We start from the raw sequence: 72,089 nt of genomic DNA, 5'->3' as shown, positions 1-72,089 counted from the left end.
TGAGATGACCAGAACTGCACGCAGTACTCAAGTTGAGACCTAACCAATGAGTTATATAGTTCTAACATAACTTGCCTACTTTTGTATTCTATACCTCGGCTTACAAAAGAAAGGATTCCATATGCATTCTTAACCACCTTATCAACCTGTCCTGCTACCTTCAGGGATCTGTGGACATTCACTCCAAGATCCCTTACTTCCTCGACACATCTCAGTATTTTCCCATTAATCGTGTATTCCTTTGCCATGTTTGACCTCCCCAAATGCATCACCTCACACTTTTCCAAGTTAAATTTCATTTTCCACTTTTCTGCCCATCTAACCAGACCATCAATATCTTCCTGCAGCCGACAGCTATCCTCCTCGCTATCTACCACACGGCCAATCTTTGTGTCATCTACAAAATTCTTGATCATGCCCCGCACATTTACGTCCAAATTGTTAATATATACCACAAAAAGCAGGGGACCCATACTGAGCCCTGCAGATCACCACTGGAAGCAGTCGCTAAAACACCCGTAAACAATTACTCTTTGTTTCCTGCCACTGAGCCAATTTTGTATCCACCTTGCTGCATTTCCCTGGATCCCATGGGATTTTAGAGTCAGAGAGTTATACAGCACAGAAACAAGCCCTTCAGCCCATTGTGTCTGTGCCAGACATCAAGCACCTAGCTATTCTAATCCCATTTTCCAGCACTTGGCCATAGCCTTGTATGCTATGACGTTTCAAGTGCTCACCTAAATACTTCTTAAATACGGTGAGGATTCCTGCCTTTACCACCCCTTCAGGCAGTGCATTACAGATTCCAACGACCCCCTGTGTGAAAAAAATTTACCTCGAATCTCCTCTAAACCTCCTGTCCCTTGCCATAAATGATGGTGCAATGGTTAGCACTGCAGCTTCACAGCTCCAGCAACCCTGGTTCAGTTCTGGGTACTACCTATGCATAGTTTGCAAGTTCTCCCTGTAACCATGTGCATTTTCTGTCGGGTACTCCAGTTACCTCACACAGCCAAAGACTTTCAGGTTGATAGATAAATTGGTCATTGTAAATTGCCCCTAGTATAGGTAGGTGATAGCAGAATTGAGGGACGATGGGGTTGTGGTCGGGAATATGGGATTAATGTAGGATTAGTACAAAGGATGTTGATGGTCGGCACAGACTAGGTGGGCTGAAGGGCCTGTTTCAGTGCTATATCTTTCTATGTATGAACCCTGGTTATTGACACCTTCATTAAGGGAGAATGTTTCTTCCTATCTAACCTATCAATGCCCCTCATAATTTTGTATACCTCAATCAGGTCTCCCCTCAGCCTTCTCCACTCTAATGAAAACAACCCTAGCCTTTCCAGTTTTTCTTCATAGCTGAAATGCTCCAGCCCAGGCAACATCCTGGTGAATCTCCTCTGCACCCTCTCCAGTGCAATCACATCCTCCCTACAGTGCGGTGCCCGGAACTGTACACAGAACTCCAGCTGTGGCCTAAATAGCGTTTTATAAAGCTCCATCATAACCTCCCTACTTTTATATTCTGTGCCTTGGCTAATAAAGGCAAGTATCCCATATGCCTTCCTGACCACCTTATCTACCTGTGCTGCTGCCTTCACTGGTCTTTGGACAAGTACACCAAGGTTCCTCTGATCCTCTGTACTTCCTAGGGTCCTACCATCCATTGTGTATTTCCTTGTCTTGTTAGTCCCCGCAAAATGCATCAGCTCACACGTCGCAGGATTAAATTCCATTTGCCACTGCTCCGCTCATCTTACCAGCCCATATATATCATCCTGTAATCTAAGGCTTTCTCCTCACTATTTATGACACCACCAATTTTCGTGTCATCTTCAAACTTTCTGATCATACCACCGATATTCACATCTAAATCAGTCATGTACACGACAAACAACAAGAGTCCCAAGAACGATCTCTGTGGTACACTACTGGTCGCAAGCTTCCAAACGCAAAAACAACCCTCGACTCATCACCCTCTACCTCCTGCCACTAAGCCAATTTTGGATGCAATTTGCCAAATTTCCCTGGATCCCATGGGCTCTTACCTTCTTAACCAATCTCCCATGTGGGACCTTATCAAAAGCCTGACTGAAGTCCATGAATCTACATCAGTCTACATCAACTGCTTTACCCTCAGCTACACATCTAGTCACCTCCTTGAAAAATTCAATCAAGGGAGCTGGACCCCTAACAAAGCCATGCTGACGATCACTGATTAATCCCTGCCTCTCCAAGTGGAGATTAATCCTGTCCCTCAGAATTTTTTCAATAGTTTCCCTACCATTGATATTGGACTCATCGGCCTGTAATTACCTGGTTTATCCCTGCTACCCTTCTTGAATAATGGCAGCACATTCACTGTTCTCCAATCCTCCAGTACCGCTCCTATGGCCAGAGAGGATTTGAAAATTTCTGTCAGAGCCCCTGCGATCTCCTCCCTTGCCTCACATAACAGTGTGGGATACATCTCATCTGGGACTGGGGATTTATCCACTTTTCAGCCCACCAAACAGCTAATACTTCCTGCCTTTCAATGCTGATATGTTCAATTATATCACAAACCCCCTCCCTGATCTTATCACCTGCATCATCCTTCTCCATAGTGAACACAGATGAAAAGTAATAATTTAAAACCTCAGGGCGGCACAGTGGCGCAGTGGTTAGCACCGCAGCCTCACAGCTCTAGGGACCCGGGTTCAATTCTGGGTACTGCCTGTGTGGAGTTTGCAAGTTCTCCCTGTGTCTGCGTGGGTTTTCTCCGGGTGCTCCGGTTTCCTCCCACAAGCCAAAAGACTTGCAGGTTGATAGGTAAATTGGCCATTATAAATTGTCACTAGTATAGGTAGGTGGTAGGGAAATATAGGGACAGGTGGGGATGTTTGGTAGGAATATGGGATTAGTGTAGGATTAGTATAAATGGGTGGTTGATGTTCAGCACAGACTCGGTGGGCCGAAGGGCCTGTTTCAGTGCTGTATCTCTAACCTAAAAAAAAACCTATGTCCTCTGGCTCCACACACAGATTGTCACTTTGGTCCCTAATGGGCCCTACTCTTTCCCTGGTTATCCTCTTACCCTTAATATACTTATAAAACTCCTTGGTATTTTTCTCTATCTTGCCCGCCAGTGTTTTTTCATGCCCCTCTTCGCTCTCCTAATTACTTTTTTATGTACCCCCTACACCTTCTATACTCCTCTAGTGCCTCTGCTGTTTTCAGCACTCTGAATCTGCCATAAACCTCCTTTTTTTCCTGATCCAATCCTCGAAATCCCTTGACATCCAGGGGTTCCTGAACTTGTTGGTCCTACCCTTCACCTTAATGGGTACATGTTGGCCCTGAACGCTCACTATTTCCTCTTTGAATGATTCCCACAGGTCTGATGTAGACTTTCCTCCAAGTAGCTGCTTCCTGTCCACTTTGGTCAGATCCTGTTTTATCATACTGAAATCAGCCTTCACCTAATTCAGCACCTTTATTTCCAGTCCATCTTTGTCCTTTTCCATCACGACCTTCAATCTTATAAAGTTATGGTCACTATCCCTGAAATGCTCCCCACTGACACTTCTACCACTTGTTAGGCTTCATTCCTGAGGATCAGGTCCATTACCGCCATTCACTTGTCGGACTTTCTACGTACTGGCTCAAAAAGCTCTCCTGGATGCACTTTAAGAATTCCGCCGCCTCTCAGCCTTTCTCACTAAGATTATCCCAGTTGATATCTAGGAAGTTGAAATCCCCTACTATTATTACCCTATTATTTTTACACCTCTCTGACATTTGACCACATATCTCTCCCTGACTGTTTGGAGGCCTGGAGTGCACTCCCAGCCAAGTGATTGCCCCCTTTTTGTTTTTAAGTTGTACACATATGGCCTCATTTGAGGAACCTTTTTTTTTAGAATTAGAATTAGAATTAGAACATTACAGCGCAGTACAGGCCCTTCGGCCCTCGATGTTGTGCCGACCTGTGAAACCATCTGACCTACACTATTCCATTTTCAACCATATGTCTATCCAATGACCACTTAAATGCCCTTAAAGTTGGCGAGTCTACTACTGTTGCAGGCAGGGCGTTCCACGCCCCTACTACTCTCTGAGTAAAGAAACTACCTCTGACATCTGTCCTATATCTATCACCCCTCAACTTAAAGCTATGTCCCCTCATATTTGCCATCACCATCCGAGGAAAAAGACTCTCACTATCCACCCTATCGAACCCTCTGATTATCTTATATGTCTCTATGAAGTCACCTCTCCTCCTCCTTCTTTCCAACGAAAACAACCTCAAGTCCCTCAGCCTTTCCTCGTAAGACCTTCCCTCCATACCAGGCAACATCCTAGTAAATCTCCTCTGCACCCTTTCCAAAGCTTCCACATCCTTCCCATAATGCGGTGACCAGAACTGCACGCAATACTCCAGGTGCGGTCTCACCAGAGTTTTGTACAGCTGCAGCATGACCTCGTGGCTCCGAAACTCGATCCCCCTACTAATAAAAGCTAACACACCATATGCCTTCTTAACAGCCCTATTAACCTGGGTAGCAACCTTCAGGGATTTATGTACCTGGACACCAAGATCTCTCTGTTCATCTACACTACCAAGAATCTTCCCATTAGCCCAGTACTCTGCATTCCTGTTACTCCTTCCAAAGTGAATCACCTCGCACTTTTCCGCATTAAACTCCATTTGCCATCTCTCAGCCCAGCTTTGCAGCCTATCTATGTCCCTCTGTACCCTACAACATCCTTCGGCACTATCCACAACTCCACCGACCTTAGCGTCATCCGCAAATTTACTAACCCACCCTTCTAAACCCTCTTCCAGGTCATTTATAAAAATGACAAACAGCAGTGGCCCCAAAACAGATCCTTGCGGTACACCACTAGTAACTAAACTCCAGGATGAACATTTGCCATCAATCACCACCCTCTGTCTTCTTTCAGCTAGCCAATTTCTGATCCAAAGCTCTAAATCACCTTCAACCCCATACTTCCATATTTTCTGCAATAGCCTACCATGGGGAACCTTATCAAACGCCTTACTGAAATCCATATACACCACATCCACTGCTTTACCCTCATCCACCTGTTTGGTCACCTTCTCGAAAAATTCAATAAGGTTTGTGAGGCACGACCTACCCTTCACAAAACCGTGCTGACTATCGCTAATGAACTTATTCTTTTCAAGATGATTATAAATCCTGTCTCTTATAACCTTTTCCAACATTTTACCCACAATCGAAGTAAGGCTCACAGGTCTATAATTACCAGGGCTGTCTCTACTCCCCTTCTTGAACAAGGGGACAACATTTGCTATCCTCTAGTCTTCCGGCACTATTCCTGTCGACAATGACGACATAAAGATCAAGGACAAAGGCTCTGCAATCTCCTCCCTAGCTTCCCAGAGAATCCTAGGATAAATCCCATCTGGCCCAGGGGACTTATCTATTTTCACACTTTCCAAAATTGATAACACCTCCTCCTTGTGAACCTCAATCCCATCTAGCCCAGTAGTCTGAATCTCAGTATTCTCCTCGACAACATTTTCTTTCTCTACTGTAAATACTGACGCAAAATATTCATTTAACACTTCCCCTATCTCCTCTGATTCCACACACAACTTCCCACTACTATCCTTGATTGGCCCTAATCTAACTCTAGTCATTCTTTTATTCCTGATATACCTATAGAAAGCCTAAGGGTTTAGATTAGATTAGATTAGAGATACAGCACTGAAACAGGCCCTTCGGCCCACCGAGTCTGTGCCGACCATCAACCACCCATTTTTATACTAATCCTACACTAATCCCATATTCCTACCAAACATCCCCACCTGTCCCTATATTTCCCTACCACCTACCTATACTAGTGACAATTTATAATGGCCAATTTACCTACCAACCTGCAAGTCTTTTGGCTTGTGGGAGGAAACCGGAGCACCCGGAGAAAACCCACGCAGACACAGGGAGAACTTGCAAACTCCACACAGGCAGTACCCAGAATCGAACCCGGGTCCCTGGAGCTGTGAGGTTGCGGTGCTAACCACTGCGCCACTGTGCTGCCCCAGATATCATCCCTCCTTACTGCAGTAATTGACTCCTTGATCAACAGTGTAATGCCACCTCAACTTTTACCCACTCCCCTGTCACCCCTGAAGATTCTTTACCCTGGAATATTGAACTGCCAGTCCTGCCCCTCCTTCAATGTCTCTGTGATAGCAATAATATCATATTTGCATGTGTTAATCAATGCCCTCAATTCATCTGCCTTACTAGTCAGATTCCTTGCATTAAAATAGATGCAATCCAACCTTGCATTATTTGCTTGAGCCTTAACAGGTCTATTTTTGCTCTGCCGTCCAAGCTGACTCAGTTTCTCTTCTATATTTGACTGTGCATCACCCCCTACTGTACCTCCATTCTGTAATCCATTCCACTGCCAAATTAGTTTAAATGCCCCCCAACAGTACTAGCAAACCTCCCTGCAAGGATTTTGGTACCTTTCCGGTTCAGGTGCAATCCGTCGAACTTGTACAGGTTCCAACTTCGCTAGAAACAGACCCAGTGATCCATGAAACTAAAGCGACCCCTCTTGCACCATCTCCCCAGCCATGCATTCATCTCCTCTATCCTAATATTCCTATACTCATTAGCACCTTCCTTCAATCATAAGGTCAGAAGTGGGGATGTTCGCTGATGATTGCACGATGTTCAGCACCATTCGCAACTCCTCAGATACTGAAGCAGTCCATGTAGAAATGCAGCAAGACTTGGACAATATCCAGGCTTGGGCTGATAAGTGGCAAGTAACATTCGCGCCACACAAGTGCCAAGCAATGACCATCTCCAACAAGAGAGAATCTAACCATCTCCCCTTGACATTCAATGGCATTAACATTGCTGAATCCCCCACTATCAACATCCTAGGGGCTACCATTGACCAGAAACTGAACTGGAGTAGCCAGATAAATACTGTGGCTACAAGAGCAGGTCAGAGACCAGGGACCATGTGGTAACTCACCTCCTGACTCCCCAAAGCCTGTCCGCCATCTACAACGCACAAGTCAGGAGTGTGATGGAATACTCTCCACTTGCCTGGATGGGTGCAGCTCCAACAACACTCAAGAAGCTTAACACCATCCAGGACAAAGCAGCCTGCTTGAATGGCTGACTGCTCGATAAGGCAGGACTTCCTCCCTCAAGCCGGGACCCGTAAAATGTGGGATAGATCCCCAGGCTAGGCAGAAGCGGGTTCACCACCGACTTTTAGGTCGGTGGCCTGCTCCCATCCTCCCAACGTAAAATCCAGCCCTATAGCTCCTCCAGTCTTCCCTGTACCCCGCTGTGCAGCTGAGCCACCCATGGTGCCATAGACTTGGCTCTGGCTGCACTCCCCAGATGGAGCATCACTTTGCTCAGTATACAGAACTGAATACCTGTTGGAGAGTGAGATGCACTCAGGGGTCTCCTGCACTACCTGCCCATTTCTTCTTGACTGTCTAGTGGTCACCCACTCCCTCTCTCCCTGCTGTGGGATGACCAAGGTTAAGTTGAGAGTTGGCAGGAAAATTGGGGTTGGAGTTGAAATCAGATGCTAAAAAAGCAGAGATATTTGATGTAATAGTCCAACATTTAAAATTGGAAGAACAAGAAGATAGTAAGTCAATGGGTGATGCAGTTGAAGTGGCTAAGAATCAGTTAGAAATGATAAAACTTAGGCTTCAACAGGAGAAAGAAAAAGAAACAGAATTAAGAAAATTCGAAGTTGAAAAAGAACTAAGAAAACTTGAACTGGAAAAATATGAAAGGGAGAAAGAGAGAGCACTTCAGAAAGTGAAAGAGAAAGAGGGAATTCAAATTAAAAGAAATGGAACTAAGACAAAGGAGTGGTCTTGATTCCAGGGTAAATTCTGGTCAGGAAGAATCTGAATCCAGCTCAGGATTCAGCGAAAAGCTGTCTAAATTTATTCAAGCTCTTCCAAAGTTTGAGGAAAGGAATGTAGAGGCATTTTTCATTTCTTTTGAAAAAATAGCCAAACAATGAAATGGCCAAAGGAAAGATAGACATTGCTTATGTAAAGCAGGTTGATGGGCAGAGCTCATGAAATTTATGCCATGCTTCCTGAAGAGGCTTCTGCAGATTATGAGATAGCAAAAAAGGCTATTCTCACTGTGTATGAGTTAATCCCTGAAGCTTACCGTCAGAAGTTTCAGAATTTACAGAGATTGGTTAGGCAAACATACGTAGAATTTGAGAGGGTGAAGCAAATTAACTTTGATCGTTAGATAGGAGCATTAAAGATGGAAACCACGTATGAGAACCTTAGAGAATTGAGTAAAAGCAAAATACTGCGGATGCTGGAAATCTGAAATAAAAACAAGAATTGCTGGAACCACTCAGCAGGTCTGGCAGCATCTGTGGAAAGAGAAGCAGAGTTAACGTTTCGGGTCAGTGACCCTTCATCGGAACTCTTCGGAACTTCGAGAATTGAGTCTCTTGGAATTTAAAAATTCAATCCCACTAGTCGTGAGAACTCATGATAACCTGAAAGTTTTAAATGCCAGGTAAAGCAGTGGAAGTTGCTGCTGATTTTGAGCTTATGAATCAACCAAAACCTTATGTCAGTCACCCCGGTAAACCCGAGAAGGATAGGAAGTGGGAGAGTCAAAGGAAGGCAAGTTGCCGGGGACAAGAAAGAATAGCTGGGAATGCCCCGGGATCACCTCCTCAGGCCAGAAATGGAGATGCTGAGGGTAGAAGTGAGGTCCGCAAGCCCAAGTGTTGTTATTGCCAAAAGGTAGGACATCTTCGTTCAGAATTCTGGAAGTTACGAGGTACACCCATGGGACTTGTTGGGGTACCCAAAGTTAATGCTGAAGAACAGCCTCTTTCTTTGACTGAAAGTACAGCAGACCAAGCTGTAGCTTTAACGGCAGCTGTAAAATCAGACACAAAAACTAAAGTAAGTGCAGATGTCAAGAATAAGATACTTGAAAGTTAGAAATGAATTCTTGTCAAAGGGAAAAGTAACTCCATATCCCTCAAGCGAGACAGGAAAACCTACTGTTACACCTAGGGATATAGGAGCAACCCAAACTCTTTTGCTGGGGAATGGTATAACATTTCCAGCAGAGCGCCACTGAAAACTAATGTTTTAGTTCATGGAATTGGCAGAGCATATATACCCGTACCTTGATAAAGAGTGCATCTAGAGTGTGACCTAATATCTAGGATGGTAAGTGTAGGAGTTGTCCATAGTTTGCCAGTTGAGGTAATTGACCTACTCCTAGGAAATGATTTGGCCGATCAAAAGCATCGATTTCTCCCGTCTTCATAGAGAAACCAAAGGAAGTTAGAGAAACTGGACAATTACAGGATCAAGTTCCCAGAATATTTCCTGTATGTGTAGTAACCTGAGCAATGGCTGAACAAGTTCCATTGTCAGGCATAAAATTGGCACCACAAACAGATAGCCAAGCTATTTGGGGATTTGGATAATCCAGATGAGATGTTTAACAAATCTTCTATAATTGCAGCACAACAAGCTGATCCAGAGCTACATAGAATAGCACAGACGGCTCTGACAGAAACTGAGGTGAAAGGAGTTCTGGAAGGCCATTATATTGAAGACTGGGTTTTGAAGAGGAAATGGAGCTGCGGACGAAGACTAGACAGTTGTTCGACAGATAGTGGTACCACCAAATATCGCCAGGAGTTATTAAGGATAGCACATGACATTCCTCCAGCAGGACATTTGGGGATTCAGAACACCAAATCACATATAGGTCAACATTATTACTGGCCAGGCCTTAAAAGGACGTGAAGCAATTTTGCAGAACATGCCATACCTGCCAAATGGTGGGAAAACCGCAACCGGCACCATTGATTCCCATACCAATTATAAAGCAACCATTTAGCAGGGTATTAGTAGACTGTGTAGGACCCTCGGCAAAAACAAAAGCAGGATATCAATACATATGTCATGGATATCATGGTTGGAAGGTTGCATTGGTTGAAGAGGACAACCTTCGTAAGAAATTAAAACCGAAATGCTGGAACGTTCAAATGGAGTTTATTGTTGCAGCCTTATCGCTTGAAAATTATACACGTTTCAGGAAAAAACAATGTTTTCGCCAATGCTTTGTCACAATTTTAACCATAATACCAAAAATATTGTGTAAACTTTTAGTGGAGTGAATCAGGACATGAATGCAAAGATCTGTTTAATTTTTTTGTAATTTCTGTTCCACATTGTAATGAAACACATTCAAGAATGGCGTTTCATTTTTCCAAAGGTGGAGGTGTCACAAGAGTTTTGTTTTTCTTTGAAAACTGGGAGGTCTGTGTGCCTTTAAGACTGAAAAAAAGACTCTGTGATCAATAACCGCAGAGGCTTAGTATTTGAAGTACAGGCTGCAGAGCAATTTGTATCCAAGCAACAGTAAGATTTTACAACAGTCTTATGACTCCTATGGGAAGACTTTAGTTTCAATTCTGCAGAGGAAAACAGAACAGCTAGCAGTGGCAGGTGCTGTGAGGGTTGCTGATAGACCAGAGAAAAAAGACCTATTCTTTCTGAAAATAAGCTCAGCATTTCAAGGGAAAAAGTGTTAAATTTGAGGTGAAGACAGAGGTAGAGACCCTGACAAAAGGGGAATTGCTAACCTCTGTGGGGAAACACTGCTTTGAAGAAAGGAAGCTTGTGTTTTGGGTGTGGCTGGTTGCTGTTGTCTCCAGTCAAGAATCCCTGCCTGAAGAGTGAGTTTTGGAATTGCTGTGCTCTGTGGAGAATGCTTCTTTGCTAAGAACAAGTCTTGTTGACTTTTGTGCTTTTGGAAGTTCCTGAACTCTCAATAAAGTTTCTGCTGTTAGACTGTTACTGTAAAAATTTAAGTAGCTACAACCTGTTGCTGAAAGATCTGTGTGATACCTGCTGCAGACGAACAACTTTGAACACCTACCCACCATGCTCTGTTAATTAATTTCACCTGGAGAGCCATTGAGTGCCATCTGGCTATTCAACTCTGGGACCCCTCACCGATCCAGGAAAATACTACCAAAAGTTACAACCTTGTTATTTATTTATTCCTAAGAAACTCTGTAAAAGTCAATATTTCTGTTTTTGACGGTTAACCATTAGGTAATTGAATGTATGTGTGTGCATGAGGGTCAGGAATATTAAGGGTTTATAAAATCTTTTCATACATATAGATTCATCTCATTATCGTTTAAAACTTGGTTTATTAATACATTCTTAATTTTGTTGTTGTTTCAAGCAACCTGGTTTGGCGTGCTTTATTCTGGGGATAAATAAAATGATTAATTTGGCTATTTTTCCAGTAGATGGGAAACTTTACTAATATGCTGTGACCTGTGGAGTAGCGGGTCTGAATTAACAGTGAATTAATCCTGCCTTGGTTGTAACACCCCATAAAGTTGAGGTCCTCCAAGCCTCTGCTATCCAAGACTTAACTCATACCAAGTCCTATTCACCTATCACCCCTATGCTCGCTGACTTACATTAGTTCCTCATCAAGCAACACCTTGATTTGCAAATTCTCATCCTTGTTTACAAATCCCTCCATTGCCTCATGCCCTCCTTATCTCTGTCATCTCCTCCAGCCCCAAAACCCTCCAAGATATCTGCACTCCTCTAACTCTGGCCTCTTGTGCATCCCTGATTTTAATCACTTCACAATTCGCAGCTGCGCCTTTAGTTGTATGGGCCCTAAGCTCTGGGATACATTCCCTACACCTCTCTGCCTCTACACCTAACTTTCCTCCTTTAAGACACTCCTTAAAAACTACCTCTTTGACCAAGCTTTTGGTCATCTTCCCTAAGATCTCCTTATGTGACTCCTTTTCATATTTTGTTTTATAATGCTCCTGTGAAGCACCTTGGGAAATGTTATTACATTAAAGGTGCCATATAAAGATAAGTTGTTGAATACAGGGATGGAGGGAGCCGTGATATTCAGGGATGATCATTTCTAACTCAGCGAGGAAGGGGAGAGATTTTCCTGGATTAAAGTTGGCCAAGACAGGATGGATAGGGATTCAGGGATAAATGCTGCTCAAGGCACGGAGTGAGTGTGGGAGAGAGGTTTGAGAATGAATATTGGCCAAGGCAGGGAGAGACGTTCTGGGAGGAAGGGGGACAATAGTTTATGGATGAATGTTGCGCAAGACATGGAGGACGGAGTGAGTGATTCAGGAATGAATGTTGTGCAAGACACAGAGGAAGACAGGAAAAAGATTTGAAGATAAATGTTACACAAGGCACGGAGGATGTGGGCAGAAGAGTTTTCAAGGGAGTAGGCAAAAGAGATATTCGGGATAGATGTTTCCCAAGACAGGAGAAAAGGGTTTAGGGATGAATGCTGCATATGGCATGGAAAAGAGGTGGGGAAGCTTTGAGGATAAATCTTGACCAAAGCAAGGAGGAGGTGGGGAAAGGTTGTGAAGAGGTTGAGTTCTGATGAAAGGTCACAGACCTGCAATGTTAACTGTTACACAGTACACAGATGCTTTCAGACCAGTTGAGTATTTTCGGCACTTACTGTTTTTAATTCAGCTTTCCAGCATCTGCAGTATTTTAGTTTAGTTTAGTTTAGAGATACAGCACTGAAACAGGCCCTTCGGCCCACCGAGTCTGTGCCGACCATCAACCAACCATTTATACTAATCCTACACTAATCCCATATTCCTACCACATCCCCACCTGTCACTATATATTTCCCTACCACCGACCTATACAAGGGGAAATTTATAATGGCCAATTTACCTACCAACCTGCAAGTCTTTTGGCTGGGGAGGAAACCAGAGCACCCGGAGAAAACCCATGCAGACACAGGGAGAACTTGCAAACTCCACACAGGCAGTACCCAGAATTGAACCCAGGTCACTGGAGCTGTGAGGCTGTGAGCATCTGCAGTATTTTGCCTTTGATTTATTGGAGAATGAATGATGGCCAAGAGAGGGAATAAGGGGGAAGGATGGGGGAAACAAATGTTCTTCCAGAGATGGAAGAAGTGATGGAGGAGGGTAGGGGAGGGGAGGGGAATCAGAGGTTCAGGGATGAATGTTGGCCAAGACAGGAAGGAATGGGGGCAAAGAGGGACGCCGATGAATGTTGCTACAGAGATGGAGGGAATGGCAGTGGGCACGGAGGGCATGGAATCAGAAGTTGAGAGATGAATATTGGCAAAGTCAGAAAGGGAGAGAGAGGTTCAGAGAAGAAAGCTGGTCAAGACAGGGAGGAAGTGCTGCAAAGGTTCAGGGACGAATGTTGCACAAGACAGGAAGAGAGGGGGAGAAGAGAACTTCCCAACAAAGTTGCATTTGACAGGATGAAGCTTGCGTCAACATTCCACTATTATCACACAAAGTGAGATAGAGATAGAGATCCAGGAGGTTTCATCATCAGTCACATGCAGCTCAATATAAATAAACCATCTCACTGTGTCTGACGGATTTTCATCTCCGGCGGAGAGGATGCGCTGGAGTTTGGTATTGGTGCGGGCTCTGGCGGTGCTGGCGCTGTGGATCGGCGGAGACTCCGGGGTCTTTTCCCAGAATCCGTGTCCATGTTTACCACGGGATCTGTGTCTCCCCATACCCGCAGACCATCAGTACCAAGTTGAGGTGAGTGTCTCAGATCATTAAATTCCCTCGGGAAAAGAGTTAGTTTACTTGAAGTTGTCTTTTGAAGTGTGTTGAGCAGTAACACTTGGAATGGAGCATTGGGATGTGAGCTCCTGCCTTTCCTCATGTGGTTCAGCTCCTCTCACCCGCACTGATGTGGAAGGTCAGAGATTGTCCTCTTTAGGATGTTCCTTTTACACCAGGGGCCGGGACTCCACCCCCCCGGGGCTGGGCTGGACTGGGCTGGGGGGCTCGGGCTGGACTGGGCTGGGGGGCTCGGGCTGGATTGGACTGGACTGGGGGGATCGGGCTGGGGTGCACTGGGGGGGCTCGGGCTGGGCTGGACTGGGGGGATCGGGCTGGACTGGACTGGGGGGCTCGGGCTGGGCTGGACTGGGGGGATCGGGCTGGGCTGGGCTGGGGGGATCGGGCTGGACTGGGGGGCTCGGGCTGGACTGGACTGGGGGGACTCGGGCTGGACTGGACTGGGGGGCTCAGGCTGGACTGGACTGGACTGGGGGGATCGGGCTGGGCTGGACTGGACTGGGGGGATCGGGCTGGGCTGGACTGGACTGGGGGGATCGGGCTGGGCTGGACTGGACTGGGGGAATCGGGCTGGGCTGGACTGGACTGGGGGGCTCAGGCAGGACTGGACTGGACTGGGGGGATCGGGCTGGGCTGGACTGGACTGGGGGGATCGGGCTGGGCTGGACTGGACTGGGGGGATCGGGCTGGGCTGGACTGGACTGGGGGGATCGGGCTGGACTGGACTGGGGGGCTCAGGCTGGGCTGGACTGGACTGGGGGGCTCAGGCTGGGCTGGACTGGACTGGGGGGACTCGGGCTGGGCTGGGTTGAGGTGGGAAAGAGAATTCACCAGTCAGGCTCCAGCCTTGTCTCCGGGGGAGATACAGACTGGAGAGGGGTCGTTAACACAGTCCAAGTATCAGGAACAGGCTGAGGCTGTGAGTCGGGGTCAGTGACAGGTGAAGCTGGTGCAGCGGCGCAAGGGGCAGCTCAGATTATTGTTGAAATGCAAAGAGAATCCTGTTATATATAATACATATGTTCAAGTGTTAATCTTGGTATAGTTACAGCCTGTGTAAAATAGGACCAGCCGTAGTATTGGGCAGTGCAAAGATATTTTAACAAGTACAGCATCAATAAAATGTGTTTTTAATGTTTCTCCAATGTGCAGAGTCTTAAATGATGTGTGATCTAACTCTTACAGCCTCATACCATGGTTCAGGTTTGCAGATTTCACACAATATTGATCCCCAAAACACCAGTTACAAATCCTGGAATCACATGGAATAAAATTGTGATTTAACCTCGGTCATTGTAAAACTGGGACCCTGGTCATGATTAAACTGAATACAATTTAGCAGATCTTTGAACAAATGTTTGTGTTAAATGTCTCTGTAACTGCTGTGTAGTTGATGAGGTTAGTATTTATTTCAGAGTAATGTTACTAAGTGGGCAGTGTGGCAGGAACAGGAGCTCCATCAATATAACCTGCAGACTAGATGTGTTCATTATCCCTTCCTTATCCTGTACCCTGGGGACAATTATATTGATCAGGAAAATCTATATTTTTAATGTCAGTTTTATATCCTTCATTACTGCAGCTGACAGCTTTATTTTTGTATCAGGTCCTGGCGTTTTATCGTGGAGGAACAGATTGGATACATTATGACTGGTCCAAGGTCACGACTGTTGTCGCCCTGAATTCTCCACAAGCTGATCTTGTGTGTCATGCTCACGCAAATAAAGTTCGAGTTGTCCTGAAAGGTAACTAATTTTATCACAGAAAAAATCAAATATTCTTCTGTCTTCTAATGCAAGCTGTATTATTGAGAACCACGTAATGGAACATGCAGTGTACAGGTTTGAGGTAAAAACAAGAAATGCTGGAACCACTCAGCAGCTCTGGCAGCATCTGTGAAAAGAGAAGCAGAGTTAACGTTTCGGGTCAGTGTTTGAGGCTTGAGTATGATCACCGGAATGGACTGATTGGGCCGAATGGCCTGTTTGTGTGCTGTATATTTTATGTCATTCTGTGATATTGCTGTTCTTGATGTTCCAGTGCTGAAATACCTGGACAGCTCCGAAACAACTATTAATTATTCTGCTAATGATTCTGTACTCCAGATTTTTTGATATTTGAAAAATCTTATATCAACACACGTCTTCTGTATTCATAGAATCACAGAATAGTTACAGCACAGAAGGAGGCCATTCAGCCGGCCCTATTTGTGCCAGCACTCTGCAATAGCAACTCACCTCGTCCCCTTACCCCATCTTTTTCCATAGCACTGCAAATTTTTCTCTTCAGATAATTATCCAATTCTCTTTTGAAGAGTTCCATTGAAGCTGCCTCCACCACACTCTCAGGCAGTGCATTCCAGATCGTAAATGCTCGCTGCATGAAAAAGTATTTCCTGATGTGCCATTGCTTCTTTTGACATTCACCTTAAATCAGCGTCTTCAAGTTCTCAATCTTTCTGTCAATGGGAACAGTTTCTCTGTCTACCCTGTCCAGACTCCTCATGATCGTTTACACCTCCATCAAATCTCCTCTTAATCTTCTCTTCTCCAAGAAGAACAGCCCAGCTTCTCCAACATATCCACATAACTGATGTTCCTCATCCCTGGAACCATTCTCATGAATCTTTTCTGCACCCTTTGCATCCTTTCTAAAGTGTGGTGCCCAGAATTGGACACAATACTCATTTGTGGCTGAACAGTGTTTTATACAGGTTTATCCTAACTGCTTTGTTTTTATAAAGCCCAGGATCCAATATGCTTTATTAATGCTTTCTCAACCTGCGCTGCAGCTTCAGTGATTTGTGCACAGATATCGCCAGGTGCCTATGCTCCTGCACCCCCGTTAAAAATGTACCCTTTAATTTTTATTGCCTCTCCTCATTCTTCCGACCAAAATGATTCACTTTTATGCATTAAATTCATCTGTGACTTGCCCGCCCGTTCCACTGATCTGTCTATGTCCTCTTGAAGTTTATCACTATCCTCCTCACAGTTCACAATACTTCCATGTTTTGTGTCATCTCCCAATTTTGAAATTGTGGCCAAAACACCCAAGTCTAGCTCATTAATATAGATCAAGAAAAGCAAGGGTTCCAACACCGTCCCCTCGGGAACCCCACTATAGACCTTCCTCCATTCCAAAAACTGTTCACAACTACACTCTGTTTCCTGCCATTTTGCCAATTTCGTATCCATGCTGCCACTGTCCTGTTTATTCCATGGGCTCTAACTTTACTGACAAACCTGCTATGTAGCACTTTATCAAATGTGTTATGGAGAGGTGGGAAATGGTGTGGCTGGCATCTACTTTTCACCTCCCAACTGACCGCAGATGGTGTTTCTGTAAAGCTCGTGTTTCAGCCCGACTGTTGATCGCAACCTTCACCCACTCACATTCACACATATACATACACAAGGATAGATGGAGAGAAAGAAGAAGGTAAGATGTAATTCAAGTCCCAAGGGATGTAAGTATTTCATGGTTTGCAGAAATCTGTTGAATCATATTGGAAGGAAAGTCTTTTCAAAGGTGCAGGCCTGGATGTTTGCTGAGGTGCTGCAGACTTCTGCTTTACTGCTGCAAGTGGGAAATTCAAAGTCACTTTGGCAATTTCTCTCTGCCTCAGTTGTTCAAAGATGTTTTCAAATGGCGTTTTGGAGGTAGTGCTCATTTGCTGAGCTGGTCAGCCTCACAGCTTCTCTGGATGGAAAATTTTGGCCTTCTGTAGTCTTTGGTTGACCCCTACCTCTCTCTCCACAGAGGTGACCTTTTAAGGTAAAATCTCATCACGTGTAAATCACCTTTCAGGTCTGTAATCGGCACCTCCTTTTGCCACCCTTTTTCTATTGTGATGGAATCCATGGTTGCAAAGGTTGTTTTTTTTTTAGACCCTAACTGAGAGGGAAACTAGAATTAAAGCAAAAACTAGAACTGAAACAGAAATGGACCCGAACAAAACAGTAACAGAAGCTGAAAAAATAACTAGGTTTCCATGGTACCTGACACCGGTTAGAACCAGATAAAAGCAGACAGAGTCCTCCCCAAACAAGGCAGATCAGGCAGAAGTGGAGTGCCAGCAAGCAGAAGAAAGTGAAAACTCAATCCAGGAGCTGTTTCTGTTACTTAAAGTAGCTGACTAAGCAGATCCAGCCATGAAATGCACAAGTTGTCACTAAAGGACTCAGATAAGGGGAAGACTGATAAGTCCGCGCCATCAAGACTGTCGTGAGCAGAGCTGAGGAGATTCTGGAGAAGTGCACCTTGTGGTAAAGACCACACCTAGGGAGTTCGTATTGAGGGGGATTACTGTTTGAAGAACAGTGGCTAAATCCTTGAAGAAAGAGCTGAAAATGTAGCTGAGGAACCTCTGAGTTGTGAAGAACTGTGTGAATGTAATTTAGTGCCAAATATGCTGGGTGGTATACTCAGTGAAACAGTGAGACCCATTCATGTTGTATCTGATAGTTAAGGTGTAATTTGTAACATATATATTGACCATGATTGGTATGTTGCTTCACGTTTAATTTATGTTGGTTTTGGTTTGAGTGTTAAAGTAAAATTTATAAAAGTGAAAACTTGTCTGTTTGGTTTGGTTTCCTAAATTATGGTCAGTCGGTGGATTAGATTCTTTTGAATTGTTGCTGGTCTCCATTGACGATCATAGCACTAATTCTATGCCTTGTTACTACCGACCGCTCCAGTCAAAGCCCCCAATCAAAATATACGATTCTGATTGTGGTGGGAGAAACGCATTGTTAATTCAATTCCATCCCTCTACACATCACCTAACATATAATTTTAAACTTTCCAAATTAAAGAAAGACCCAACCAAATTGCACCATCTATTAACCCTCGAAGGAGACTAACCAAAACAGGTGTCTTTAAATCAACAAATTAATTGTTTAATTAGAAAAACTAAATTCTTAACCACTACTAAGACATAAACAACATTTAAAATAGAAAAACTTAGGGTCCTTGCTAATTTACAGTCCAATGTTGCTTGAAGTCCTCACAGCCGTCCGATGGGGAAAGAAGGTTCTTCAACAGTATAACAGTCTGTAGTCTAATTCCAGCAATAAGTGATACTTTCCTTCTCCAGCGATGAATTTCAACCATTAACGACTTCCAACAACTTACTGGGGTAGGTGGTGTCGTAGTGGTATTACCACTGGACTAGTAACCCAGAGACCCAGGGTATTTCTCTGGGGACATGGGTTCAAATCCCACCACAGCAGAAGGTGGAATTTGAATTTAATTAATAAATCTGGAATTAAAAGCTAGTCTAATGATGTCGATTGTTGTAAAAACCCATCTGGTTCACTAATGTCCTTCAGGGAAGGAAATCTGCTGTTCTTACCTGGTCTGGCCTACATGTGACTCCAGACCCACAGCAATGTGATTAACTCTTGCATGCCCTCTGAAATGGCCTAGCAAGCCACTCAGTTGTACCTAACCGCTACAAAGTCAATAAAAAGGAATGAAACCGGACGGAGCACCCGGCATCGACCTAAGCACCGGAAACGACAACGGCAAACCCAGCCCTGTTGACCCTGCAAAGTCTTCCTTACTAACATCTGGGGCCTTGTGCCAAAGTTGGGAGAGCTGTCCCACAGACTAGTCAAGCAACAGCCTGACATAGTCATACTCACAGAATCATACCTTACAGACAATGTCCCAGCCACTGGCATCACCATCCCCTGGTATGTCCTGTCCCACCGGCAGGACAGACGCACCAGAGGTGGTGGCACAGTGGTGTACAGTAGGGAGGGAGCTGCCCTGGGAGTCCTCAACATCGACTCCAGACCCCATGAAGTCTCATGGCATCAGGTCAAACATGGGCAAGGTAACCTCCCACTGATTACCACCTACTGCCCTCCCTCAGCTGATGACTCAGTATTCCTCCATGTTGAACACCACTTGGAGGAAGCACTGAGGGTGGCGAGCTCACAAAATGTACTCTGGGTGGGGGACTTCAATGTCCATCACCAAGAGTGGCTCAGTAGCACCACTACTGACCGAGGTGGCCGAGACCTAAAGGACATAGCTGCTAGACTGGGTTTGCGGAAGGTAGTGGGGGAACCAACACGAGGGAAAAACATACTTGACCTGGTCCTCACCAATCTGCCTGCCGCAGATGCTTCTGTCCATGACAGTATTGGTAGGAGAGACCACCGCACAGTCCTTTTGGAGACGAAGTCCTGCCTTCACTTGAGGATACCGTCCATCGTGTTGTGTGGCACTATCACCGTGCTAAATGGGATAGATTTCGAACAGATCTAGCAATGCAAAACTAGGCATCCATGAGGCGCTGTGTGCCATCAGCAGCAGCAGAATTGTACACAACCACAATCTGTAACCTCATGGCCCGGCATATCCCCCACTCTATCATTACCATCAAGCCAGGAGACCAACCCTGGTTCAACCCTGTAGTGGGGAAGATGCTTGAGTCTATTATCAAGGAAGAAATAGCAGGGCATCTCGATAGAAATTGTCCTGTTGGGCAGACGCAGCATGGGTTCTTAAAGGGCAGGTCATGCTTGACAAATCTTTTGGAATTCTATGATGACATTATGAGCAAGGTGGACAATGGGGACCCAGAGGATGTGGTGTACCTAGATTTCCAAAAGGCCTTCGACAAGGTGCCGCACAAGAGGCTGCTGCATAAGATAAGGATGCATGGCGTTAGGGGTAAAGTATTAGCATGGATCGAGGATTGGTTGACTAACAGGAAGCAGAGAGTGGGGATAAATGAGTGCTATTCTGGTTGGCAGTCACTAGTGGTGTGCCTCAGGGATCGGTGTTGGGACCGCAATTATTTACAATTTATATAGATGATTTGGAGTTGGGGACCACGTGTAGGGTGTCAAAGTTTGCAGATGACACTAAGATGAGTGGCAGAGCAAAGTGTGCAGATGACTGTGAAACTTTGCAGAGGAACATAGATACATTGAGTGAGTGGGCAAAGGTCTGGCAGATGGAATACAATGTTAATAAATGTGAAGTCATTCATTTCGGTAGGAGTAACAGTAAAAAGGATTATTACTTGAATGGTAAAAAGTTGCAGCATGCTGCTATGCAGAGGGACCTAGGTGTCCTTGTGCATGAATTGCAGAAGGTTGGTCTGCAGGTACAGCAAGTAATTAGGAAGGCAAATGGAATTTTGTCCTTCATTGCTAAAGGGATTGAGTTTAAAAGCAGAGAGGTTATGTTGCAGCTGTATAAGGTACTGGTGAGGCCGCACCTGGAGTACTGTGTGCAGTTTTGGTCTTCTTACTTGAGAAAGGATATACTGGCACTGGAGAGGGTGCAGAGGAGGTTCACTAGGTTGATTCCGGAGTTGAGGGGGTTGGCTTATGAGGAGAGATTGAGTAGATTGGGACTATATTCATTGGAGTTCAGAAGAATGAGGGGGGATCTTATAGAAACATATAAAATCATGAAGGGAATAGATAAGATACAAGGAGAGAGAATGTTTCCACTGGCAAGTGAAGCTAGGACAAGAGCACAAAGCCTCAAGATTAGAGGGAGCAGATTTAGGACTGAATTAAGAAGGAACTTCTTCACCCAGAGGGTTGTTAATCTATGGAATTCCTTACCCAGTGAAGTAGTTGACGCTTCTTCAGTAAACGTCTTTAAAGCTAAGGTAGATATCTTTTTGAACAATAAAGGAATTAAGGGATATGGTGGGAGCGCGGGTAAGTGGATCTGAGTTCACGAGAAGATCAGCCATGATCTTATTGAATGGTGGAGCAGGCTCGAGGGGCCGGACAGCCGACTCCTGCTCCTAGTTCTTATGATTATGATCAAAGAAGAGTGCAGGAGGGCATGCCAGGAGCAGCACCAGGCATACCTCAAAATGAGGTGTCAACCTGGTGAAGCTACAACACAGGACTATCTGCGTGCCAAACTATGTAAGCAGCATGCGATAGACAGAGCTAAGCGATCCCATAACCAACGGATCAGATCTCAGCTCTGCAGTCCTGCCACATCCAGCCGTGAATGGTGGTGGACAATTAAACAACTAACTGGAGGAGGTGGCTCCACAAATATCCCCATCCTCAATGATGGGGGAGCCCAGCACATCAGTGTGAAAGATAAGGCTGTAGCATTTGCAACAATCTGGGCCTCCTCCTGGAGTCCCGAACATCACAGATGCCAGACTTCAGCCATTTCGATTCACTCCGCGTGATATCAAGAAACGACTGAAGGCACTGGATACTGCAAAAGCTATGGGCCCTGACAATATTCCGGCAATAGTACTGAAGACCTGTGCTCCAGAAATTGCCGTGCCCCGAGCCAAGCTGTTCCAGTACAGCTACAACACTGGCATCTACCCTGCAATGTGGAAAATTGCCCAGGTATGTCCTGTACACAAAAGGCAGGACAAGTCCAACCCATCCATTTACCGCCCCATCAGTCTGCTCTCAATCATCAATAAAGTGATGGAAGGTGTTATCAACAGTACCATCAAGCGGCACTTGCTTAGCAATAACCTGCTCAGTGACGCTCAGTTTGGGTTCCGCCAGGGCCACTCAGCTCCTGACCTCATTACAGCCTTGGATCAAACATGGACAAAAGAGCTGAACTCAAGAGGTGAGGTGAGAGTGACTGCCCTTGACATTAAGGCAGTATTTGACCAAGTCTGGCATCAAGGAGCCCTAACAAAACTGAGGTCAATGGGAATCAGGGGGAAAACGGTCTTTTGGCTGAACTCATACCTTGCACAAAGGAAGATGGTTGTGGTTGTTGGAGGTCAATCATCTGAGCCCCAGGACATCACTGCAGGAGTTCCTCAGGGTAGTGTCCTAGGCCCAACCATCTTCAGCTGCTTCACAATGTTCAGCACCATTCGTGACTCCTCACATACTGAAGCAGTCCATGTCAAAATGCAGCAGGACCTGGACAATATCCAGGCTTGGGTAGATAAGTGGCAAGTAACATTCGTGCCACACAAGTGCCAGGCAATGACCATCTCCAACAAGAGAGAATCTAACCATCGTCCCTTGACATTCAATGGCATTACCATCGCTGAATCCCCCACTATCAACATCCTAGGGTCTACCATTGACCAGAAACTGAACTGGAGTAGCCATCTAAATACTGTGGCAACAAGAGCAGGTCAGAGGCTAGGAATCCTGAGGGAAGTACCTCACCTCCTGACTCCCCAAAGCCTGTCCACCATCTACAAGGCACAAGTCAGGAGTGTGAGGGAATACTCTCCACTTGCTTGGATGGGTGCAACTCCAACAACACTCAAGAAGCTCGACAAGCCCGCTTGACTGGCACCCCATCTACAAACATTCACTCTCTCTACCACCGATGCACAGTGGCCGCATTGTGTACCATCTACAGGATGCACTGCAGCAACTCACCAAGGCTCCTTAGACAGCACCTTCCAAACCCGCGACCTCTATCATCTAGAAGGACAAGGGCAGCAAATACATGGGAACATCACCACCTGCAAGTTCCCCTCCAAGTTACACACCATCCTGACTTGGAACTATATCGCCGTTCCTGCACTGTCGCTGGGTCAAAATCCTGGAACTCCCTTCCTAACAGCACTGTGGGTGTACCTACCCCAAATGGACAGCAGCCACCACCTTCTCAAGGAAAATTAGATATGGGCACTAAATGCTGGCCTGGCCAGTGCCGCCCCCATCCCATCAATGAAAAAAAATATATAGTTCCCGGAGAAAAAAAAAGAGAGGATCATCCTATAGAAGGCTTTTAAATTCCCATTTATGTTAGCTGCCAGTCTCTTCACATACTGTCTTTTTGCTTCTCTATTTTTCTTTTCCACTTCCACTCTAAACTTTCTATATTCAGCTTGGTTCTCAATCATATTATCTGTCATAAGCACTTTTTGCTGCTTCATCTTACTCTCTATCTCTTTCATCATCCAGGGAGCTCTGAATCTGTTTGCTCTAACTTTCCCCCTCATGGGAATGTATTTTGACTGTACCTGAATTATCTCCTTAAAGGCAGCCCATGTAATATTACTTGTCGCTTGGTGTGTGATCTGTTGTTGTGACTCACAGGATTGCAAGTAATATCCAAAATAAACGTGAGTTTTATCATAACTGAACTGGAACATATATAAAGAGTTACTGCTTGAGCAGATCTAAACACATCTTACTATTTCGGGCTCCACCCAAAACTCCCTTGTCATGTGTGATGTGACATCACTTCCTCTGATGCTTTTCACTTGCAGTCCTTAAGGTGGTGAAGCTTAAGCTAGTCGCTTCTTAAGGTCATCTCACAACAGCCCCCCCACCTTTTTCCAAAGATAAAACCATATCTATAATAAACAATGATATTCTGGTCCAGACTAACTATACATGATTGAACAAAATGTTCTTTACAGATAAGCAAATTTAACACTCTCCAATATGTAGAGGAGATTTGCTTATTCATCCTGATCTGGTTGTCATGCGTCTCTTCTGAGAGGTGAGCTCGTCTTGATGCCTCACTTGAGATTCTGGCGACAGAACTCTGGTTAGCATTGTTCTCTTCAGTGCTTTCATCTCCAGATTTTGTTTTTGAATGCATCCACAATTCCACAGGGTTGTCACATGTAGTGTTGTCATGTATCTCTCTGAACTGACTTTGGTTTCTTCTGGATGTCTGGAAGTTGTATGACCTGGGCTGGTGACATAACCTAGCAACCTCTGCAGGATACCAACTTCCCAATGCAAGATTGAGGACTCTGACCTTCTGCTCCACCTGCATTCGAGCTGATTCTGGTACAGCTTGCGTGACATATGATGCCTTCATCTTCTCTCGTTTAGACAGAAATATATCCTTTACTGTGGAAAACTTGGAGAGATGATGAACAGGCAGGTTAGTTCTTACTTGCCTTCCAAACATCAGCTCTGCAGATGACAATAATCCTAGGTCCGATGGAGTAGCTTGGAGGTGCAGCATTGCAACCTTGAGGTCATGACCTGCCTGCCTACACTTTAAAATCAGCACTTTGATGGTGCACACCATGTGATCAGCCATGCCATTGGACTTAGGATAATGCGGCAAGCATGTCACGTGACGGACTCCCCACCTGGCACACATGTCTCGGAATGGCCTTCCTGCATTTTGCAGCCCATGATGGGAGACAATTTCGTCCAGCACACCAAACATGCTGAACAGAGCACTCACCGTATCTGCAACCACTGCACTTGATGTATCTCGTAGCTGCCTGATGATTGGAAACCTGTTAATGTAGTCTCTAACACCCAAAAAAGTTGATAAACCCAACATTAACCTGGCACTTCTTCCTGTTAAACACAAGGCCCTCATGAAGAGCAGCCAGCATTAGCAAGTGTAAGTTTCAGTCATGCTCTGCCTTGGTCTGCCTCTACAGATACAGCTTGGGACATTTTCCATTATCCTGTCCATGAATTGTTGTTGGAAAATCTCCTGGCTGATGCACAGACCAAATGGTAGCTGTCTGAAGCAGTATCTCCCGAATGATGTTCTAAGTGTTGTAACTAGCTGGGGCTGCGTGGCGAAGTGGGAAGACCAGTAGCTATGTTTTGCGTTGAGTTTTGAAAAATACTTAGCACCAGTGAACTTAGAATTGAGCTCCCCCAGGGTCAGGATTCTGTGCAGACACCACTTGAGACATAAATTCAGTTGGCGCGGGTCTAAGCAAATCCTGATATTGCCAACTTTCTTCAGCACGCAGGTAATGGAGCTGCGCGAATCAGAATGCTAACTGCATTTGGCAGATGACTCTGTTGCACTACATCTCATCCAGCTCCACTTTATGCTTCTTTTGAAGGTGCATGCTGCACTTCCTTGGTGCATCGATAGTTGGAACTACATCCCCCCTTTTTGCTAGTTTGCTAGTACTACTCAGGAGCGTTTAAACTAGTCTTGCAGGGGTGTGGGACCCAAAGTAGTAGTCTCTCCAATGTGATAGTGGAGGCAAAGGTAGAGGTTAAAGCAAGCAAGTCCAGTAGGCAGGCCGGGCAGGGGCAGGACAAGGAGTGTGGAAGGTCTGGTAGGCTAAACTGCATTTACTTTAATGCAAGAAGTCTTACAGGTAAGGCAGATGAACACAGAGCATGGATCGGTACATGGGATTGTGATTACGGAAACGTGGTTGACGGATGGGCAGGACTGGCAGCTCAATATTCCGGGGTACCGATGCTTCCAGCATGACAAAGGTGGAGGTAAGAGAGGAGGGGGAGTTGCACTATTGATTAGGGAGGACATCACGGCAGTACTTAGAGAGGATATCCCGGGGGGAACGCCCAGCGAAGCCATATGGGTAGAACTTAGAAATGAAAGGGGAGATCACTTTGATGGGATTATACTATAGGCCTCCCCATAGTCAGAGGAATTGGAGGAGCATATATGTAGGGAAATCACAGATAGGTGTAGGAATTATAGGGTTGTAATAGTAGGTGATTTTAACTTCCCTAATATTGACTGGGACTGCCTTAGTGCTAAGGGATCAGGTGGGGAAGAATTTGTTAAGTGTGTCCAGGATAGTTTTCTGAAGCAGTATGTGGATGGCCCTACCAGAGAAGGGGCTACACTCGACCTCCTTGTAGGAAATGAGGCTGGGCAGGTGGTTGAGGTGTCAGTGGGGGAGCACTTTGGGATCAGTGACCATAACTCTGTTAGCTTCAAGATCATTATGGAAAAGGATAGGACTGGTCCTCAGGTTGGAGTCCTAAATTGGGGGAAGGCTAATTTCGATGGCATCTGACAGGAAGTCTCAAAAGTTGAATGGGAGAGGCTGTTTACAGGTAAAGGGACATCACGCAAGTGGGAGGCTTTTAAAAGTGAGAAAGGAAGAGTACAGGGCCGGCATGATCCTGTTAGATGGAAGGGCAAGGCTGGCAAGTTTAGGGAACCTTGGTTGACGAGGGATATTGAGGGTCTGCTCAGGACAAAGAAAAAGGCATATGTCATGTATAGGCAGCTGGAATCAAGCAAGGCCCTCGAGGAGTATAGGGGATGTAGGAGTAGACTTAAGAAGGAAATTAGGAGGGCAAAAAGGGGCCATGAGATTTTCCTGGCTGATAAGATAAAGAAGAATCTTAAAAGATTCTATAAGTATATTAAGAGTAAAAGGGTAGCTAGGGAGATAGTAGGTCCCCTTCTGGATCAGTGTGGTAATCTATGTGTGGAGCCATGGGAAATGGGCAAGGTCTTGAATGAATACTTCTCGTCTCTGTATTTACCGTGGAGAAGGTCATGGAAGCTAATGAGTTCAAGGGAGGGAACAGCGATATCCTGAAGCATATCAACATTACAAAGGAGGAGGTGTTGGAGGTTTTGAAGCACATTAAGGTTGATAAATCCCCAGGGCCTGACCAGGTGTATCCTAGGATGCTATGGGAAGCAAGGAAGGAGACTGCGGGGGCCCTGGCAGAGATTTTTGTATCATGGTTAGCCACGGGTGAGGTACCGGAAGATTGGAGGATAGCTAATGTTGTGCCTTTATTTAAGAAGGGCAGCAGGGATAAGCCAGGGAACTACAGGCCGGTGAGCCTTACATCAGTGGTGGGAAAGTTATTGGAAGGAATACTGAGAGACAGGATTTATATGCATTTGGAAAGGCAAGGTCTGACTAGGGATAGTCAGCATGGCTTTGTGCATGGGAAATCATGACTCACGAATTTGATTGAGTTTTTTGAGGAGGTGACCAAGAGGATTGATGAGGGCAGGGCAATGGACGTTGTCTACATGGACTTTAGCAAGGCCTTTGACAAAGGTCCCTCATGGTAGGCTGGTCCAGAAGGTTCGAACACATGGGATCCAGGGTGAGCTAGCCAATTGGATACAAATTTGGCTTGATGATAGGAGGCAGAGGGTGGTAGTGGAGGATTGTTTTTCAGATTGGAGGCCAGTGGTGTGCCTCAGGGATCGGTGCTGGGCCCCCTGTTGTTTGTCGTATATATTAATGACTTGGATGTGAATGTAGGGGGCATGATTAGCAGGTTTGCAGATGACACCAAAATTGGTGGTATAGTGGACAGTGAAGAAGGTTATCTAAGGTTACAACAGGATATAGATCAACTGGGAAAGTGGGCAAGGGATTGGCAAATGGAATTTAATGCAGAGAAGTGTGAAGTGATGCATTTTGGGAAGTTAAACCAAGGCAGGACATATACAGTGAATGGCAGGGTCCTGGGGAGTGTTGTTGAGCAGAGAGACCTTGGGGTGCAAGTACATAGTTCCCTGAAAGTGACAACACAGGTAGACAGGGTGGCGAAGAAGGCATATGGCATGCATGCCTTCATCGGCCGAGGCATTGAGTACAAGAGTTGGGACGTCATGTTACAGTTGTACATAACGTTGGTTCGGCCGCATTTGGAATACTGTGTGCAGTTCTGGTCGCCGCACTACAGGAAAGATGTGATTAAGCTAGAGAAGGTGCAGAAAAGATTCACAAGGATGTTGCCTTGTTGGAGGGCTTGAGTTATAAAGAGAGATTGGATAGGCTGGGTCTGTTTTCCCTGGAGCGAAGGAGGCTGAGAGGGGACATGATAGAGGTATATAAAATTATGAGAGGCATAGCTAGGGTAGATAGCCAGAGTCTGTTTCCCATGGTAGGGGTGACTAAGACTAGAGGGCATAGATTTAAGGTGAGAGGGAGGAGGTTTAAAGGGGATCAAAGGGGTAAATTTTTCACACAGAGAATAGTGGGTATCTGGAATGAGCTGCCAGAGGAGGTGGTGGAGAGAGGAACAGTAACAACATTTAAGAGGCAGCTGGACAGGTACTAGACTGAGTAAGGCACAGATGGATATGGAATTGATGCAGGCAGATGGGATTAGAATAGATAGGTATTATGGTCGGCATGGACGTGGTGGGCCGAAGGGCCTGTTTCTATGCTGTCCAACTCTATGACTCTTTGACTGTATGACTCACGTGCAGTATATCACTCTTCAAATTGCCAAATGCATCAAACATGTCCGGGTAAAATAGTTTCATGTCTCTAACTGACTCAATGCACTCTGTATTGCAACTTCCATACCTTTCAGTGCAGTACTAACTTCATGCATTCTGACAATTTGTAAATCTTGGCAGACTGGAAGTCCTGCGACAGCTGGTCCAGTTGTGTCTACAATGTAAAATGTTTGTGGTAGCCGTTCAGAGTTCCCACAGCTGCACTGAAAGGTTATCATTCCAATGCACTTGATTGGAAAACCATTGTAGGCCGTCAGTCCAGCTGTGGCGGGTTGCACCATGGATTCCCATTTCTTGGATTACATATCCTTCAGTATGCGGATGGACAGAATATTCGCACTTGCTCTTGTGTCAGTATTTACTCTGCATTTATGCTTGCTACTCTTCTGTGGACAGATAATCTCAATCATGGTAAATGCCTCGGATTGCACAATAGCATTGGCATGTTGATCCAAATTGACTGTGAAATGCATGCATGCTGTTCTCATGAGTGCACTCTTCATCAGCGTCCTCCTGGCAATCTGTCTCACTGCTGATCTGATATACCTGCTTGGGCCTCTGTTGTGTGTTGCCATACCTCTTGCTGCATTTACCATTTTTCTTGCAGACGTTTTCTCTGCATGGCATCTGCTACTGTGTGCAGATCTGAGCTCAGCCTCCTGCACCGCCTTGCCCAATGCCTTCGCATGCCACAGATATTGCACAGGTCACAGTACATTGGACAGCTGCAAATAGGGTGAGTCAAGCCACATTTGCCACAAGGTTTATCAGACTTCTGAGCCTTGGAAACCATATCAATTGTAGCTGCCCCCAAGACAGCTGCAAATAGGGTGAGTCAAGCCACATTTGCCACAAGGTTTATCAGACTTCTGAGCCTTGGAAACCATATCAATTGTAGCTGCCCCCAAGACCTGTAACCCAGCCATGATGGCTTCAAATTTCCTTCATTGAGCAATGCATCCAAAGTGTGCACTTCTTTCTTTTCTAGCAGGTCTTTTTGAAAGCCTTCTACTGGAGTAGATGCAATTACTAGCTCTATAATCCGTTCTGATAATTCAGTATCTGCAAAGTCACAATATTGAGCTTTGTCTCAGCACCTTGCAACAAACTAGTCAATGGACTCATCTTGCCTTTGCTGGTGCGTCCTAAGCTCAAACCTATGTACATGGAAATTTAGCTTTTCCTTCAGTGGCTGCTCCAGGAATGTCCAGTTCTTTTTCGGGTCCTTCAGATCCTCATCCAACAATCCTGAGGTATCGAGTCATTTCAAACCTTCATTGCCCAGTGAGAGCTTAATTTTTTAGCTTGTTTCTCTCATTCAGCGACTTCCAGGCCTAGGAAACACAGCTCCATCTGCAGTTGGAATACAAAAAATGCAGACACTATGTCGGACACCTTCCAGCCCATAACTGGATATCTGAAAGCCATTGTCATAATGGTCCTTTTACTTTGTAAATACAGAACATTTACAGGTTGTAATTTTCATAGGAATAATTCTGGCATTTCCTTTTCAAGACAGATTTGGGTACCTACCCCTTTTAAGAGTGATAGACAATAGATTTCATTGTTTGCACAAACCGGCTACTTGTTGATACAGTTGTTCATTTCTTCTTCAGCACAGTGAACTACCGTTGGTTTTAAACAGGACTATTTTTTAAAGAGGTCTGGGTGTTTGCAGTACTTGCAGCTGCCGCAACCAGTGTAGAAGGTCGTGATGGATCTTCCATGACGCTGTCTAGTTCTTCCTTCTCTTTTGGGCTTAGGCCCTGCCCATAAAGCAGAAAAAGGAACACTAACAGCCTGACATAGTCATACTCACTGAATCATACCTTACAGACAATGTCCCAGATACTGCCATTACCATCCCCAGGTATGTCCTGTCCCACCGGCAGGACACCCACTAGAGGCGCTGGCACAGTGGTATACAGTAGGGAGGGGGTTTCCCTGGGAGTCCTCAACATCAACTCTGGACCTCATGAAGTCTCATGGCATCAGATCAAACATGGGCAAGGAAACCTCCTGCTGATTACCACCTACCACCCTCCATCAGCTGATGAGTCAGTACTCCTCCATGTTGAACACCACTTGAAGGAAGCACTGAGGGTGGCAAGGGCACAAAATGTACTCTGGGTGGGGGACTTCAATGTCCATCACCAAGAGTGGCTCGGTAGCACCACTGCTGACCGAGCTGGCCGAGTCCTAAAGGACATATCTGCTAGACAGGATCTGCGACAGGCGGTGAGGGAACCAACACGAGGGGAAAACATACTTGACCTCGTCCTCACCAATCTGCCTGCCGCAGATGCATCTGTCCATGATAGTATTGGCAGGAGTGCTAAATGGGATAGACTTCGAACAGATCTAGCAATGCAAAACTGGGCATCCATGAGGTGCTGTGGGCCAGCAGCAGCAGCAGAATTGTACTCAACCACAATCTGTAACCTCATGGCCTGGCATATCCCCCACTCTACCATTAGCATGAAGCCAGGAGACCAACCCTGGTTCAATGAAGAATGGAGGAGGGCATGCCAGGAGCAGCACCAGGCATACCTCAAAATGGGGTGTCAACCTGGTGAAGCTACAACACAGGACTATCTGCATGCCAAACTGCATAAGCGACAGACCTAAGCAATCCCATAACCAACGGATCAGATCTAAGCTCTGCAGTCCTGCCCCATCCAGTCGTGAATGGTAGTGGACAATTAAACAACTAACTGGAGGAGGTGGCTCCACAAATATCCCCAGCCTCAATGATGGGGGAGCCCAGCACATCAGTGCGAAAGATAAGGCTGAAGCATTTGCAACAATATGCAGCCAGCAGTGCCGAGTTGATAATCCATCTCGGCCTCCTCATGAAGTCCCCAGCAATTCAGATGCCAGACTTCAGCCAATTCGATTCACTCTGCGTGATATCAAGAAACGACTGAAGGCAGTGAATACTGCAAAAGCTATGGGCCCTGACAATATTCCGGCAATAGTACTGAAGACCTGTGCTCCAGAACTTACCACGCCTGTTCCAGTACAGCGACAACACTGGCATCTACGCTGCAATGTGGAAAATTGCCCAGGTATGTCCTGTACACAAAAAAAAGCAGGACAAGTCCAACACGGCCAACTACTGCCCCATCAGCCTACTCTCACACATCAGTAAAGTGATGGAAGGTGTCATCAACAGTGCCATCAAGTGGCACTTGCTTAGCAATAACCTGCTCAGTGATGCTCAGTTTGGGTTCCACCAGGTCCACTCAGCTCCTGACCTCATTACAGCCTTGGTTCAAACATGGACAAAAGAGCTGAACTCAAGAGGTGAGGTGACAGTGACTGCCCTTGACATCAAGGCAGCATTTGGCCGATTATGGCATCAAGGAGCCCTAGCAAAACTATCAATGGGAATCAGGGGGAAATCCCTCCGCTAGCTGGAGTCATACCTCGCGTAAAGGAAGATGGTTGTGGTTGTTGGAGGTCAATCATCTGAGCTCCAGGACATCACTGCAGGAGTTCCTCAGGGTAGTGTCCTAGGCCCAACCATCTTCAGCTGCTTCATCAATGACCTTCCTTCAATCATAACGTCAGAAGTGGGGATGTTCGCTAATGATTGCACAATGTTCAGCACCATTCGTGACTCCTCACATACTAAAGCAGTCTGTGTGGAAATGCAGCAAGTCCTGGACATTATCCAGGCTTTTTTTTTAGAACATTTAGAACATTACAGCGCAGTCCAGGCCCTTCGGCCCTCGATGTTGCGCCGACCTGTGAAACCATCTGACCGACTTGGGCTGAAAAGTGGCATGTAACATTCGTGCCACACAAGTGCCAGGCAATGACCATCTCCAACAAGAGAGAATCTAACCATCTCCCCTTGACTTTCAATGGCATTACCATCTCTGAATCCCCCACCATCAACATCCTAGGGGCTACCATTGACCAGAACTGAACTGGAGTAGCCATATAAATACCGTGGCTACAAGAGCAGGTCAGAGGCTAGGAATCCTGAGGCAAGTACCTCACCTCCTGACTCCCCAAAGCCTGTCCACCATCTACAAGGCACAAGTCAGGAGTGTGATGGAATACTCTCCACTTGCCTGGATGGGTGCAGCTCCAACAACACTCAAGAAGCTCGACACCATCCAGGCCAAAGCAGCCCACTTGATTGCCACCCCATCTACAAACATTCACTCCCTCCACCACCGACGCACAGTGGCAGCAGTCTGTACCATCTACAAGTTGCACTCAGCAATGCACCAAGGCTCCTTCGACAGCACCTTCCAAACCCGCGACCTCTGTCAACTAGAAGGACAAGGGCAGTAAATGCATGGGAACACCACCACCTGCAAGTTCCCCTCCAAGTCACACACCATCCTGACTTGGAACTATATCGCCGTTCCTTCACTGTTGCTGGGTCAAAATCCTGGAACTCCCTTCCTAACAGCAATGTGGGTGTACCTACCCCACATGGACTGCAGTGGTTCAAGAAGACTGCTCACCACCACCTTCTGAGGATGGTATGTTGCCTCCCTGTGGCCAGGGTCAAGGATGTCTGTGAACGGACAGGGGGCATTCTGAAGGGGGAGGGTGAACAGCCAGAGGTTGTGGTACACATCGGTACCAGCGACATAGGCAGGAAGAGTGATGAGGTCCTGCAGGGGGAGTTTAGGGAGTTAGGTAGTAAGTTAAAAAGCAGGACCTCTCGGGTTGTAATCTCTGGATTACTCCCTGTGCCACGTGCCAGTGAGGCTAGAAATAGGAAGATAGTGCAGCTAAACATGTGGCTCAGCAGCTGGTGTAGAAGGGAGGGTTTCAGATATCTGGACCATTGGGCTCTCTTCAGGGACAGATGGGACCTGTACAAGAAGGACGGGTTTCATGTAAACTGGAGGGGCACTAATATCCTGTCTGCAAGGTTTGCTAGCGTCACTCGGGAGGGTTTAAACGAGTGTGGCAGGGGGGTGGGAACCAGAGCAGTAGGACAGCTAGTGAAATAAATGAGGAGGATGTAGTAAATAAGGCTAGTAGGACTAAGAGGAAGAGCAGGCAGGGAGATGTTGCTGAGCACAGCGGGACTGGTGGTCTGAAGTGCATTTGTTTCAATGCGAGAACTATAACAGGTAAGGCAGATGAACTTAGAGCTTGGATTAGTACTTGGCAATATGATGTTTTTGCTATTACAGAGACTTGGCTGAGGGAAGGGCAGGAGTGGCAGCTAAATGTTCCAGGCTTTAGAACCTTCAGGCGGGATAGAGGGGGTAGTAAAAGGGGTGGGGGAGTAGCATTACTGGTTAAGGAGAATATCACAGCTGTACTGCGGGAGGACACCTCAGAGGGGTCATGCAGCGAGGCAATATGGGTGGAGCTCAGGAATAGGAAGGGTGCAGTCACGATGTTTGGGGGTTTAATACAGGCCTCCCAACAGCCAGCGGGAGATAGAGGAGCAGATATGTAGACAGATTTTGGAAAGATGTGGTGGTGGGTGATTTTAACTTCCCCGATATTGACTGGGACTCACTTAGTGCTGGGGGCTTGGATGGGGCAGAGTTTGTGAGGAGCATCCAGGAGGGCTTCTTGAAACAGTATGTAGATAGTCCAACTGGGGATGGGGCCATTCTGGACCTGGAATTGGGGAATGAGCCCGGCCAAGTGGTCGAAGTTTCAGTGGGGGAGCATTTCGGGAGCAGTGACCATAATTCCATAAATTTTAAGGTACTAGTGGATAAGGATAAGAGTAGTCCTCGGGTGAAGGTGCTAAATTGGGGGAAGGCTAATTATAACACTATTAGGCAGGAACTGAAGAATTTAGATTGGGGGCAGCTGTTTGAGGGTAGATCAACATCTGACATGTGGGAGTCTTTCAAATGTCAGCTGATTCAAATCCAGCACCAGCATGTTCCTGTGAGGAAGAAAGACAAGTTTGGCAAGTTTCGGGAAGCTTGGATAACACGGGATATGGTGAGCCGAGTCAAAAAGAAAAAGGAAGCATTTGTAAGGGCTGGAAGGCTCGGAACAGACGAAGCACTTGAGGACTAAAAAGACAGTAGGAAGCAACTGAGCAAGGATTTAGGAAGGCTAAAAGGGGTCATGAAAAGTCATTGGCAAACAGGATTAAGTAAAATCCCAAGGCTTTCTATACATATATAAAGAGCAAGAGGGTAACCAGGGAAAGGGTTGGCCCACTCAAGGACAGAGATGGTAATCTATGTGTGGAGCCAGAGGAAATGGGCGAGGTGCTAAATGAGTACTTTGCATCAGTATTCACCAAAGAGAAGGACTTGGTGGATGATGAGCCTGGGGAAGGGAGTGCAGATAGTCTCAGTCATCTCATGATCAAAAAGGAGGAGGTGTTGGGTGTCTTGCAAAACATTAAGGTAGATAAGTCCCCAGGGCCTGATGGGATCTAACCTAGAATACTGAGGAAGGCAAGGGAAGAAATTGCTGTGACCTTGACAGAAATCTTTGTATCCTCATTGGCTACAGGTGAGGTCCCAGAGGACTGGAGAATAGCCAATGTTGTTCCTTTGTTTAAGAAGGTTGGCATGGATAATCCAGGAAATTATAGGCCGGTGAGCCTTACATCAGTGGTAGGGAAATTAGAGAGGATTATTCGGGACAGGATTTACTCCCATTTGGAAACAAACGAATTGATTAGCGAGAGACAGCATGGTTTTGTGAAGGGGAGGTCGTGTCTTACTAATTTGATTGACATTTTTGATGAAGTGACGAAGATGATTGATGAAGGAAGGGCAGTGGATGTTATCTATATGGACTTTAATAAAGCCTTTGACAAGGTCCCTCATGGCAGACTGGTACAAAAGGTGAAGTCACACCGAATCAGGGGTGAGCTGGCAAGATGGATACAGAACTGGCTCGGTCATAGAAGACAGAGGGTATGAGTGGATGGGTGTTTTTCTGAATGGAGGGATGTGACTAGTGGTGTTCCGCAGGGATCAGTGCTGGGACCTTTGCTGTTTGCAGTATATATAAATGATTTGGAGGAAAATGTAGCTAGTCTGATTAGTAAGTTTGCGTACGACACAAAGTTTGGTGGAGTTGCGGATAATGATGAGGATTGTCAGAGGATACAGCAGTATCTAGATCGGTTGGAGACTTGGGCGGAGAAATGGCAGATGGAGTTTAATCCGGAGAAATGTGAGGTAATGCATTTTGGAAGGTCTAATGCAGGTGGGAAGTATACAGTAAATGGCAGAACCCTTAGGAGTATTGACGGGCAGAGAGATCTGGGCGTACAGGTCCACAGGTCACTGAAAGTGGCAACGCAGGTGGATAATGTAGTCAAGAAGGCATACGGCATGCTTGCCTTCATCTGTCGGGGCATGGAGTATAAAAATTGGCAAGTCATGTTGCAGCTGTACAGAACCTTAGTTAGGCCACACTTAGAATATTGCGTGCAATTCTGGTCACCACACTACCAGAGGGACGTGGAGGCTTTGGAGAGGGTACAGAGGAGGTTTACCAGGATGTTGCCTCGTCTGGAGGGCATTAGCTATGAGGAGAGGTTGGAAAAACTCAGATTGTTTTCACTGGAACGACGGAGGTGGAGGGGCGACATGATAGAGGTTTACAAAATTATGAGCGGCATGGACAGAGTGGATAGTCAGAAGCTTTTTCCCAGGGTGGAAGAGTCAGTTACTAGAGGATATAGGTTTAAGGTGCGAGGGGATAAGTTTAGAGGGGATGTGCGAGGCAAGTTTTTTACACAGAGGGTGGCGAGTGCCTGGAACTTGCTGCCAGGGGAGGTGGTAGAAGCAGATACGATAGCGACGTTTAAGAGACATCTTGACAAATACATGAATAGGAAAGGAATAGAGAGATATGTTCCCTGGAAGTGCAGAAGGTGTTTGTTTAGGCAGGCATCATGTTCGGCGAGGGTTGGAGGGCTGAATGGCCTGTTCCTGTGCTGCACTGTTCTTTGTTCTTTGTTCTTTGTTCTCAAGGCAATTAGGGATGGGCAATAAATGCTGGCCTGGCCAGCAACGCCCACATCCCATGAATGAATAAAAAGAAATAGCACAGTAATGGGCTTTGGCTAATGCTTTGAAAACTTTTCGACCCACTGCCAAATTGGTGAAGGCTCTAATCTCCTGGCAAATTGCATGTTGCACTTACAGAACTCCAACATTTCTCAGGGTCCTCTCAGTGTCATCACTCACTGCAATGTGTGGGGCCTTTTAATCGCTGCTCTTCTGCTCAATCTTCGGCCACTCCGGCAGCTTGCTGTTCCTTCTTCTCTCTTTTGATGTATACTTTAAGAAAAATTGTCACTGTGCGATATTTGGTGGTCTTCAGAAAAAATGAATATGTCCCTACACAGCCACCGCATAACATTACTTGTCCCTTGGTATGTGACCTATTGTTAAGACTCACTTAATATACAAAATAAAGATGAGTTTTATTCTAACTGAACTGAAACGTTTACATACAAAGAGTTACTGCACATGCACATCTAAACATCTAAACCCTTCCGATGAAGGGTCACTGACCCAAAACGTTAACTCTGCTTCTCTTTCCACAGATGCTGCCAGACCTGCTGAGTGATTCCAGCATTTCTTGTTTTTATTACACATCTAAACATGTCTTACTATATGAGGCATGATCTGCCTTATACAAATCCATGCTGACTTTCCTTAATTAACTCAAACCAACTTCATTCCCCAGCAATGCTGCCTTCCTAACTGGACATGAAAGATACTGATCAAGAATGTTCAACTGAACACATTTGATAAATTCCTTCCCTTCTCTGCTTTTAACACAATCGCTGCCCATTCAATATTGGGGTCATTAAAGTCTCCTGTTACCATGACGCTATAGTTCTTTACCACTCTGTTACATCTTTGCAAATCTGCTCCTTTATCTCCTTACCACTATTTTTGCCCTGTTAAGTACATCAAGTAGTGTAATGGCTCCTTTATTGTTTCCTAACTCCAACCAAATAGATTCTGTGTTTGACCTCTCAAGGACATTGACTCTTTCTAGCACCGTAATATTTTCTTAATTCTGTTACCCTTCGTCTTTTTCTTCCCTATCGTTCTTGAATACCTCCTTCTTCTTCTTTGGCCTCCTTGTCACAAGAGACAATGGGTAAGCACCTGGAGGTGGTCAGTGGTTTGTGAAGCAGCGCCTGGAGTTGCTATAAAGGCCAATTCTGGAGTGACAGACTCTTCCACAGGCACTGCAGATAAAATTGGTTGTTGGGGCTGTTACACAGTTGGCTGTCCCCTTGTGCTTCGGTCTTTTTTCCTGCCAACTGCTAAGTCTCTTCGACGCGCCACACTTTAGCCCTGCCTTTATGGCTGCCCACCAGCTCTGTCGATCGCTGGCAACTGACTCCCACGACTTGTGATCAATGTCACAGGACTTCATGTCGCGTTTGCAGGTGCCTTTAAAGCAGAGACATGGACAGTTGGTGGGTCTGATACCAGTGACGAGCTCGCTGTACAATATGGCTGACATACGTTGTCCAGGCCTTGTTACCGAAGAGCAAGGGACTGAGGACACAGGCTTGATGCACTCGGACTTTTGTGTTCCGTGTCAGTGCGCCATTTTCCCACACTCTCTTGGCCAGTCTGGACATAGCAGCTGATGCCTTTCCCATGCGCTTATTGATTTCTGCATCGAGAGACAGGTTACTGGTGATAGTTGAGCCCAGGTAGGTGAACTCTTGAACCACTTCCAGAGCGTGGTCGCCAATATTGATATCTTTCTTGAATACCTTCACAAAGGAATATTAAGTATCCAATCCTCCCCTTTTGTGAGCCAGTTACCACCACTACATCATATTTCTGTGTGGCTCTTTGTGCCTGCAGCTCACCAACTTTATTAACCACACTTTGTACATTTATATGCACTCCCATCTTGACATAATTCTAACTGTCCCTCCCAGTCCACTGTGAACCTTGTTTCTACCTTGTAATTGTACATCTTGGTGCCAACTCCCTGCCAAATTTGTATAAAGCTTGTCTACCTTGAAGAGGTCCCTTCTGCCACAGAGCTCCCAATCTCTCAGGAATCTGAAGCCCTCCCTCCTGCACCATGTTTCTAGCCACACATTAACTGCCCTATCCTCCTATGTTTACTTTTTTTCATGTGTGGCAAAAGGAGTAATCCAGACAATACTACCTTTGAGGTTTAGCTTTTTGACATCCTCCCTAACTCCAGATGACAGGATATCTTGATTTTAATAACCTACAAATAAATAGGTGGAACATTTATTACATGTCACAACAGTAGTATGCCACTTAAGCCAGAATTAAAAAGTGGAATGTAGTTTACTGAAAGTCCTACCCTATTGTGTACTGAGCCTCGGTCCAGCGCACCCGCTCCACTCTTCTGACTCTGCCCTGATGAGATTTCTCCTCTTCCACCATCAATGGCAGATTCTTCAGCTGTTACTGAATTGAAAACGAGAATCTAGAATCTTCTACCTTTGTTGCTTTTCTATTTCTCTTATCTTCTCAATCTGCCTTGAAGCTGATCTGTTTGACTGTGCTTTTGGTCACTTCCATCATGTCAGCTTGACTCAGTGGGAACACGCTCTCTCTCTATCTCTCCATCTCCCTCCACTCTGGGTTAGAAGGTTTTGGATTTACTCCAGCAATTGACACATAAGGGCAGTACTGAGGGAGTGCTGCACTGGTGAAGGTGCTGTGTTTCAGATGAGATATTAAACAAATGTTCCACCAGCCTATTCAGGTGGGTGTAGAAGACCATGTGAGCACAATGTGAAGAAGAGCAAGGAGTTCTTGTGGTGTTCTGGGTAACATTCATCCCTCACCCAACACCACCAAAATACCAAACTGGTCCATTATCTAATTTCCTATTTGTGGAACCTTGCTGGGCACAAATTAGCTACAAAATCTGCTAAGAAAACAACAGTGATTACACTTCAAAATTAATTAATTAATTGGTTATGAAGCATGTAAGGGCATCCTTAGGCTCTGAAAGGCACTATATAAATGCAAGTTCTAGTAAAATCTTCTCTGACTTTCGACTTGATGTTGGCAGTTCTGTTTGTAAAGTGTCTTGGGACTGTCTGTTCTGTGAACCAAGCTGTATAAACTTTACTTGTTGTTTCTTTACACTTCACCAGAATCTATAGAAAAAAACCACCTGATAGACAGTGCAAAACAACATGATTGGATAAACAGTCAACTGCGTTTCATAAAGCTCCATTTTATGGATGGAATTAATTTGGATCTAATGGAAACTATTTCAAGTGGTCATGAACTAACTCAGCTGCTCAGGCAAACCACAACAACCTTCCACCTTGAAAGACATGGATCTCAGGTAAATGGGTTTAAAATGGGACTATGTAGTCTCTACTTAATTATGAAGGAACATGGATTTTTTTTGTATAAATAACTTGAAATGGTGATTTCCAGCTACTGTTCATCAGAGCATCATCTTGTTACAAGGCTACTTGTACCATCGCTGAGATTAGACCTTTTATGTTGAATCAACACTTGCAGTCCAGAATTATACAAGTGAATTGAGGCCCAGTTTCCAGTGATGGCATAGTTCAAACTAAGTAGGACAATGATACAGCACAGAGGAGGCCATTTCACCCATCGTGTCTGCTCTTTGAAAGAGCTATCCACTTAGAATCATAGAATGCTTACAGCACAGAAGGAGGCCATACAACCGGTCGTGTCTGCGCCAGCTCTGTGGAACAGCAATTCACTTAGTCCCACTCCTCTGCCTTTTCCCTGCAGCTCTGCAAATTTTTTTCTCTTCAGATAAATATCCAATTCTCTTTTGAAGGCCCTGATTGAATCTGCCTCCACCACAAACTCAAGCAGTCTTCTCTGTATTCATGGCAGACATAGACTTCAAAATGTTTAAGAGCCAATACTCGACCTAATATTTCTTTTTCCATGGTAAAATACCTTTTTTGGTGTTGATTGAGCTTTTTGGAAAAGAATCCCACTGGTCTTTCTATGCAGATTTGTCATCTTGTAACAGGACTGTACTGATCCTCAGGTCACTAGCATCAATCGCTAAGTTGAAGGGCTTAGTAAAATTTGGAGCAGCCAACACTCGTTCATCAGTCAAAATGGCCTTCGGCTTTTCAAAAGGTACTTGGCACTCCCTGACCACCATACCTTGGTTTTCTTTTTCTGCAGCAAATCTGTTAGTAGAACAGTTACAGTGCTGAAATTTGTTACAAACTTTCTGTAGGACCACACATCCCGAAAAATCTCATGATTTCTCACAGTCTTAGGGGTAGGGAACTCCATCAGGGCTTGTACTTTCACAGTTCTTGGCAACACTTGTCCTTGCCCTACTGCATGCCCATGGTAGATTCACTCTCACTTTTGCAAACTCGCTTTTGGCAAGGTTTATTACTAACTCAGCTGTTTAAGTCGTCTTTGGTGCATGCGCTAACCAGTCCTGGCAAGCCGGAACGCAGCGCATGCACAGAGAGCAGGAGACCGTCTGCGCATGTGCGCACCACGGCGCAGCCTGATGACATCAGTGGGGCCCAGCGTTGTCAGGAATCACTTTGATTTTTTAAACAGTTTCGAGCTGTAAGTGTTACTGTATACCAGCACATCATCAAGATAAATAACACAGTTAGGAACACTGGCTGCCACTTGATTCATTAATCTCTGAAAGGTTGCTGGGGCATTTTTTAGCCCGAATGGCATCACTCGGCACTGGTAAAGACTGTCTGGTATGCCAAAAGCTGATATTTCTTTAGTTTGGCATGATAAAGGAACTTGCCAGTATCCCTTTAACAAATCTACCTTTGTAAGAAACGTAGAACTGCCCGCACTGTCAATGCAGTCTTCCAAGTGAGGAATTGGGTAGCAGTCTGCCCTTGTTACTGCATTAACTTTTCTGTAGTCTATGCAAAGTCTGGTTGAACTGTCAGGTTTAGGCATTAATACTATTGGTGAGTCCCAGCTACTTTGACTGGATTCAGTTAGGTTTTTTTTTTCAGCATGCATTGGATTTCTGCTTTTACTTGGGCCTGTTTGTCTAGAAGTAAGCGGAAGGAAGCTGTTTTATAGGAACAGATTCCCCTACGTCATGTGTGGCTAAGGTTGTACATCTTGGCTTATCCCGACAGACTCTTTTAAATGCCGTGAGTAGCCTGATTAGGTCTTCTCATTGTCCTACATCTAAATATGAAAGTATAGTGTCCAATCTGCTTTGCAATTCAGTATTAGCTAATCAGGTAGTAGGAGGTTCAGTTTGAGAATTATCAATGCCTCCTTCTGCCTCATCCTCTCTTTCTTATCTGTTACTATTGGCTGATATACTGGTGCTTGCTTTCATCCTCCTGGTGATGATATTGTTTTAACATATTGATATGAGAGTCGACTTTTTTTGGCAATCTGGGGTGTCAATCAAATAATTTACCTTACCAATTCTTTTGCCCACTTTATACCAACCACTGAACAGTGCTTTTAATGGTTCACCCTGTAAAGGTAATAATACTAACACTACATCCGCTGGTTGAAATGTTCGGGTTTTTGCATGCTTGTCTGCCTATTTTTTCATAGTGGTTTGGGATGCTTTAAGATGTTCCTGAGCCACATTGCAAGCTCTCGTGAGTCGTTCCCCAAACATGGATTAATATCCAGTACAGAGGATTCATCCTACTGTTCTAAACTCTTTCTTTAATTTTAGAGGACCTCTTATGTCTGTGGACTAATTCAAAAGGACTAAAACCTGTAGACTCATTAGTGACAAATAAAAGAAAGTCTAGCCCTTTATCCCAATGATGGGGATATTCATGACAGTATGCCCCAATCATTGTTTTCAGAGTCTGATGATACCTTTCTAAAGCTCCTGTGTCTGCGGGTGGTATGCTGAAGATTTTAACTGTGATATACCCAAATGACCCATAACGTCTTGAAATATTTTATTCATAACATTGAAACCTTGATATGACTGAACTTCAATTGGTGATCCATATCTAGTGAAGAATTGGGTTAACTTCTGTACCATGACCTTAGGAGTAATTGTCCTCAAGTAAATAACCTCTGGGAATCAAGTAGCCATATCCATGATAGTACGTCTATATTGGTGTCCCACATTTGTTTTTGGCAAGGGCCCTACATAGTCTCCCAACACCCCAGTAAATGATTCCCCAATAACTGGTATGGGAATTAGAGGAGCCAGTTTTATTGTGGTTTTCCCACAATCTGGTACATATGGCATGTTTTACAACACTGCACCACATCTTTGGAAAGACCTGGCCAGTAATAATATTGACTTATTGGTGGTTTGGTCTTCCAAATCCCTATATGTCCTGCTGCAGAAATTTCATGTGCTAGCCTTAATAATTCCCAGCGATACTTAGGCAGTACGACAATCTGTCGAATAACCGTCCACACTTCACCTGCAGGTCTGTAAGACGGTCTCCATTTCCTCATCAGAACCCTCTCTTTAATATAATAGCCTTCTAGAATTCCTTTTTCCTCAGTTTCTGTCAGAGCTCATCGTGCCACTTTATTTAACTCTGGATTAGCTTGTTGAACTGTGATCAGAGACGATTTATTAAACATTTCATTTGGATTATCTGAATCCCCAAAGAAAGTTTCAGTTATTCGGCTATCTGTTCGTGCTGCCAATCTTGCTTCCGACAATGGAACTTGTTTAGCCATTGCTCGGGTTACTATACACGACAGAAAAATTCCTGGAACCTTTTCCTGTAATTGTTTCTTTGTGACTACGGGAGAAACTAATACTTTTGCTCGAGCCAAATCATTCCCTCGGAGTAGGTCAATTCCATCTACCGGCAAACTATGGACAACTCCTACAGTTACCGTCCCATACATTAGGTCATACTCTAGGTGTACTCAATACAAAGGTACGGGTATATACTCCCCGCCAATACCATTCACTAAAACTTCAGCATTTAGTTTGCTCTCCGGTGGAAATGTTATACCCCTTTCCCCAGCAAAAGGAGTTTGGGTTGCTCCTGTATCCCTAAGTATAACTATAGCTTTGCCTGCCTCACTTGAAGGAAAAGGAGTTACTTTTCCTTTCGACAAGAATTCCCTATAACTTTCGGGTATCTTATTCTCAACCCCTACACACACATTGGTTTTTGTATTTGCTTTACAGCTGCTGTCAAAGCTATAGCCCAATCTGCTGTATCTCAGTCAGAGCCCCTTTCTCTGCATTGATTTTGTGTACTCCCACAAGTCCCATGTGTTTACCTCGCAACCTCCAGCATTCTGAAGGACGATGTCCCCCCTTGTGACAATGATAACACTTCAGCTTGCAGATCTCAGTTCCACCCTCAGCATCTTCCTTCTTCCTTTCTGGCTGTAGGAGGGGATCCTGGGACATTCCCACCTGTCCCTTCCTGTCCCCAGCTATGTGCCTTCCTTTCACTCTCCCACCTTCTATCCTTCTCGTGTTTGTGGGGGTGGAAGGCAAAGGGTCTGGGCTTATACAAAAGCACAAAATCATCAGCAATTTCTGCTGCCTGTCTGGACCTTGAAATCCTTTGGTTCTCTACATGAGTTCTCACTACTGGAGGGAGTGGATTTTTCAATTCTTCCAGGAGAGTTAGTTCTCTAAGGTCCTCGTACCTGGCTTCCATCTTTAGTGCCCATATCCAATGAACAAAATTAATTTGTTTTACCCTCTCAAACTCTATATAAGTCTGCTCAGCCAATCTTTGGAGGTTCCAAAACTTCTGTCGGTAAGCTTTAGGGAAAAACTCATACACACCGATAATAGCCTTTTTTGCCATATCATAATTTGCAGCAGCCTCCTCAGAAAGCATGGCATAACCTTCATGAGCTCTGCCCCTCAACCTGCTTTGCATTAGCAGTGTTCAGCTTTTCTTTGGCCATTTAATTTGTTTGGCTATCTTTTCAAAATAAATGAAAAATGCCTCTAGTCATAGATTTGTACAGCATAGACACAGGCCCTTCGGCCCACCACTTCCATGCCAGCCAGAATGCCTATCTCTACTAATCCCACCTGCCTGCGTTAATTCCATATCCCTCTATGCCTTGCTCATTCAAGTAACTGTCCAGACGCCTCTTAAATGTCGCTACTGTTCCTGCCTCCACCACCTCCTCAGGCAGCTCATTCCAGATACCCACTATTCTTTGTGTGAAAAATTTACCCCTTTGATCCCCTTTAAACCTTCTCCCTCTCACCTTAGATCTATGCCCTCTAGTTTGAGTCACCCCTACCATGGGAAACAGACTCTGGCTATCTGGCCGATCTATGCCTCTCATAATTTTATATACCTTTATCGTGTCCCCTCTCAGCCTCCTTCGCTCCAGGGAAAACAGATCCAGCCTATTCAAACTCTCTTTATAACTCAAGCCCTCCAAACCAGGCAACATCCTTGTCAGTTTTTTCTGCACCCTCTCTAGCTTAATCACATCTTTCCTGTAGTGCGGCGACCAGAATTGCACACAGTACTCCAAATGCGGCCGAACCAACGTTATGTACAACTGTAACATGACGTCCCAACTCTTGTACTCAATGCCTCGGCCGATGAAGGCAAGCATGCCATTTGCCTTCTTCACCTCCCTGTCTACCTGTGTTGCCACTTTCAGAGAACTATGTACTTGCACCTCTCTGTCCCTTTCCTCAAACTTAGGGAGGGCTTGCACAAACTTAAAAAGCCCTCCACTGGATCCTGGAGTGCAGACAGAGTTTTCCCCACTCGAACTTTCACCAGAGTCAAGATCACCCCTTTGTTTAAGTTTCATCTTTTTAAATTCAAATTCCCTTTCTTCTTTTTCACTTTCTCTTTGAAATTCAAGTTCAAGTCTTTACGACTCTATTTCTTTTGCTTTTCTCTGTTGAAGCTTAAGATTTTCTTTTTCCTTGTCAAGTTCAACTGCCTCATCTGTAACCAAATTTTAACTAATTCAACTGCACTACCCTCTGATTTGCCTTCTTCTTCCAGTTCCAAACGTTGAACTATTATTTCAATTATGTCTGCTTTTTTAGCACCCGATTTCAATTCTAACCCCAACTTTGCTGCCAAATGCTTTAGTTTAACCTTGGTTAAATTTCGCAAGTCATTGAGGGATGCCGCCTCCTTTTCCAGAAAAGCTTCAGCAACTGCTAGACATTCCAGTGGTGTAGACTATACCCTATTAAAAAAGTAAGCTGGTTCTTTTACTTTCCCTTTTCAATTACTAATGTCCTTTAGGGAAGAAAATCTGCCGTCCTTACCTGGTCTGGCCTACATGTGACTCCAGACTGACAGCAATCTGGTTGACTCTTAAATGCCCTCTGAAATGGCCTCGCAAGCCACTCTGTTCAAGGGTAGTTAGGGATGGGCCATAAATGCTGGCCTTGCCAGCGATACCCAAATCCCACAAATGAATAAAATAAATTATTACTCCACTTACAAGTGAATGTTGTCCCTCCAAGTGCCCCCAATTAGAATGTTCCGACTGAGGGAGGAGTGCACTGTTAATTCAGCCCCACTTCTCCACAGGACGCAACATATCAATAAATTTTACCACTTACCAAAACAGCCAGTCAGATCCTCTATTTGTCCCCAGAACAAAGCACATCAACCAAGTTTCGTTAATAAACAACATTATCCAATTACTCTAAACCACATTTCAGTCAATAATGAAGTAAATATATATGTAAATTGAAATATTACGGCCTGGTATTATTATCCTAGCCCTCATGCAAATGCATATACATCCAAAAATCGATTTACCAGGATAAAAAGGGATCTTTGTTTACATCTGTTACAAAACAATAGAAGGAATAAAAAAAAACTTATACTGGAGAAGAGTTGGACGTCCTTTCTTTTGTTTTGGCAAGGTGTCCTAAAGGCGAATAGTTGGCTGCCACTAGGAATTTTTCCAGACGAAGTTGATGAACAGTCTATTTGGGTAGGCATTCAAAGAAATACAACTGCAGAAGGCATCACATAGATCTTACAGCCGGTGTGCAACAACACAGGTTTCAGTACTCACACATTTGATGCAAAGTCCTTTTTTAAAGGCGCAAGGTTTCTGCAAACATTCAGGATGTCTTGAAAGGATAGGAAGCAAGAGTACCACTTCCTGCAGGCTTCTGCTTTTCAATAGCAGGAATTCTTCAAAGAGAGGTAACGGTTATCTATTTTTTCTTCTGATCTCCTGGCAGGTCCATATGCAGATTCCAACTGCCTCTTTTAATCCAAAAAACAGTTCAAAGTGAAACCAAATCTTTTTTTATGGGCAAATCTCATGCTAATCATAAATTCTTTCTTGTCACAACACAAAATAGCTCTTAAGTCAAATCCCTGTGGTGTTTACTTGAAATCACCTGCTATCCGTTAGAATTTTCTTGCTAGTCAAATTTTGCTGAACATCCTTTCAAAAAAAACCCAAAGGTCAGCCTCTTCAATTTAAAAATATAGATTTCATATTTTACCAAAAATATGTGAAACTATCAATGGCGAGTACAGAGTATTCCAGCACATTCCTGACTTGTGCCTTCTAGATGGTGGACAGGCTTTGGGGATGCAGGAGGTGAGTTACTCGCCACAGGATTCCCAGCATCTGACCTGCTCTTACAGCCACGGTATTTATATGGCTACTCCAGTTCAGTTTCTGGTCAATGGTAGCCCCTAGGATGTAGACAGTGGGGGGTTCAGAGAGCGGAATGTCATTGAATATCAAGGGGAGATGGTAAGATACAATCTTGTTTGGGATAGTAGTTGCCTGACACTTGTGTGGTGCGAATGTTACTTGCCACTTATCAGCCCAAGACTGGATATTGTCCAGGTTTTGCTGCATTTCTACATGGATTGCTTCAGTATTTGAGGAGTCGCAAATGGTGCTGAACTTTGTGCAATCACCAGCGAACTTCCCCACTTCTGACCTTATAATTGAAGGAAGGTCATTGATGAAGCAGCTGAAGATGTATGGCCAAGGATATGACCCTGAAGAACTCCTGCAGTGATGTCCTGGAGCTCAGATGATTGACCTCCAACAACCACAACCATCTTCCTTTGCGCTAGGTATGACTCTAAATAGCGGAGAGTTTTCCCCCTAATTCCCATTGATTCCAGTTTTGCTAGAGTTCCTTGATGCCATACTCAGTCAAATGCCACCTTGATGTCAAGGGCAGTCACTCTCACCTCACCTTTTGAGGTCAACTCTTTTATCCGTGTTTGAACCAAGGCTGTGAGGTCAGGAGATGAATGGTCCTGGCGGCATCCAAACTGAGGGTCACTGAGCAGGTTATTGCTAAACAAGTGCCACTTGATAGCACTGTCGACGACACCTTCTATCTCTTTACTGATGATCGAGAGTAGACTGATGGGGCAGTATTAGGCCTGGTTGGATTTGTCCTGCTTTTTGTGTCCAGGACATACCTGTGCAATTTTCCACATTGCCAGGAAGATGCTAGTGTTGTAGCTGTACTGGAACAACTTGGCTAGGGGCGCGGCAAGTTCTGGAGCACAGGTCTTCAGTGCTATTGCTGGAATGTTGTCAGGGTCCATAGCCTTTGCAGTATTCAGTGCCTTCAGTCATTTCTTGATGTCACGTGGAATGAATGGAATTGGCTGAAGACTGGCATCTGTGATGCTGGAGAATTCAGGAGGAGGCTGAGATGGATCATCCACTCGGAACTTTTAGCTGAAGATGGATGCAAATGCTTCAGTCTTATCTTTTGCACTGATGTGCTGGGCTCCCCCATCATTGAGGATGGGGATATTTGTGGAGCCACTTCCTCCATTTGGTTGTTTAATTGTCCACCACCATTCACGACTAGATGTGGCAGGACTGCAGAGCTTAGATTTGATCTGTTGGCTGTGGGATTGCTTAGTTCTGTCTATCGCGTGCTGCTTACGCTGTTTGGCATATAGGTAGTCCTGGGTTGCAGCATCACCAGGTTGACACCTCATATTTAGGTATGTCTGGTGCTGCTCCTGACATGCCCTCCTGCACTTTTCATTGAACCAGGGTTGGTCTCCTGGCTTGATGGCAATGGTAGAATGGGGGATATGCTGGGCCACGTGGTTATAGATTGTGGTTGAGTACAATTCTGCTGCTGCTGATGCCCCACAGCGTCTCATGGATGTCTCATAGATCTGTTCGAAATCTATCCCATTTAGCATGGTGGTAGTGCCACACAACACGTTGAATGCTATCCTCAATGTGAAGACAGAACCTTGTCTCCACAAGGACTGCATGCTGGTCCCTCCTACCAATACTGTCATGGACAGATGCATCTGCGACAAGCAGATTGGTGAGGACTAGTTCAAGTATGTTTTTCCCTCCTGTTGGTTGCCTCACGACCTGCCGCAGACCCAGGCTAGCAGCTATGTCCTTTAGGACTCGGCCAGTAATGGTGTTACTCAACCACTCTTGGTGATGGACATTGAAGTGCCCCACCCAGAGTAGATTCTGCACACTTGCCACTCTCAGTGCTTCCTCCAAGTGTTGTTCAACATGGAGGAGTACTGATTCATCAGCTGAGGGGGAACAGTAGGTAGAAATCAGCAGGTTTCCTTGCCCATGTTTGACCTGATGCCATGAGACTTCATGGGGTCCAGAGTCCATGTCAAGGACTCCCAGGGCAACTCCCTCACAAATGTATACCACTGTCCCACAACCTCTGCTGGGTCTGTCCTGCCAGTGGGAGAGGACACCAGGGGATGGCAATGGCTGTGTCTGGGACATTGTTTGTAAGGTATGATTCCGTGAGTAAGACTATGTCAGGCCGTTACTTGACTAGTCTGTGGGTCAGCTCTCCCAACTTTGGCACAAGCCCCCAGTTGTTAGTAAGGAGGACTTAGCAGGGTCAATCGGACTTGGTTTGCCGTTGTTGTTTCCGGTGCCTAGGTCATGCCGGTGGTACATCCGGTTTCATTCCTTATTGACCTTGTAGCGGTTTCATACAACTGAGTGGCTTGCTAGGCCATTTCAGAGGGCATTTCAGAGTCAATCACATTGCTGTGAGTCTGGAATCACATGTCGACCAGACCAGGTAAGGACTGCAGATTTCCTTCCCGAATGGACTTTAGTGAACCAGATGGGTTGTTACGACAATCGACAATGGTTTCATGGCCATCATTAGACCAGCTTTTAATTCCATATTTATTAATTTAATTCAAATTCCACCTTCTGCCACGGTGGGATTTGAACCCATGTCCCAAGGGCAATGCCCAGAGTCTCTGGGTTACTCGTCCAGTGACAATACCACTACGCAACCGCGTCCCCATAAAGCGCTGTTCCATTCTCTGTTGAAAAAGCTTTAACTCGGATAGGAAATCTGTGGCCTTCCAGTTCATGACGGGAAATTTAATAGTTTTGCATCCAATGCTCTTTGTTTCTCACAGATCCTTCTGTTTTACTGCGGGTTGGGTTTCCTTCGATGGAAATACTAAACAGTACTGCAGAACTGCTGTGCCTGCTGCTTGTGCCTTCATCATGCCCAGCCCAGGCTCTGTATCACTCTAGGTCTGTGCCACTGTAGCCTGTACCTCACGCTTTTTCTTTGGTCCCACCCATGAAGCTGATTTCACCATGAAACACACCATAACGCACCAATGGCTTTGCAAATGTTCAGCCCAATTCCAAACCGGCTTCTGTAGCCCCATGCTGAACCGACTTAATATTGTGACTGACCACCGATCCGGTTATCTTCCGAGTCAGTTACTCACTGTTTTTTCAAGCACTGATCTTCGAGGGTACTTCTCACTGTATTGCCTCTGCTTTGAAGCAGACCGCTCGTGTTGTCCCAATTTCTTTTACTGGTTTCTCACGATCTGTGGACTGGCTCATCTCCGTGATCTCTGCACTGAAGTGAATCACCACGATTCTGACCTTCACTGTGTTGCTTCGACATTACTTCTGCAACATGGTCTTCAAAAACACACAGCTGCCACCATCTAAATGGTGCAGTCTGGAAATCCAGCAACAGCACAACTATGCCAAGCCTTCACTTCTGCTATCTAGAGGACCACCATCACCACAACAAGTCAGAACGGACAGGTACTGTCATGAGGCCAAGTACTCCTCCCCCAACAAGTCCTCAACCTTGAGCCCAAAACCTTCAGACACAGAGGATGAGGAAGGGCGAAGGACACGCAATGTCCTGAAGAGGCAGAGGAGGAATGAGTTGAAGTATTGTCTGGTGGTTCCTCGTGATAAGGTGCCAGTGCTTTCCAAGAATGACAAGTCCTCAAAGGTGGTCATCCTCAGAAAAGCAACCGAGTATATTAGCAGGCCAAAGGCAGAGCAACAGAAACTGAACGTAGAAAGAGAGAAACTTCAGAAAAAACAGCAACAGCTTGGATGCAAATTTTCCGATACAACTCCGAAACGATAAGTGGACTCTTAAACTTATGCATGTGTAAATTCCATAATCTCTATCCATGTGTAAATAGTTTTGATATTATCTAGTTTTATGTATTTTTACTTTTAACATACGAGACTTATCTTTGGAAAGTAAGGGGATGTTGTATTATTGCCTTTCAGAGTGATGTCCTGTTGCGATCTTAGTATGCTAATGAGCGAAGTACCAGTTGTCATTTGACTACAAGCCTGAATCACTCTGCAACTGTAACATCTCGAAACAGGTTCTGTAAATTGTGAGCTCTGCACTGCATATCCTTGTTAGCCATTAATGACCCTGTTTGAGATCTTCAACCAAATGGACTTCACGCCTCTCATTTATGTTGCACTTGACAACATTAAAAGGAAGTCATTATCTGATTGAATTTTTCGAGGAGGTGACTAGGTGGGTGACTAGGATGATGGTATTGCAGATGATGAAGTCTCCATGGACTTGAAGATCATGGGAGATTGGTCAAGAAGATAAGAGCCCAAGGGATCCAGGGCAATTTGGCAAATTGGATCCGAAATTGGCTTCGTGGCAGGAGGCAGAAGGGGATGGTCGAGGGTTGTTTTTGTGAGTGGAAGCCTGTGACCAGTGGTGTACTGTAGGGATCAGTGCTGGGGCCCTTGCTGTTTGTACTGTACGTTAATGATTTAGACATGAATATAGGAGGCATGATCAGTAAGTTCAAAGATGACATGAAAATTGCTGGTGTTGTAGATAGTGAGGAACATAAGAACATTAGAAATAGGAGCAGGAGTAGGCCATACAGCCCCTCAAGCCTGCCCCGCCATTCAATAAGATCATGGCTGATCTGTCCTAGGCCTCAACTCCTCTTTCGGGCCTGCTCTGCCGAACCCTCGACTCCCCGAGATTTCAAAAATCTATACATTTAGTGGCCTATGCTCCACAACTCTCTGAGGCAGAGAATTCCAGAGATTCACCATCCCCTGACAGAGGAAATTCCTTCGCATCTCAGTTTTAAATGTGTGCCCCCTTATTCTGTAACTATGTCCCCTAATTCGAGATTCCCCCACTGGAGGAAACATCTTCTCAACAACTGCCCTGTCAAGCCCTCTTAAAATCTTATATGTTTCGATAAGATCACCTCTCATTCTTCTAAACTCCAATGAATAAATGCCTAACCTGTTTAGCCATTCTTGACAAGACAATCCCTTCATCCCAGGAATCAACCTAATGAACCTTTTCTGAACTGACTCTAATGCTAGTATATCCTTCCTTAAATACGGGGACCAAAATTGTACGCAGTACTCTAGGTGTGGACTGTACAGTTGTAACAAGACTTCCCTATTTATAAACTTTAACCCCCTCGCAATAAAGTTGAAAATTCCATTTACCTTCCCAATTAATTGCTCGCCTTTTGTGTTTCATGTACAAGAACACCCAGATCCCTCTGTACTGCAGTATTTTGTAGTCTTTCTCCATCTAAATAATAATTTGCCTTTTTATTCTTCCTCCCAAAGTGGATGACCTCTCACTTTCCCACATTGAACACCATCTGCCAAGTTTTTGCCCACTCACTTAACCTATCTATATCCCTTTGCAGATTCTTTGTGTCCTCATCGCAACATGCCTTCCCACCTATTTTTGTATCGTCAGCAAATTTGGATACACTACACTCTGTCTCTTCCTCCAAGTCATTATTACAGATTGTAAATAATTGAGGCCCTAGGACCGATCCTTGTGGCACCCCACTAGTTACGGCTTTCCAACCTGAAAAAGACTGATTGATCCCGAACCCGTGCCTACTGTGTGTTAGCCAGTCCTCAATCCATGCCAACACATTACCCTCAATACCCTGAGCTCCTATTTTGTGCAATAAACTTTCATGTGGCACCTTATCAAACACCTTCTGAAAATCCAAATACACTGCATCTACTGGTTCCCCTTTATCCACTCTACTTGTTATTTCCTCAAAGAACTCTAACAAATTTGTCAAACATGATTTCCCTTTCATAAAGCCATGTTGACTCTGTTTGATTGCATTATGTTTTTCTAAATGTCCTGCTATTTCTTCTTTAGTAATGGACTCGAGCATTTTCCCAATGACTGATGTTAAGCTAACTGGTCTTTTCTTCTTTCTTGAATAGGGGCGTCGAATTCATGGTTTTCCAATCCGCTGGTACCGTACCGGAATCCAATGACTTTTGGTATATTATGGCCAATGCCTGCACGATCTCCGCTGCCACTTCTTTTAAATCCCTTGGGTGCAGGCCATCAGGTCCTGGCGACTTTTCTGCCTTTAGTCACATCAGTTTTTCCAGCAGCTTTTCTCTCATGATAGAGATTGTTACAAGTTCCTCCCTCCCACTTACACCTTGCACGTCTATGAGTGTTGGGATGTTTATAGTGTCCTCCACCGTGAAGACCAATACAAAATATTGGATTAAATTGTCTGCCATTTCCCTGTTTCCCGTTATTAATTCCCCAGTCTCACCCTCTAAGGGTCGCACACTTACTTTAGCTACTTTAATATAATGAAAGCACCCAACTATTCTAATCCCATTTTCCAGCACTTGGCCCGTAGCCTTGTATGCTATGGCATTTCAAGTGCTCATCTAAATACTTCTTCAATGTTGTGAGGGTTCCTACCTCTTCAGACAGTGTATTCCAGATTCCAACCACCCTCTGAGTGAAAACAATTTCCTCAAATCCCCTCTAAACCTCCTACCCCTTACTTTAAATCTATGCCCCCTGGTTATTGACCCCCTCCACTAAGGGAAGAAGTTTCTTCCTATCTAACCTATGAATGCCCCTCATAATTTTGTATACCTCAATCATGTCCCCCCTCAGCCTTCTCTGTTCTAAGAAAAACAACCCTAGCCTTTTCAGTCTCTCTTCATAGCTGAAATGGTCCAGCCCAGGCAACATCCTGGTGAATCTCCTCTGCACCCTCTCCAGGGCAATCACATCCTTCCTATAGTGTGGTGCCCAGAAATGTACACCGTACTCCAGCTGCGGTCTAACTAGCATTTTATACAGCTCCCTCATAACCTCCCTGCTCTTATATTCTATGCCTCGGATAATAAAGGCAAGTATCCCATATGCCTTCTTAACCACCTTATCCACCTGTGCTGCTGCCTTCAGTGACAAGTACACCAAAGTCCCTCTGACCCTCTGTACTTCCTGGGCTCCTACCACCCATTGTATATTCCCTTGCTTTGTTTGGTCTCCCAAAATGCATCACCTCACATTTCTCAGGATTAAATTCCATTTGCCACTGCTCTGCCCATCTTACCAGCCCATCGATAATCGTCCTGTAATAAAAGGCTTTCCTCCTCACTATTTACGACACCACCAATTTTCGTGTCATCTGCGAACTTACTGATCATACCTCCTATATTCACGTCTAAATCATGAACGTTCACGACAAACAGGAAGGGTGCCAGCACCAATCCCTTGACCCATCACTGTCTGCCTCCTGCCACCAAGCCAATTTTGGATCCAATTTGCCAAATTGCCCTGGATCCCATGGGCTCTTACCTTCGTAACCATGCGTGACCTTATCAAAAGTCTTACTGAAGTCCATGTAGACTACATCAACAGCTTTACCCTCATCTGCACATCCAGTCACCGCCTCAAAAAATTCAAATCAAGTTATTTAGACACGATCTCCCCCTGACAAAGCCATGCCGACTATCCCTGATTAATCCCTGCCTCTCCAAGTGGAGATTAATTCTGTCCCTCAGAACTTTTTCCAATAGTTTCCCTACCACTGAAGTTCGACTCACTGGCCTATAATTATCTGGTTTATCCCTGCTACCCTTCTTGACTACTGGTACCACATTCACTGTCCTCAAGTCCTCTGGTACCTCTCCTGTGCCTAGAGAGGATTTGAAAATTTGTGTCTGAGCCCCTGTTATCTCCTCCCTTGCCTCACATAATATCCTGGCACACAGCTCATCTGAGTCAGGGGATTTATTCACTTTTAAGCCCGCCAAAACAGCTAATACTTCCTCCCTTTCAATGCAAATATATTGAAGTAGGTCACAATCCCCCTCCCTGATCTCTACACCTACATCGTCCTTCTCCATAGTGAACACAGTTGAAAAGTAATCATTTAAAACCTCACCTATGTCCTCTGGCTCCACACACACATTGCCACTTTGGTCTCTAATGGGCCCTACTCTTTCCCTTGTTATCCTTTTGCCCTTAATGTACTTATAAAATGCCTTAGGATTTTCCTTTATCTTGCCCACCAGTGTTTTTTCATGCCCCCTCTTCGCTCTCCTAATTACTTTTTTATTTACCCCCCTACACTTTCTGTACTCCTCTAGTGCCTCTGCTGTTTTCAGCACTCTGCCATAAGTCCCCTTCTTTTTCCTGATCCAATCCTCCATATCCCTTGACATCTGGGTTCCCTGGAGTTTTTGGCCCGACCCTTCACCTTACCGGGTACATGTTGACTCTGAAATCTCACTATTTCCTCTTTGAATGACTCCCACTGGTCTGTTGTAGACTGTCCTACAAGTAGCTGCTCCCACTCCACTTTGGCCAGATCCTGTTTTATCATATTGAAATCAGCCTTTCCCCAATTCAGTACCTTTATTTCTGGTCCCTCTTTGTCCTTTTCCATAACTACCTGAAATCTAACAGAGTTATGGTCACTATCCCTGAAATGCTCCCCCACTGACACTTCTACCACTTGTCTGGCTTCATTCCCTAGGATTAGGTGCAGTACTGCCCCTTCTCTAGTAGGACTTTCTACGTACCGGCTCAAAAAGCTCTCTTGTATGCATTTTAAGAATCCTGCCCCCTTTGAACCTTTCGCACGAAAACTTTCCCAGTTGATATTGGGGAAGTTGAAATCCCCGACTATTATTACCCTATTATTTTTACACCTCTCTGAGATTTGCCTACATATCTGCTCCTCTATCTCTCCCCGACTGTTTGGCGGCCTGTAGTACACACCCAGCCAAGTCATTGCCCCCTTTTGTTCTTAAGTTCTACCCATTTGGCCTCATTCCAAGATATTATCCCTCCTTATTGCAGTAATTGATTCCTCGATCAACAGTGCAATGCCACCTCCTCTTTTACCCCTTCCCCTGTCTCGCCTGTAGATTCTATACCCTGAAATATTGAGCTGCCAGTCCTGCCCCTCCCTCAACCATGTCTTTGTGACAGCAATAATAACATAATCCCATGTGCTAATCATCGCCCTCAATTCATCTGCCTTCCTGCTGGTCTGATCAGTAAGTTTGCAGATGACACAAAGGTTGGTGGAGTTGCGGATAGTGATGAGGATTGTCAGAGGATACAGCAGGAGATAGATCGGTTGGAGACTTTCGCAGAGAAATGGCAGATGGAGTTTAATCCAGACAAATGTGAGGTAATGCATTTTGGAAGATCTAATGCAGGTGGGAAGTATACAGTAAATGGCAGAACCCTTAGGAGTATTGACAGGCAGAGAGATCTGGACGTACAGGTCCACTGGTCACTGAAAGTAGCAACGCAGGTGGATAATGTAGTCAAGAAGGCATACGGCATGCTTGCCTTCATCGGTCGGGGCATAGAGTATAAAATTGGCAAGTCATGCTGCAGCTGTACAGAACTTTAGTTCGGCCACACTTAGAATATTGCGTGCAATTCTGGTCGCCACACTACCAGAAGGACGTGGACACTTTGGAGAGAGTACAGAAGAGGTTTCCCAGGATGTTGCCTGGTCTGGAGGGCATTAGCTATGAGGAGAGGTTGGATAAACCCGGATTGTTTTCACTGGAACGACGGAGGTGGAGGGGCGACATGATAGAGGTTTACAAAGTTATGAGCGGCATGGACAGAGTGGATAGTCAGACATTTTTTCCCAGGATGGAAGAGTCAGTTATTAGGGGACATAGGTTTAAGGTGAGAGGGGAAAAGTTTAGAGGGGATGTGCGAGGCAAGTTCTTTACACAGAGGGTGGTGAGTGCCTGGAACTTGCTGCCGGGGGAGATGGTGGAAGCAGGTACCATGGAGACGTTTAAGAGGCATCTTAACAAATACATGAATAGGATGGGAATAGAAGGATACAGTCCCTGGAAGTGCAGAAGGTTTTAGTTTAGGCAGGCATCAAGATCGGCGCAGGCTTGGAGAGCCGAATGGCCTGTTCCTGTGCTGTCCTGTTCTTTGTTCTTTGTACTAGTAAGACTCCTTGCATTAAAATAAATGCAATCCAGCCTTGCATTTTTCACTTGTGCCTTAACAGGTCTATATTTGCTCTGCCTTCCAGACTGACTCAGTTTCTCTTTTACATTTGACTGTGCATCACCCCCTACTGTAACTCCACTCTGTATCCCATCCCCCTGCCAAATTAGTTTAAAACCCCCCAACAGCACTAGCAAACCTCCCAGCAAGGAAGCTGGTCCCTGTCACGGTCCTGTAGTTTTTTCAGGAGTATGCGGTTTACCTTTAAAGCTAGCAAGGGATCAGTAATGCTTTAACAACCTGCAAGCCTCAGGAGTTATAGGAAGGTGCATTTTCGCTGCCTTAGAAGCAGCCATTTGGAGACTGCGATTCAAAGGGTGCATTCTCGATACTGTGGAAACAGCCACTGGGAGTGAGACTCATGCAATATATTAGTTACAATTCAGTTTGAGCTAACAGAACACAGACACAGAGGACACAGCTATGGTGTTAGAGCCTGGAAAAAGAGCTCTCAACCATTTAAACTGAAGGAATAGGACTTTAGTCTGTTTTATTATTATCTCTCAAATTTCCAAGAAAAAGTCAAGGCAAAACAGAGATCTCTGGTAATTTTAATTGAAGAAAGGAAAGTTAGACAATGACAATCTTTTATCCCACAAAAACTCTAAAGTCAGCTTGATTCCATTGAAAGTATTTGCAAGTCAGTAATTGTTGCAATTCGCTGGAGAAAGAAAGTAACATTCCGTGAGGACTTGGAGCAACATCCAGAGAGGACTTTGAGCAACATCCTGTGAGGACTTCAGGCAACATTTGACTGTAAATTTGCAAGGACTCTATTTTTTTCTATTTTCGATGTTGTTCATATCTTCATAGTGTTTAAGAATTTAGTTCTTCAAATTAAAGAGTTAATTTACTGATTTAAAGACACCTGGGTGAGTTAGTCTCATTCGGGGGTTAATAGATGGTATAATTTGGCTGAGTCTTACTTTATTTAGAGATACAGCACTGAAACAGGGCCTTCAGCCCACAAAGTCTGTGCCAACCAAGAACCACCCATTTATACTAACCCTACAGTAATCCCATATTCCCTACCACCTACCTACACTAGGGGCAATTTACAATGACCAATTTACCTACCACCTGCAAGTCTTTGGCAGTGGGAGGAAACCGGAACACCCGGCAACAACCCACATGGTAACAGGGAGAACTTGCAAATTCCGAATAGGCAGTACCCAGAATTGAACCGGGGTCCCTGAATCGATGAGGCTGCGGTGCTAACCACCGCACCACTGTGCCACCGATCTTTAAGTTGGAAAGTTTTCAATGATATGTTAGCCGATCTGTGGAGCGACAGGATTGAATTATCAGTGCATCTCTCCCACCACAATCAGAATCGTATATTTTGATTGGGGGTTTTGACAGGAGCGGACGGTCGAAACAGGCCTGTTCCGGTTCAGGTGCAACCCGTCCAACATGTACAGGTCCCACATATGCCAGAAACAGACCCAGTGATCCAGGAAACTAAAGCCCTCCCTCCTGCACCATCTCCTCAGCCATGCGTTCATCAGCTCTATCCTCCTATTCCTATATTCACTAGCACGTGGCATGCATTTAGAGGGAACGTGAGGATAAACTTTTTCACCCAGAGGGTGGTGGGTGTCTCGAATTCCCTGCCAGAAACGCTGGTGGAGGCAGAAGCCCTCAATTCTTTTAAAAGGTACCTGGACCTGCACCTGAAGTGCTGTAATCAGCAAGGCTATGGACCAGGTGCTGGAAGGTGGGATTAGATTGGGCGGCTAGTTTTTTCAGCTGGCATGGACAGGACGGGCTGAATGGCCTCTTTCTATGCTGTAATCTTTCTATGATTCTATGGTTAATTTCCAAAACTGTGTTCAGAATACTATTGCAGAGTCTTCGATTCTAAACTTGAAATCCAGTAAATGGGTGTGAAAAGCTCTATTTTATCAAGATGGTATGTGGATGAATGATACCTGGACTCCATCATCTGACAATGGCCTAACCATCAGAAACTATTTATGAGGACAATAGAAAGAGATGCTCTCGGCACATGACTGAATCTAAGTTTCCGATAAGGGGTTTTAATAAGGCATATTCTGAGCAACGAATGCGAACAAAGAATAAAGCCCCTGCCTGAGACCACCAGCTTGTAGGCAGAGACTCAAGTTGGGCTTGATCTCTTCACACAAGGAATTGCACCCGGGCTTCACCACTGAACCTTGCCTGGAGTATTACTTTGCCTGGAGGGATTTCAGACATGCATCATTTCAAGTGTTCACCCGAAGTAAAGTGTAACAGCGAACTCTTGAAATCATAAGACCAAAACGCATGCTATGTTTATAATCACAATCTTTTCCTGAGTGACTGTGTATCTGTATAAGTGTGACAGTGGGTGTAGTTTCACATATTTTGGTGTTGAAAAAAATGAATATTTATCTTTCTTGTAAAATTTACAAGAAAACCTGTCATTTGTCTGTTCCTAACAATTAAAGCACTCAGGTGTTAAAACATTTTTATTTTAAAATGTGCTGTCTGCAGTCAGTCGAGAGGTGGAAGGGGGAGACATCCCTATCATCTCTCATCTGTCCGTAACATTATTTACTCCATGAAAACCCTTCATAAAAGGGAGAAAAAACCTGTATTTTTGCAGAAACCTATCAGATCCTTCACTCTAAAATTCAGGAGCCATTACACAGGCAAAAAATGAAGCCAATCACTGCATTTGTATTGGGTGATGGTTGAAGCAGACTTTTATTGTTAAAAGGTTTTCACATGACAGAATTCGCTAACTTGGAGTACAGTGATTCAAATCTGGAGATTAGGCTCACTAATGCTTTCTGGTTACGGCAGTGATTATGTGAGTCATACAAATTCTGCTTTATGCAGAATTATCTGATCTCAGCTGGGATCTTGGAGAGTACAATTTACCCCTAGGGCCACTGGGCCAGGGAAGATCTAATGGAACATCTGATTACTATCTGCAAACCTGCTGCTGAAACAGTGAATGTCCAGATATCGGGCAAGGACACCAATTGGGTTTGCCAATGCACACAATCAAACAGCCTGCCAGCATTCAATGCCTGGCCCAGCATTAAAGCATGTGACCACTTTGGCTAGATATTGGAGTGTGGCTAACATTTTTGTGACTGCAATTTGCTCACAACTTTTAGCCTTTAAAAGAGGAACACAGAAAATTTGAAGGAAGGTAGGTGTGCGTTGGGAAATTGAACCTGACTTAATATTTTGACAATTAGGAATCCTAACAATTAAGAATCATGATTTTCCCCAACTTTATCATGTATGATATAATACCATCATGAACACTGTAGAAAGTCTCTTAAATTTCACAGCTCCCATGAACCATGCATGAGAAGGGAGTGCTTATAAAAACCATATAACTACCAGTGACATCCAACATAAGGTGTGAAATAAACTTAACTTCTCATTACTATTTGTTCCTCAGGTCACATTTAATGTACCTTGGACTCCAAACTGCCCAGGTGGAAACTGCCTTGATTATGCAGAAATGGCAAATTCCACTGACTTCTTAGTTGTGAAGTCCTTTAATGTGAAGAAGCAACTGTGGGGTGAGTGCTTTGCAAAAGCAAATGCTCCCTATCACCAGGTTTATTCAGGTATGTACATTAAAACCTTCTTGTTCAAGGTTTGCCTCACCTATATCAATGTTCATCTAAGGCTTTCATATTTTTATCCCTTTAGGTCTCTCTGCTTATATCAATATGGGTGTTGATTCCAGAAAGCTGGTGATGACCGTTCCATGGTTTGGTTACGACTATCCTTGCCAGCACTTTTATGAGGTAAGAAGAAATGTTTAGTTTGCATTGCACAAGAAATAGGAGTGAAGTCTGAAACACACCTCTCTGTTAAATTAACTGCCCCATTCGGGCATCTAATTGTATTTTGAAACAGCCCAATATTTTGCCTTGCTGAGCTTGCTTGTAGGCCAGTTCAATAACCGCTTTTTTTACACAAAGCTTTTTAATACCTGTTCTACAATTTCGCTAATTTCCATTTGTATCCATTGGCTTGCTGTCTGGACTTACCGTATCCATGATATTTAGTATTTTATTTCACTGAGGCATTTCCTTAACTGCATTCTTCTAGACTGTAAATCTGAAGCTTCTCAAAATTTTTCTCAAAGCTCATCCCTTCACACATGAAATCAAAAAAGCATATGAGATACAGTAGACCATTTGATCCCTCAAGCCTGTTAAACCATTCAATTTGATTGTTTCTGATCTGTATCCCATATACCTGCCTTGACTTTGTCTCTATTAATACCTTTGCCTCACAAAAATCTATCATAGTTTCAAAATTTTCAATTGATCCGTGAGTCCTAATTGTCCCTCACAGCTGATATACTTGGAGATCAGTCATGCTGTCACTCCATTTTTGAAGTTAGCAGAGTAATTATATTCACAAGTAATAGTTTCTCATCATTTTTGTATTTTACAGCCTAGTAGATGTGAATTACGAAAGGTTCCTTTTAGTGGTGCTCCTTGCAGTCCTCATATTGGAAAAAAAATTTCATATAAAGTGATCATGCAGCAGCTGCCCAGATCAATTACCGGCAGATATTGGGATGATGATTACAAATCCCCATATTATGTCTACATGGTAAGACTATCAATCAAAGCACAGTGAAAACCTGTGCATTTCAACATTCTTTCTAAAATGTGAACATTGCAGGGCCAAAGGACCTGTTTCTATGCTGTATGACTCGATGACTCTATGATTCAGTATTCTCTGTGTATTGGGTTCAGCAAAGCTCAAAATGTAAAATTTGTACAACAGGAAATGTGTGTTGTTGGAGAATTGACAAGAACAGGGGAGTTGAGGAGCAAAGCAACAAAACCAGTTCACCTTGTTAAAACATTGTGAAAAACCAGTTGCAGACACTGTCGGAGGTGTTGTTTTTCAGATGGGAAGTTAAACTGAGGTCCTATCCGTCCTCTGAGGTGGACATAAATGTTCCAATAGCACTATTTTGAGGAAGAGTGGAGGTGTCCTCCCTGGTGTCCTGGGAAATATTTGTCCCTCAACCAACATCACTAAAATATTATCTGATCATTATCACATGCTGTTTGTGGGATCTTGCTCTGTGCAAATTGTCTGCTGCATTTCCTACATTACAACAGTCACTACATTTCAAAAGTACTTCACTACCTGTACAGTGCTTTGGGATGTTCTTAGATTGTGAACAGTGCTATTTAAATGCAAATCCTTTCTTTAGAAGCTTTTTTATATATATATATAGTATATGTACTCTTGCTAATCAGGGCAGTCAGTCATCATGACAATTTTAAGGAATATATTTGCCCTGTTAACATGTGCCTTGTGTTCATATGTTGCACAGCATCCAGATGAGTTCATTGGTTTTGATGTTGAAAAGATTGACTGGGAATTTCCTTGGAGCTCCTCCTCCAAGAAACTAAAGAATGTCCTTCACACTGAACTTGATCATATCTGTTTAAATCATCACAAGAGTTTCACACAATAAGTTTCTTTCAAGTGCAGGAAGATAGTTATGTAATGTTGTGGGGTGTTAGCAAATGAATGTTTAATTCAGTCAGATTGTTACGAACAGGTGAGAAAGGTATCTAGGTTTCCCTTTCAGCCTTCACCTGGTCTTACTGTAGCAGGGTTTAATTTTAAACACACTGTTTTTAGTTCTCCCTTGGTGAATCCTTGTTCACCACTTTCCAATTATAAGGCAAAGAAATCAGCACAAACAAGCTTTCTTAGGTTTAAAGAAGAAAAGTTGAAATTTATTAAACTTAAACTCTAATTCAGTTAACACCTACAGGTACACGACGCACCCACGCTAGCATGCATACGCGATACACACATGCAGATAGAGACAGAAAAGAGCAGAAGAAAAATAAAGAGGAAACGTTTGAGGCAATATCTGAAGAGTTCTTGTTATGGGTTTTCGAAGTCACTGTAGAGTCTTTGATTGTAGGAAGATCTTGCTTTTCGTTGGGACCCAGTATTCCTGTTAAAACTTGTTCACTGTCGGAGACTTTTCTCTCTTGGGGTTCATGTGTCCTCAGTGGATTCAGAGGCTTGTGAGAAAGAGATGGCAGCAGGCAGACAGGAGAAGCTGTGGCGAGCCAGCCATTGTACAAATTCAAAACACTCAGGTTGCCCAGCAGGTTAGTGATGTGACTAGCTGGTTTGACCATGTCCGTTTGTGTACTCGGCCATCTTAGCAGGAAAACGGGAATGTGAGCACCCCCACCGTCAACATCTGATGATCGAAAGTCCATTGTGGGTTGAATGTATCAGGGAATGGCTGCTTTGTCCTTCCAAACACTGTCTGTTAATATGCAAATGTTTTTTCCAGCCACAGCCGATCTGTTTAACAAGTTCTTTCTTCACGCCAGTAACAGTTTAAAATCAACGTTCTTGACAAAATTAATATGCCTAATTCTTGGCAGATGGGGGCCGAGTGTGACAGATGAAAACCTTACACTGAATAGCATCATGAAACTATTAAATTATTTGTACACTATCCTACAGTCCAGACTCGAGGTCAATACTTCCATTGACTTTGTCAATTTTCATATTTTGAAGAATTAAAGCAATGGATATCTCTTCGCATTTGAGGTCCTGTGATCTCAATGAGGGATCAGTGATGAGACTTTCTGAACATTACTTTCTATCTTCTTTTCTAATCATGTGTGATATGTTAATGTACTAAGGCAATTTGCAGATTAATAAAGTACAAGTAAGGTTGCAGTGCTTTGCATATCAGTGCAAAAGACAAGGCTGAAGCATTTGCTACCATCTTCAGCCAGAAGTGCCGATTGAATAATACACCTCGGCCACCTCCTGAAGTCCCCAGTGTAATGAGGAGCTGCCACCATAGAGTCATAGAGATATACTGCACAGAAACAGGCCCTTCGGCCCAACGTGTCCATGCTGGCCATCAAGCACCTATCTATTCTAATTGCATTTTTCAGCACTTGGCCCGTAGCCTTGTATGCAATGGCACTTCAAGTGTTCATCTAAATATTTCTTCAATTTTGTGAGGGTTCCTGCCTCGACCACCACTTCAGGTAGTGTGTTCCAGATTCCAACCACCCTCTGGTGAAAAGGATTTACCTCAAAGCCCCTCTAAACCTCCTGCCCCTTACCTGAAATCTATGCCCCCTGGTTATTGGCACCTCTGCTATGGGAAAAAGTTTCTTCCTATCTACACTATCTATGTCCTTCATAATTTTGTATACCTCAATCAGGTCTCCCCTCAGCCTTCTCTGCTCCAAGGAAAACAGCCCTGGCCTATCCAGTCGCTCTTCATAGCTGAAATGCTCTAGCCCAGGCAACATCCTGGTCAATCTCCTCTGCACCCTCTCCAGGGCAATCACATCCTTCCTATTGTGTGGTGCCCAGAACTGTACAGAGTACTCCAGCTGTGGCCTAACTAGCGTTTTATCATAACCTCACTGCTCTTAGATTCTATGCCTCGGCTAATAAAGTTAAGTTTCCCATATGTCTTTCTACCTGTGCTTCTGCCTTCAGTGATCTTTGGACAAGTACACCAAGGTCCCTCTGACCCTCTGTACTTCCTAGGGTCCTACCATCCATTGTTTATTCCCTTGCCTTGTTAGTCCTCCCAAAATGCATCACCTCACACTTCTCAGGACTAAATTCCATTTGCCACTGCTCTGCCCACCTTACCAGCCGATCTCTCTTATCCTGTAATCTAAGGCTTTCCTCCTCACTATTTATGACACCACCAATTTTCATGTCATTTGCAAACTTAGTGATCATACCTCCTATAGCCCCTACTTGGGTGGCACATTGGCGCAGTGGCTAGCACTGCAGCCTCACAGCTCCAACAACTCAGGTTCAATTCTGGGTACTGTCTGTGTGGAGTTTGTAAGTTCTCCCTGTGACCGTGTAGGTTTTGCTGGGTGCTCCGGTTTCCTCCCACAGTCAAAGACTTGCAGGTTGATTGGTAAATTAGCCATTAGAAATTGCCCCCAGTATAGGTAGGTGGGGATGTGGTAGGAATATGGGATTAGTATAAATGGGTGGTTGAGGGTTAGCACAGATTCAGTGGCCGAAGGGCCTGTTTCAGTGCTGTATCTCTAAATTAAAATAAATAAATCATTAATGTACACCAGCATGTAAAATCAATGCACATGGGATTGGGGCTAGTGTATTGTGGTGGATAGAAAATTGGTTGGCAGACAGGAAACAAAGAGCATGGATAAATGGGTCTTTTTCCGAATGGCAGGCAGTGACCAGCAGGGTACGGCAGGGATCGGTGCTAGGACCCCAGCTGTTCACAATATATATTAATGATTTAGATGAGGGAGCTAAATGTAATATCTCCAAATTCGCAGATGTCACAAAGCTGGGTGGGAGGGTGATTTGTGAGGTGGATGCAGAGAGGCTTCAGGGTGATTTGGACAAGTTGAGTGAGTGGGCTAATGCATGGCAGATGCAGTATAATATGGATAAATGTGAGGTTTTCCACTTGGTAGCAAAAACAGGAAGGCAGATTATTATCTGAACGGCTATCAACTGAGAGAGGGGAATGTGCAGTGAGACCTGGGTGTTCTCGTACACCAGTCACTGAAGGCAAGCATGCAGGTCCAACAGGCGGTAAAAAAGGCAACTGGTATGTTGGCTTTCATAGCGAGAGGATTCGAGTACAGGAGCAGGGTTGTCTTGCTGCAATTTTCAGGGCCTTGGTGAGGCCACACCTGGAATATTGTGTGCAGTTTTGGTCTCCTTATCTGAGGAAGGATGTTCTTGCTATAGAGGAAGTGCAGCTAAAGATTACCAGACTGATTCCTGGGATGGTGGGACTGGAGTATGAGGAGAGATTGAGTCGGTTTGGATTATATTCGCTGGAGTTCAGAAGAGTGAGGAGGGATCTCATAGAAACCTATAAAATTCTAACAGGACTTGACAGGGTAGATGCAGGAAGGATGTTCCCAATGGTGGGGGAGTCCAGAACCAGGGGTCATAGTCTAAGGATACGGGGTAAACCTTTCAGGACCGAGATGAGGAGAAATTTCTTCACCCAGGTGAACCTGTGGAATTTGATACCACAGAAAGCAGTTGAGCCCAAAACATTATATGTTTTCAAGAAGGAGTTACATATAGCTGTTGGGTCTAAAGGGATCAAAGGGTATGGGGCGAAAGCCAGAACTGGTTCCTGAGTTGGATGATCAGCCACGATCATAATGAATGGCGGAGCAGTCTCAAAGGGCTGAATGGCCTCCTCCTGCTCCTATTTTCTATGTTTCTATAAACCGCAAGGGTCCCAGCACCGATCCCTGCAATACACGACTGGTCACAGGCTTCCAATCACTAAAACAACCCTCGATCATCACCCTCTGCCTCCTGCCACTAAGCCAATTTTGGATCCAATTTGCCAAATTGCCCTGGATCCATGGGCTCTTAGCTTCTTGACCAATCTCCCATCCGGGACCTTATCAAAACCCTCAAAGTCCATGTAGACTATACCCTCATCTACCCTCCTGGTCACCTCCTCGAAAAATTCATTCATATAATGAGCTCCTTTTAATGTTGTCAAGTGCAACATAAATGAGAGGTGTTAAGACCATTTGGTTGAAGATCTCAAACAGGTTTATTAACAGCTAACAAGGATATACAGTGCAGAGCTCACGATTTACAGAACCTGTTTCGAGATGTTACAGTTGCAGAGTGATTCAGGCTTGTAGTCACATGACAGCTGGTACTTCGCTCATTAGCATACTAAGATCTCAACAGGACATCACTCTTAAAGGCAATAATACAACATCCCCTTACTTTCCAAAGATAAGTCTTGTATGTTCAAAGTAAAAATACATTAAAGTGGATAACATCAAAACTATTTACACATGGATAGAGATTATGGAATTTACACATGCATAAGTTTAAGAGTCCACTTATCGTTTCGGAGTTGTATCGGAAAATTTGCATCCAAACTGTTGCTGTTTTTTCTGAAGTTTCTCTCTTTCTACATTCAGTTTCTGTTGCTCTGCCTTCAGCCTGCTAATATACCCGGGTGCTTTTCTGAGGATGACCACCTTTGAGGACTTGTCATTCTTGGAAAGCTCTGGCACCTTATCACGAGGAACCACCAGACAATACTTCAACTCATTCCTCCTCTGCCTCCATTGCGTGTCCTTCGCCTCTCCTCATCCTCTGTGTCTGATGGTTTTGGGCTCAAGGTTGAGGACTTGTTGGGGGAGGAGGACTTGGCCTCATGACAGTACCTGTCTGTTCTGACTTGTTGTGGTGCTGGTGGTCCTCTGGATAGCAGAAGTGTGGCTTCGCATAGTTGTGCTGTTTCTAGATTTCCAGACTGCATCGTTTGATGCTGGCCAGAGTCTGCAAGCGGGTTCCGATCCTTTGAGATTTCCATTGGCAATGCTCCCCGCTGCCAGCCTTTGCTTCTCAGTGCTTACAACATCAATCTCTTCTGCTGTAATGGGTACCTTGGTGACCTCATGAATGGTTACTATCTTGAGGTCCCTACGTGCTGGTAGGACTGCCACTGCTGGTAAACTCATGTCTACCAGGTAGAATGTTGGCAGTTTCCATGCCATCTTCCCATAGCTGTATTGCATTGTTGTTAGTGTGCCAACACACAGGACTGGTGACCTATTGTATGCACATAACTTGGTAGTTGTCTTTTGTATCACTGATTTGCAATGATCTCGGTACATATCCTTCAGAATCTGGACTGGTAAGATATTTGCACGAGCACCAGTGTCAATCTTAACCGTGAGTGTGTGTTTGCCAGCTTTCTTTGGGCACATGATGTTAATGGTAGCGAAAGCCGTGGACTCCATGTATTGGCTTGCATTTTCCCAGGTCTCTGGTGCTTTCCTTGCTGCTGTTGCCCTGCTTCTGCATCTGTCATCTGTTTGTTTGTGCCCTACTGTGACCTCTGGCTGTGTCTTCGGAGCCAGATTTCTTGCATAGGTGGGCCCACTGTCCTTATGCACAGGTCTTGAAATGTAGGACAACTTCATGGCGAGTGGGACCAATCACACTTACCACACAGCTTACTTGCTCTTTTTGAACTGGTTATGGTGCCAGTATTGTTGACTGAACCTAATGCTTGCAGGTGCTATTGTCCAGCTACAATGACTTTGTATTTTCTGTGATCTTCCAGCAGTGCATCAATGTTGTGACATTTCTTTTTCCACCCCCCGAGAGGGCCTTCTGAAATGCTTCAATGGGTGTTGATACAATCATCAGCTCCATGATTTGGCCCGACAGCTCAGCTTCTGAGAAATTGCATATGTTTCCCTTATTACGATATCTACTGATGAACTGGTCTGTTGATTCCTGTGGCTGTTGCCTGTAAGACATCAATTCCAGGTGGTGAATTCTAAAATTCACTTTTAATCAGAGCTGATCATCTCACACTTTCCATATCTCTGTGGGATCTTTCTGGTCCTCATCAGATAAGCCTGAGATATTGATTCTGTGTATCCCTCATTTCCAACTGCTATTAGTATTTTACAGCTTGTTTCTCTGGTTCTGCAATTACTTGGTGTGTAAAGCATAACTGCATTCTTTGTTTGAAAAGTTGGAACTCAGACAGGATATCCATGGCCTTCCACTTCATGCTGGGAAATTTGGTTTCCATTGTTCTGCTGTTCTTCTGCTTTAAAACTTATTCTGAATCTGCACTACTTTCCTTTTTTTAAAAAAAACTCTGTTCTTTGGACTGACTGCTTTGATTGACAGGAGCAGGTGCTGAAAAGTGCTTGTCTGTCTATCTTGCTTTTAGCACTCTAGTCTGTCTGTTTACACAGGTGTTCAATAGGCAGTTCAGTTTTAAGAGTTTGCTGATGTTCTTCAAGCTTGAGTGGTTATATGGGTTTTTTTAAACTTTGGCTGACTGAGTGAAAACTCTTCATGCTTGAGTGATTTCACATTTTTTTAAAAAAAACTGTGGCTGCGAGCTGCATGGATGGAGGATTGCCATGCTTTTTTCTGTCAGACGCCTCCTGTGATGGCGCCGACCATGATCAGCCTGGAAGAGGGGTTGGGTCTCCCAGGTTTTTTTCAACATGGAACATTTTTGAAAAAATCAAATTTCTAAGCACGTCAAAGTTTTTTTTTTAACTGGGATTCCTGCACCAATGGCAAAATGACTTACCTGATCCAGGAGACCTATTTGCAGCCTGTCATTGAGAACTCTGTCTTCGACAGCTGGAGGTAAGTTCTCTTTTTTTTCACTCATAGAGCCTGTATTTCTTTTTAACTTTCTTTATTTTAGCTGTATGGAGGGAGTTTTTAAAGCTGTTTTACCTGTGGTCTTCAATTTTAATTGGCTTCTCACCACAGCTGCCACCACATAATGAGGAGCTGCCACCATATAATGAGTTCTTTTTATGTTGTCTGATAACATAAATGACATGCGTGGAGTCCAGTTGGTTGAAGATCACAAATGAGTTTATTAACAGCTGACAAGTATATACAATGCAGAGCTAACTATTAACAGAACCTGCCGCTAGGTGTTACAGTTGCAGAGTGACTCAGGCTTGCAGTCACATGACTGCATCCTGGCACTTAGATCCTAAAGGGACATGACTCTTAAAGACAATCATAAAACATCCAACATCACAGTTAGGTCCTGTCCAGAAAATGCTGGGCAAATTCAATCCAGCTAATGACGACCCATTCTCTCGAAAATTAGCAAAGTGATGGAAGGTGCCGTTGACTCAGCAATAACCTGCTCATTGATGCTCAGTGTCAGTTTGGCCAGGATCACTCAGATCCAGACCTCATTACAGCATTGATCCAAACATGGACCAAAGAGTTAATTCCGGAGGTGAGGTGAGAGTGACTTCCCTTGACATCAAGGCAGCATTTGACCAAGTGTGTCATCAAGAAGCCCTAGAAAAATTGAAGTCAATGGGAAACAGGGGCAAGCCCCTTCACTGGTTGGAGTCATACCAAGCACAAAAGAAGATAGTTGTGGTTGATGGAGGCAAATCATCTAAGCCCCAGGACACTGCTGAGGAGTTCCTCATGGTAGTGTCATAGGCCCCAACCATCTTCAGCTGCTTCATCAATTACCTTCCCTCCATCATAAGGTCAGAAGTGGGGATGTTAGCTGATGATTGCACAGTGCTAAGTATCATTCACAACTCCTCAGATACTGAAGCAATCTGTGCCCACAGGACATGGTCAATATTCAGGTTTGGGCTAATAAGTGGCAAGTAACATTTGTGCCACATTAGTGCCAAGCAACGACCATCTCCAAAAAGAGAAAATCTAACATTCAATGGCATCACCATCACCGCACCTGCAACCATTAACATCCTGCAGATTACCTTTGAGCAGAATCATAACTGGACCAAACACATAAATAGTGTGGCTACAAAGGCAGGCCAGAAACTGGAAATTCTGTGCAATTAAATCATCTCCTGACTCCCTAAAGTCTGTCCACCATCGACAAGACACAAGTCAAGAATATGATGGAATACTCGCCGCTTGCTTGGATGAGTGCAGCTCCAACAACATTCATGAAGATCAAAGCTCAACACCATCCAGAACAAAGCAGCCCACATGATCAGCACCCCACTTATTACCTTCAACATTCATTCGCTCCACCATCAGCACACACTGGCAGCAGTGTATGTCATCTATAAGATGCACTGCAGCAACTTGCCAAGGCTCCTGTGGCAGCACTCTCCGACTTCTATCACCTAGAAGGACAAGGGCTGCAGAAGCATGGGAAAACCACCACTTGCAATTTCCTGTTCAAACTACACACCATCCTGACTTGGAAATATATCGCCATTCCTTCACTATAGCTGGGTCTAAATCCAGGAACACCCTACCTTGTAGCACTGTAACTGTATCTGCACCACATGGACTGCTGAAGATGGCTCACCACCACCATCTCAAGGGCAATTAAGGATCGGCAAAAATGCTGGACTTGCCAATGACACTCGCATCGAATGAACAAATATAAAAAAAATCTGTTGTAATTGAGGTTTAGAACAAACTACCTGATGAAGGGTCACTGACCTGAAATGTTAACTCTGCTTCTCTCTCCACAGATGCTGCCAGACCTGCTGAGTATTTCCAGCATTTCTTGTTTTTATATACCTTTATAGGTTTCATCTCCTCAATCCAACTAAACTTATTCTATTAAACCAAGGACAAGTTTCATGTATTTTAAATAGTGGTGTTAAATAGTGGAGATGTTCAGTATTGTGTCTAAAAGCTATGCACTGACCCAAACCTAACTCCTATCTGTATAACTCTCTTTGACTTTTTTGGCAGGTTAATAATACATACCACGAGGTTTGGTATGATGATCCAGAGAGCATTTCACTAAAATCATTGATCTTGAAGAAACTAAAACTCCGTGGCATAGGTGCATGGACTGGAAATTACCTAAACTACACTGCTGGTCCGACAGTAGCAATGCAAAGTGAAGAAATGTGGAATGCTCTGTGCCCGATCCGAGGAAAATGGAGAACTTAAACCATTTACTCTTCTCATGTGATTATTTAATTTTGTAAGTAAAAACAACAAAAAGTGAGCTGACCTCCAACATTAGAAATTCAACAAACGCAGATCTAAAGAACATGTTTAAGATCTTATCTAATCAATCAATTCCTATTCAATGGAAAGTAAATGTACTAACATGATTTGCACTCCAAGATCTGGTCACTTCAGGCATTTTAAGTTGTTGACAAAATGCACCAAATCTGCATTAGTTACCATAATGTTTCATGACAGTGTCGGCTAAAATTTGTTGCCACTGAATACTTACAATTCAGCTTTCCAGTTGGGTAAGAATCACATCTGACATCCACAAGTGCTGTCTGCATTATACACATCTTCATTCGCAAACATGATTTATTATGATCTTGTTTTGCCATAGGTTATCATTTTGAATTTAGGTAACCTTTTAATGTTCAGTTTCCTCCATTAAGGGGTGTGAATGGACTGCAAATAGTGTCCTCTTTTTGCTGCTT

General features: G+C 44.5%; 1 protein-coding gene across 1 annotated transcript; it reads left to right on the top strand.

Moving 5' to 3' along the window:
* Nucleotides 1-13,506: 13,506 nt before the first annotated feature.
* On the top strand, nt 13,507-71,592 carry LOC137373172 (di-N-acetylchitobiase-like). Its single transcript, XM_068038029.1, has 8 exons — nt 13,507-13,656; nt 14,887-14,904; nt 15,284-15,446; nt 39,725-39,921; nt 60,551-60,722; nt 60,808-60,905; nt 61,564-61,725; nt 71,389-71,592. The coding sequence occupies exons 1-8, from the start codon at nt 13,507-13,509 to the stop codon at nt 71,590-71,592; spliced, it is 1,164 nt and encodes a 387-aa protein (XP_067894130.1).
* The last annotated feature ends 497 nt before the right edge of the window (nt 71,593-72,089 follow it).

This window comes from Heterodontus francisci, chromosome 8 (assembly GCF_036365525.1).
Source record: "Heterodontus francisci isolate sHetFra1 chromosome 8, sHetFra1.hap1, whole genome shotgun sequence".
NCBI classification, from domain to species: Eukaryota; Metazoa; Chordata; class Chondrichthyes; order Heterodontiformes; family Heterodontidae; genus Heterodontus; species Heterodontus francisci.
The sequence above is the reverse complement of the archived record's forward strand: the minus strand, read 5'-3'. Positions and strand labels throughout refer to the sequence as shown.

What these genes read in the sequence shown, in the direction of transcription:
- LOC137373172 (XM_068038029.1), top strand. Translation starts at nt 13,507, where the DNA reads ATGCGCTGGAGTTTGGTATTGGTGCGGGCTCTGGCGGTGCTGGCGCTG. An exon ending in CTATCACCAGGTTTATTCAG is followed by an intron (nt 60,723 to 60,807) that starts GTATGTACATTA and finishes TTATCCCTTTAG; the next exon opens with GTCTCTCTGCTTATATCAAT. An exon ending in CCCCATATTATGTCTACATG is followed by an intron (nt 61,726 to 71,388) that starts GTAAGACTATCA and finishes CTTTTTTGGCAG; the next exon opens with GTTAATAATACATACCACGA.